Raw genomic sequence first — 60,948 nt, 5'->3', positions numbered from 1 at the left:
GGTTGCTGGATGGGCCGTGCTTCGGCCTCTTCAATTATTGCCTTCTTTTTTTTGCCCTCCAAGTTGAAATGGTGTGGATATTTCTTCTTTTCTCCTTCATTGACTGAAGCAAAATAACCTTGGAAAAGTGCCTATTTTGGTTCTATAAAAACATGAAAAAATTCTGCTTTCTCAACAAAATGAAAAGAAAAAAAGAATTTAAAGTTTTTTCTTTTGAATTGACTGAAAAATTTGATTTGTTTTGGGATTATGTATTAATTTTCAGTGTTTGTTTTTAATTTTGTTTTTGAAATCAGGACAACTTTGGCTTTGTTTTTTGTTTCTTGGGGGAAAAAAAAAAAAAAGGTATAAAAGCATTCCAGGTTAAAATGTCTCAAATGTTGGGGAAGGGGTTAATTTCTCCTCCCTCCTCTGTCAAGATGATGAATGTATTTGCCCCACATTCAGGGCACCCTTTTGATTTCATTCCTGTATTATTTTGTTTCTCCCTCTCCGAGGGTGCCCCCCACCCACCGGTAGGACCCCGCGGCTGACCGGAGGGCAGATATCGCCGAGGCGCCGGGGGGGCGGAGCGAGGCTCGGGGCACGGGGCGGGGCGAAACCGCGGGGGGCGGCTCCCGGGCGGGGGGAGGCCCGGGGGGGCGGTGCCGGGGCGCGGCGCGGTGGCCGCGGGGCGGCGCTGTGGACCGCGAGCGGGCGGCCCCGGGCCTGCGAGCAGGAACCGCCGCGGGAGGGGGCGGGCAGGTCGCGCCGGCACCGCCCGAGGTTCCGGCCCAGCGCGGCGGCGGCTCGCCCCGTTTCCCCGCGGGCCGGTGCGACCGGCCGCGGTTCGGCCCTGAGTAAGGCCCGGGCGCGCCGGAGCTCGCGGTTGCTTTCCTCGAATGTCAATATTTGCACTGCCGGCAGGCTTTATGGAGCTGTTCTCAGGAGATGAAACGATCGCCGGTATCTTTAATAAGGTCACAGCCGTCTGAGATTTTTTTTTTCCCCCCTTTTTCAGGGCTTTAGGGGCCCTCGGCTTTGTGGGATCGCCTGCCGTGCTGCACCAGAGAGCTCTGCAGGCACAGCCGAGCAGCGAGGCCGGCATCGCCTCCCGCCTTCCCCAGCGCTCCCCCGGGCGCCTGTTCCCTCTCCTGCTCCTACGGCATTTTATCTAAAACCTGCTGGTATGTTAGCTATTCCAGTTATTTATCAGCGCCATCCATCAGCAATTTGCTGTTGTGATTGGCACCGATTTTACAGCGCTCTGCTTTTTCTGTTGCCGTGATAACATATCTTGTGCCATGTTTGTAGATCCTGGCTGATTTCCCCATATGGTTTCCATATGGGAACATGCTGCTCTTGTTAGCCACCTTCGAAGCGGCCCGTCAGCCAGGTCCCCACTCAGAAACAAATAAATTGTCTAGTGTCTACTGTATTTCCTTTCAGGCCGCACTCTCCACTTTAAACTTGGCAGCGTTTCAGAACAATCAAAATCCAATCAGCGGCCGTGCTAACTCCATATGTTTTATTTCCAGACTACGTGAGGCGGAGGAAGCCGAAACTATTTTCGGCGTGTAGCAATGTTTAGGGTGACATGCCACGGATCGCGCTGCACGTTTTCCGCTATTATCCAAACCCCCATTCAGTGAAGAGAGGCGCTCGGGTTTCATGCAGAAAGCTGTGGCCGGCCAAGTGCTGCAGATCAAATTAGTTTTCCTGGAAAGTGGAGCACCTCTAATAGAGAGTGAAACGAATGTAAACTACAATTAGTTCGATGTGTTGGAAATACGCTGGAGTCCTCTGGGGCTGAGCCTTACAACATAAGCAAACTTGACAGGTTACCTTTCTTTAAATGGTGTTTTAAACATGACGATTACCCCTGTCACGAGTCTGTTGGCACGTTCTGTTGGGCCGTGTGCTGGAGTCCCATCAGTCAGTCTCCTCCTGCCTCTAAAAACGGTGCAGCCTGCGTCTGGATGTAAAATAGCATATCAGGAGGAATGTGTGTGCACAGGCAGCAGTAGTTTCTCCAGCAGAGTTGCCTGGCATCCCCTGGGGTCAGGCTTCTCCCTGCGAGTTTAAGCTGGGTCTGTTTATTTTGCCCTGATCTGTGCTAATAGCCGGCAGGTGACGACTGCGGTGCCTGACCTGCGTTGGCAGGATCGCCCGTGTTCACGGCAGCTCACCTGCCCGTGCTTCACAGAGGTGGAAGCTGGATGTAACAGGGTCAGGTTAGTGCCTGCAGTCTTGCAACACCTCGCACTGGAGACAGGTTTGGTCCTATGCAAGGTGCCCGAGGGATGCAGAGCTGAGGAAGCGACTTGCTTAAAAGCAGGCAGGAAGTACAAGGCAGTGTTGGGATTGTGCTTGCATCTGTGGAGCACAGACACCAGGAACCAGCTCTCAGCAAATTGCTCCTGCTTGGAGAAGTGCTCGTGTTATGGTGTGCAGGGGGAAAAATTCAAGCAAGCACAAGGCAGACTCTCATCTTGCACACAGGAAAACCAGTTCTGACACCAAAGGGATCACAGTTCTCAGGGGACTGCAAGGAGGAGGGTGAACCAAAACTAATGTGAGCGAGTAGGTTTGGGTTGGTAACAACTCGAGCACATGTTTTTCCCGGGGCCAGCTGTGTCAGTAGTTGCAGTCCAATTTCATGGAGGCTGAAAAGCAGCAGCAGTCTCATCTCCCGACCTGTGGTCCTGTTGCATTACTCTATTTCCCTCTGAGTGCGTGTTGCAAGTCTGGTGTAGCGCAAGCAAAGCCCTCCATTTTGAGATTTTTCCTGAAAGAGAGTTGTAGCCCATTCTGCCAGCGTACAACAGAGTGGGGAGAGCTCGCTTGCCAAAGTGCAGGAAGCACCAGCAGAGCTGTTGAATGTTAATCCAATATTTAATGTTCAGTGGGTTGCCAGTAGTTATAAAACCGTTCATATGGTTTGATGGCTGTATACAGCTTTCCGTGGTTACTTTACATCTGGCCTCAAGAGTGATGGATTTGAGAATACCACTAGGATGTCTGTTAGGAAACACTGTGAGGCCTTAGGAAAGGCAATAAACCAAGATTTGTCATTGTCAGGGAGCTGGCTTGAAGGACGCTTTGAAAAAGCACTCTGTGTGACCTTAGAGTGCAGAACAAAGTCAAGCTCCCAGGCATCAAAGTAATGCCACATGTCAGGAAAACCCGACACGTATGGAAAGCCTAGAAGGTGATAGCCAGCATGAGGCAAATGTGCAGATCAATGCTAATTAAGTGACTAGTAATGTTCAAGTGAAAATAGCTGTTGGACCGTTCAGCCGTGGTGTTTGACGATGCAAAATGCCAGCAAGCGTGGAGGAAGCAACACACAAGCAAAACTCCCAGACCCTGCTCCTCTTCCACAGGCTCTCTGGAAGGAAAACACGGTGCTACACACGCAGCTGTCCTGTCAGGAGAGGGGAGATGGAGACAGGGGTCAGAGGTGTCGGTGATGCCTGTACGGTGCTCCTGGAGGGCATGTGCTTGGTGGGGGCTGGGGGCTGCACCAGCGGAGAGCGTGGCTGTGTTGACTCCTGCCTGTGCTCATGACCAAAAAAATCTTTGGTCAGGTCAACGATGAAGGAGAGTAAAGGAGATATGGGAGAGAGTGCGGATAGTTTGGGGATCCACAATTTAGTAATGTTTTGGGTTCAAATCAGAAAACCAGAAGGGCTTTGGGGCGATGAAGTAGGCATGACTAGTGCCGACATCTGCTTTTTCTAATTATTCGTTTTTCCTTTGGAAGCAGAAACATCCCTCCTAAGGCATACAGCCACAGACAATTTTTACCAGGTAAACCTTTGCCTTTCAAGTGTGAAAATTTATGTGATAACTGAGAGGAGGACAAAGCCAGCTTTGCGCTCTTGAAGGAGGACAGAAGTCAGGAGGAGTTTGGGGCACATGAACACCAGGGGCTCAGGTGTTTGTCAGCAGAGGTACCCAGGGCCTAATCTACAGGAACTTGGAAACAGATTGATTTTTTTTCTTTGTAAATCTTTTTTTTCTCATTTTGTTACTCAGTCTTGTTCACGTCCTGAGTTCAATAAGCCTTTTCAAGCTTTTTTTCCCTGCACCTTTTGAGTCTTTCCAATCTCTTCTGAATCCTGACCCACGTCTTTTCTTTGTGAAGCATTTTCTGTTCCTTCCTCATTATTGCTGTTATTTGTTTTTCACAATTGCCTTGCAAGCTGTTCCTTCCTTCCCTCCAGTTTTCTTGGTTTATTTGCACATGCAGCTTTTTTTTTCTTCGTGTAAGGAAAAAATGCAGAGGCTGATGTAAAGTGTTAACACAAAATAAAAGGTATGGCTTCCATCATTGTTTTATTTTACGGTAGTTAACTCCTTCATCATATGCTTAAATTAACCCTCCAAATCGTCCTGTTGATGTGCCTGTTAGTGGCTGCACCTGGCTGCAGGGCCTGTCCTCGGACTGCGCAGTGAGTGGGACATGTCCTCTCTTCTTTTCCTTGCTTCCCTCAGTAGGGTGTTTACTTCGTTGGCCTATAGAAGACAGCTGTTTCAATAGAAGCAGATAGTAACAGGTCATAGGGATTAATATTTTTAATTGCATTTTAATTGAACTGATTTTTTATAATTTTAATCTGGCCAGGGTTAGAGTATTGTGTCTTTCCCTCCCTGCCATCCTCCAAACACTGAATGCAGAAAGAGCAGGATTAGTCTAATCCAATCCTCCATTTTTTTAACCTTTTCCATTGTGTTTAACCTAATGAACAGATATAAACCATTTTCAGTTCTAACATGAATTAATTATAATTTTATTATTTGTTGTTAATTCAGTTATTAAGCTGAGTTATAAAGCCTGAGGCTGAACCCTGAAATTAAACACTGGATTTTGAGATCATTTTTATAGCTGTGTGTGTTCCCTCTGAGAAAATCATGAAATTTAAGTTTTGGACTTTTATTATCCTCTTTTTCCCTAATGAGATGTGTCTTTGCTGCCTGCACAAGGAGATTTGAATAGACTGAAAGAAATGCAAAGTGCCTCAACACTTAGGTGGTGGGAGAAGCTGCCCAGGACATCTCTTGGCCCAAGGCGTGTTGAATATGAAAGAAGAGCAGGAATCACTAGGAAGCAGGAGGGCAGTGTTGCCACATCGTAGGAGTTTACTTTGAGTGCTCTGGTACTTGCTGCTTTACTTTAAACCCCTGCGTCTCTCCAAGTGGTGATATTTAATGCGATGGAGCCCCACGTCAGGGAAACCACACTGCTGAGTGAAGCCCCGGCGTTTGCTCCCTGTGCCTCTGCTGTATGTTCAGCTTTGGGTCCCTGCCGGGACACTTTCTTTGTGAAATGAAACCGTGGTTTACGACGCACATCCATGAGTCAAGGTTTTTCTTTCTGGCAGCATTTGAAAAACGGAGCCATATTTTTTTTTCATCTGAAGTGCAGAATGATGTTTTTACCAACAATTCTGTTCACGCTGGATTTTTGATTTTACAGATTATGCTTTTGAGCAACGCTACTGTTAGCATAACTGCACTATTTCACAAAATAAATTTGGTGAGTTCCTGTAGAAAATTAAAATAGAAAGAAAATTAAATAGGCCCTACTTAATTTGTATGCTTTTGCCAGAGGTTTCATTTTGGGGGGAAAAAGTAAATAACCTGCTGTTCAGTGACAGCACTTTTACTCACGCTAAAAATAATATAAGAATGCCAATAGTCGGCCTCCAGCCTGTGTGCAAGCATATACCTAAGCACGCTTGTGCATGCCTATTAGGATGAGGCATATTAGGCTGATTTATAGAATTATTTTGTAATTTTTTGCTTTCTGCAAAGTGTCAATTTTACAATGACTCACATCCTGGAGAAACAGAAAGCAAATACTTGAAGTTACTGTTACTGTCTTCCTGCTTGAATTCCTTTCAGTATCAGTGAAATCAGCAAGAACTTTGTGTTTGACCAAATGATCTAGGGTTGCAAGCATGATCTAAGGTTGCATTGACTCTAGCTATATTTTCCTTTTAAATGGGTTCGTGTTATATTTGATATTTAACCCAAATGTCCCACAAATTTAGATGCGGAGCAAAATACACATACAAATGGGATAACAGTAAAATCTGGGAAATGCTTACAGCTTATTTAGTGTCTTCCAAGTGCGTAAGGTGTGCAGTGAGTAGAAAAAGAAAACTAACAAGGAAACCACCTCGGGGCCCAGCCCTGCTGCGATAGGATGTATCTTGATGCCTGAGGATGTAACCGCTGCCCTCACACCACACAGGCAAAACAGTCCTGCACCTGCTGAGCACATTTTGTAGTGGGCACGAAGAATGAACTCTGAGTTGAAGTGGCAAAAGGTAATTTTCAGCACCAGCTTTTCTCCTGGTGGGTGCTGTGCTTCTAGGTTTGGCAGGGGTGTTGGCACCTGCAGAGGTTGCCTTGAGTTCAGGACTTCTGGTTGTTGCTTTTCCAGGTGTGATGAGAACTTTGGAGCAACTAGCCTAGTGGCCAGGGCTGTTAGCAGAGACCGCTGAAGGCTGTGGCAGAATGTAGCTGTCTAAGGAATCAGGAAACTCATACGCAGGATATATATATATAGACAGAGAGCAGAAGTCCATTAAAATGACAGAGTGCAGACAGAGCGGAGGAGAGTCAGGGAGAGCCAGCCATTGCAGTTGGATTTTCTGGCCAGGACACTTCAAACCAGAAGAAGGTCTAATGCGAAGGGCAGGATCAGCAGCTGATCTTCAGCTTTTGTTGACCAGACGCTTTGTGCTGTACACACCGCTTTTCCCTACAGACCCTCAGACAAGGTGGTTTATCTTAATTTTCCCCTGATTGTTTCCCTCTGTTTTTAAGAGGACAGCCTTCGTGGTAACTCCATGTTTCCTTGCTCCCCTAGGGTCCCTCCCTCTCCCCCTGTCTTCCCTAGCTGCTGTTTCATATAAGCACAGTCTGAATGCTTTGCTGAACTGGGACCTGTGGTGGAGATGAAGGCGGGTGGCTCCACAGAGCTGAAGGAGCGACTCTTGCAAGAAGGGGTCTGGTCTGAGATACGGCAGGTGGAACTCTGCATTTGTGTAGCCCTTCGGTATTTTGCACACTAGACTAAAGCACAAGTTGTGTGCCAACAACAAATAATATGAGCATGAACAAGGGCAAGGGAAGGAAAGTGACTCAGGGGTCATCTGACCTTGGATACAAGGATGTAACAGTTGCACTTAACTGTTAGTGAAACCAAACTGTAAGAAAGGGGCAAGCCTGTTGCACAGTTGTTGAATTGTTCCTTCCAACATTTGCAAGTGAGTGAAAAATTTGGGAAAACCAGGGAGGGCTTGCTCTGGTCTTTTGGGCAGAAAGCGTCTAAGGGGATCGGCACCCCTGGGAGAAGGTAAACCTGATCCTGGAAGTGTGCTACTCATCATGCCTCCTCAGTAGAACCATTTGAAGGGGATCCTTAAGAACACAATTGGCTTTCACAAACCAGGAGGAAGGTGACCGTGGATGTCTCGGCACAGACGATGTGTTTAGTAGCCTGTCCTGACAGGGAAGAAGAACTGAACTCACTCAGAGGGGCTCTGTGAGACAAGGACAGGAGAAATCATAAGGAGAAAACGGTTCTGAACCTATATTTTTAAAACTTTTGTTTTGCTCTTGGTTGTGTTTCTGTGGCTTCTGGTCACAGCACCTCCTTACACAAGTTAAAGTGATGTATGAGCCAGAGTTGCTTTAATAAAAGTGCTATTAAGGATCTTTTTTTTTTTCTTTTTTTTTTTTTCTGAAGGATTTTCAGCTGTTAGGAAAGAAGGACAAACAGCACCAAGGGAGCCTAGTAGACTTGTATCACACCACATATTGTTATGTACTGTCTCCTGTGGAGCTATTTACGCTGCTGCCAAGCGAGCAGCAGAGACTGGATGTCCACAGTGCCCCTGAAAACGAGTGAGGGCCAGCCGGCCACTTTCCCAATCCCCGCAGGGCTGTGATGGGGCCCCAGAGGAGGTAGCTCCGGGCTTGTGGATGCAGCTCTGGTGCCGAGCAGAGCCATCCGCCTTCAGCGAATCATGGCTGGGCTTGCTGGGGAGGCTGCCAGTGGTGCGCTGGTGGCTGCCGGCTGCCGGCAATGGGCCCCTGGGGAGGTGTGGGATACTTTTAAGAAGTAACTTATAAAAAGTGACTAAGAAAAGGAAGCCCCGTGTTCACTAACGAACAAGTGAATGAGCAAATGAGTGAATGGAAGAAGAGGGTGCACAGGGGCTGCAGCCACAGGGGTCTGAGCCTGATCTGTGAGAATTGATCCAGTCCTTGCTGCCTGGGTTGAATACTCTAGCAGTGACCTGGTGGAAAGCTATGGCCAAACTATCTCAGAAATATTATCACTGAAGTTTTTGGGTGTTAGAGAGGCTTGCTAAGGAATTGCTTGGGCTTTTGTATTCTGCACCCACACAGTTTAGAGAGGAGAGGGCAGAGCCAAGAGGATGCATGCAGCAGAGGGATGCTTTAGTCCCCGCAGCTTTGAGGCTGCTGCCAGGGGGAGGGGTAGGCATCCAAGCGAGGGTGTGGACTCCCAGCCCCAGAAAAGGTTACGCTGGTGTTGTCAACCCTCCACCCTTGCCCCGGGAAGGGGGAGGCCAGCAGTTCAGGCATCGCTTGTGCCCCTTGCACCTTTCTAGGATGAGAGACAGCTGGTAGTGGGAATGAGGTGGCTCTGGGGGTGTGAGGGTGCATGGCCCTGCCTGCCCTGAGGTACGGGCCTCCTCTCAGTGATGGTCCTGGCTACCTCTTCCTTTTTCAGCCCTGCTGCTAAGCCTGGGAAATGGGGGTGCTTGCCACATCTCACCTCCAGAGCCTGGGCTCCTCTGCAGGGCTGCTGGGGGCTTATGGCCTCTCTGATGGTTTTGCTGTATTTTTGTGTGTCCCCTATTTGGTGTGAGCAGAACTGGGCCCATGGGCTGTAAAAAAATTTTAATGGAAGGAATGTGTTCCACACTGTTGATTATTATTATTTTTTAGTGCCTAACATATGCTATTTTGACTAGCAGCAATATTTTCAGAAGCGTGTGTAAAGTGGGGTGGAGAGACATCTCATTTTAGTGCTGTAAATTTGCCTTTCTATATAGAGAGAGCAAACAGTTTAAATCAGTGCAACTTTTTGGCATCTGTGTCAGTTCTTCTTCCACCAGAATTTGTACTACAACCCTAGGAGTAAATACAGCAGCAGTGGACAGGCGCAGCATGAAGCATGTGTATTCGATACAGCCAATACTGAGGCTTAGCTGAATAGCACTCGATGTATTGTTTGGGTGACTTTCAACATCCCAGTTGAAAATAAACATCAGTCATGCTTCTCTCTTCACTGCGTTGAAACGCAGCCTGTAAAAAAAAAACCCCAAACCCTAACGTTTGCCATCCTGTATGGCTGTGGCACCTGACCTGCGAGTCAGAGACGCTACCTCATGGTACGGGGATCAGTGACAGTAAATCTGCCAGAGATGTGATGAGTGATGGCTCCGAAGAGAGAGCAGTCTGGCTGCCTGACCTTGGCGGCCGGCAGGCTTGGCTAGCAGGGCCAGGACTGTGCCAGCCCATGGCAGCCAAGCACAGCCAGCCTGAAGACAAGTCCTTTGGGCTGGCACAGGAGGATGGTGGGGGGGTTCCACCTTGCAGCTGTGGAGGACAGTGGAGGTGGCAGCCCTGGAGCAGGAGGAGGATAGGATGTGCTTTGCAGAGAGGTGTGGGCTGATGGCATGCGACTGGACTGGGGGACATGAAGAAGGAAGAGGGGCCCCTCAGCTGGGAGGGTTTGCGAGTGCTGCTGCGTGGCGCTTGGGTTTTTAGCCCCGGCTCAAGGACTGTGCACAGTGTTTTGCTGCCTTGGTGTTCCCAGCGAGTGTGATGGGACCAGTCATGTGCATCACTACTCATCCGTGATCAGCTCTTTTTGTGGTTTTGGGTGCTTTCCTAGGAAATGGACATGTCCAAAGGGCTTCGTCATTCAGATGAAATTCAGAAACAGAAAAAAAGAAACTGAAAGAAGAAACCAAGAGCGTTACATTGTTTTATGAATGTGAAGCATCAGCTATACAATCACTGAGGCTGATGGATGGTTTTTAACCACACAGAATCACTGTCCTAAAATCCAGTATGTGCTTTCAACAGCAAAGAAGCATTTTATATTTTACAGATAGATCTTGTCACTCAAGGATTTCAAAGGCCCAACACCGAACCCAGGTTGAGGGATTGAGCTGTTTCTTTTCGTAATTGCCGCTCAGTTACATAGTCATCTATTGGGTGGTGTTAAAACGCTGATCCTCATTCTCAGTTCTTCTAAGGCTTGACCTTATCTTATGCTTCTGCAGAGTCACAGAAGCAGCATTAAATTGTTCTCAACTCTGCCAAAATCAGGCTCCAAAGGGAACGCCACATCTATGTGACAAGAACAAGGTTGTGCCCCCAACTGTCCTGCCTTTTAATTGTTAATGGATTACGTTTTCCGAGATTATTTTAGGAGACTCAGTATTTGGGTATATGATGGAAGAACAAAAGTTGCAATAAAAACATAAATGCACAGGGAGAGGAAATACTGTGTTGTAGACTGGTTGATTATTTGTCACATAAGCAATCTGTCTTTAGAGAGTTACATAAAAAATATAGTTTCCATAGTGAAAAGTGAGAACACCCACCAGTGTTAGGCAGTTGGGAACAACCAGTTTATATGCAATCTAGAAGGAGGGGAAACATAAAGAATACCCTTCAGCTTTCCTAACCGCTGTTTTACTTGGACTGCAAGGTACACTAAATGTTGCTGAGAAAACTTAAAACTTTCTTCAACGTGCTCAAGAATTCAGATCCATGTCTTTCATTGTCATTGGCTGAGTGCGCATATTTACTTGTAGGGCTCTTTTATACAGTGTGATGGAGACATTAAGCTCGAGCCTGGTCTAGTATTCTGAAAATAACTCACCATTTGGGAGGAGAATAAAGGGTGTTAATCTCAGCTCCTTGGCTGAAATTCCTAGTAAAGTTTTTACTTCTCCATTCCCAAGAATAGGCACAGTGTTTCTCAAGAAATAATTCATATTCAGAGTGTTACTCTGTATATAAAATTTCAGTGCACTAGTGCACAACTAATCCTTAGAAGGAAAAGTTGCCCTCAAAAATCTAGCCAGCTCTACAATACTTAATGTGTATGGACTTGAATGATAGGCAAAATATTGAAAGAATTAAGTTAAATGTATTTCAGGGGGGAAAAAACATTAGGGAAACTCTTGGGCAAATCTTTTACAGATGGTAGACAGCTTAATTTCTGTGGTAAACTTGTCTGACATTTCTGGAAAAATTTGGGTGCTACAATAATCCATAGAACCCAATGGACCCAGTAAATGGCTTGAAACAAAGACATGCATGTCTTCATTTTAGCAGGGTTGCTAAAGTTTCACCAAGTGTTTTGGGGGTGAGTTTTTTCCTTCCTTTATTTTTTTCCATTTAACTCCTTTTAAGCAGTTTAAAAGTTGTACACATATTATTTGGACGGGAAAGGAACAGAGGCCTTAAATGATGTGAATGAGGTTACAGTATTCCTCTCTACCAAATGTCTTCCTGGAAAGTTTTATGCTGTGCACAGCTGGACAAACTTTAGAAAAAAATCATTTTATTTTTGGCATGGAGCATTGTGCAGGACACCACACTAACTGGAGGAGCACAGCCTCTGGCTGTTGGTGAAAGTGTAAGGGCTCAGGTGTGACTTCTGACTCCGTGCTTACCAGTTTGGTGACGGAATTGGCATCTGATGCCAGTGTGTAATGTGGCTGCTTCTCCTGTGTCTTGCTGAACGGCTCTTTCTCCTGCAGTTCACAAGCACACACGTCACTCGCCCTTTTTTTCACAGATTGCCACCGTATGTCTAAACTGAAGTGCCTGTGTTGAGCTAAATCGTAATATTTTCCTTATTTGCCAGTGAGCAAGTACGAGGAGAGAGACCCAAATCAGTGTGATACTCTTTCCACTACATCTACTTTCTTTATCATCAGGCTGTATCTAGAAAATAAACTCTTATCATCTGCAGTCAGTCCATGCTTCCCTTTCTTGGGAAACTATTCTACCACTCTCTTTTTATTTACACAAATAGCAACATTTCATGTAATTCCCAAAATCTGACTACAGAATTATTATTCAATTATATATCTCTTTTTTATTTAAAGCCTACTTTATCTTGTATGCAAGTTGTCTGTGATTGTTCTTTATCTCTTTTTTTTCCTTCTTCTTCCTCTTTCAACTTCTTGCTAGACAAATCCCCTGCTCTCTTTGGGTCTGGGCTTGCATATGGCCTGCGACTGAGATGCCCCAAGTGCTCCATACCACTCCGAAGGGAGTGTGAGTGTGTCCCATGCCAGCTGCAGACCTCCCTGTGTGCGGCTCATCTGCTGGCCCAGCGCTTTGAGGGCCTGTCCTGGGTGCTGTCAATTACTTACTGGTGTGATGGGAGCGGGGTTTGCATGGACCTCCTGAGGCCAGTGGTGCTTGTGGCATCCATTGCTCATTGTGTAGCTGAGGATTCTTCCATTCTTCTGTTTTTCTGCTTCTATGTTTGGTTTCCATGTCCTGTCTTTGCCTTGGGAATTTACTTTAATAAGCTTTCCCCTACAGAGAAGATATTTGTCATAATAACAGGCAGCAGAAAACAATTCCTGTGTCTCTCAGAGAATACAGCCATCAGGAAAGCTCATCTGTCAGTGGGTATCTTGTTGGGATGCTCTGTGATGTAGTGTTTCACATTACAGGTGTTATGATGTTTCAGTGAGTGATACCTAGTAGTATACTTGTTTTACACTGGATCATTTACACGCATAATCTTTTGCATTTGCTGGAAACTTCCCAAGTGAGACTTGTCACAAATCAGGTTACTGGTGTGCAAGTGTTTGCAGGTTTAGCGGTAAAGGGGGTCTGTCTGGTTTCTGGTTTTATATAATTTCTGATGCTTTCTGGAGAACAGTGTTAGCCAGGCTGACTTAATTGTTGCTCAATTCTTCTAGCTCTTAAAAAAAAAAAAAAGTCTCTTATTTTCTGTTTTTCTCAAACATGCGTTGCTTTTAAAAGCTGATAAAGTGGTGAGTATGCTGTTCCGTTACAGGTGGGTCTTGGTCTAGTCTCTCTCACTGCACAATTTTTTCCTTTAAGGACAATCTTCCTGGGAGTGAACAATCCCCCAAAGGATAATATAATTCAAGGCAAAAATAAACCTGGCAGGGAAGTGGGGACAGGTATATAGAGCAGTGCCATTCCTCAAAGTATTTTAAAAAAAAATCCTTGAATATTTCATTAGCTGCCTAGGTAGACCCCCTAAGAGGTGTCATTTCCAGCATTTTCCTCTGCAAGGGGAGTGACTGGCACTGCCTGTTTGCAGGTCAATGCCTCCATGGGCCATTGAACCACAGGAGTTTTCAGCATCCAAGCTGGGTGCTGCATCCCAGCAAGGGGGATTGATGCTGGGGCACCCCAGGAAAGGGTTTGTGCTACTTTGTGGTTTCCTTAATGAGGCTTTGGGGGAGCCCCAGGGGGTACAGGCATGGTGAGGGGGCTGAATGGGCTGTGTGGGGTCACTGAGGAAGAGGCCTGGGTGGTGGAGAGAGGGCAGCAGAGCCGGCCAGAGGTGTGCCAGGGGAAACCTGGTATCTTGGGGGCAAGGCAGTGGGAAATATCACCATGATGTGGGTTGAGGAGCTTTGGGAGTTCAGGCAGAGGAGGAATAAGGGCTGCCTGTGGGCACCCTGCACTGTGGGCTGGGGAGAGGTCAGCATGGTCACAATTTCTGGAGGAGACGAAGGTGGGTCACCTTCTCTACCAGCCTGACAGAAGCCCCTTGTGCACTGCACTGCATGAAGGACTAAACTGCCAGAGAGAGGCAAGCTGGGGAAGCGTATCCCCCAACACCGGCACTGGGGAGGGGCTCTTCCCCTCCAGGTTTGACCATTGCCCCGGGGAAATCCCTCCACGGTGCTGGTGCTTTGGTTGTGGTGCAATCCGAGCTCCGCTGACATACCTGCGACACATTTCATTAAAAAGCAAAGCAAGCAAAAAGAAAAAACAAAGGGAAGGTTCAGGACAAGTGCTACTACCAGTTGCTTCTTGGTCAAACTGGGAGCAGAATAGGAGATGTTTTTTCTGTCTCTACTGTTTACCTGCCTCTGCACACATACTCTGCTGCCAAAGTCGCTGGTTTGGGCTTCCCCACACGCTGCGGTGTGCTGCACGTTTTGCTTTCCCCACAGAGTGTGGCGTGGTGCACCTGGAGGAGGCAGAGGATTGTGTTCAGCAAGTTCAATGAAGCTCATGGACTTTGGGAGTGGAGTTATTTTTTATTTTATGAACAATCTCGAATAACCAGCACCTTTATGGATGTGTTTTTTAAACATTTTAACAGCCTGCTGTTACATCTGCTAATGTGTTTTCAAATGCTCTTTGCAAGGCTGGCTGTCCCTGCTAATGAGCTATGGCTTCTGTGAGGGAGAATGGCCCTGGGGATTTTGTGGTCCTGTGGGAAACAGGTGTTTCTGATTGAATATGCCTTTTTTTTTTTTTTTCTCATTTTTTCCCTGAATACAAAGCACAAGCTTCTGCAAAGCAGCTGACAGAGCCATCTGAGCTTGGGCACCTGGAGTATCCCACCTGTGGCCCCACTCTTTCTGGAATTTTCCCACTGTGTTACCAGAGGGAGGTGTCTGCTCTCCAGAAGAAATAGAGATTTCTGCACGGATTTTCTGATTAGCTACAACCCTATCCCTGTATGCCTGAAAAAGGCAGCAAGTGCAAGCTGTGTGAATGGGGTAAGCATTTCTTGTAGTCCTCTTGCTTTTCTTCCATCAGCATCTCTGCCCAACAGTGGAGCAACTCTTCTGGTTGGCATTTCTCTCTCTTCCCTGCATGCTGAAAGACCACGCTGCCGCTGAGCTCATGGCTGGTGCGAGCATCACACAGCCTGCCTAGAAAGGAAAGCCTGGGGGAAGTCAATGGGAAGTGCAGAATATACCCATAAAAGGATGAGGAAAGTGCCTCTTTGGCCATCAGGTTGCAGGGGAACCTCTTGATGAGCAGCTCTTTGAGCTGGAGCCCAGCAGCAGTTTCTCCAGCAGTGTGGCCATCCAACCCTCCTTCAGGACTGGCTGTGACATAAAACCACAGCTTCCCTAACAACATGGGGTGAAACCCTCTAGTCAGTAAATGGGTGTTTTGGTAGTGTCTTGAATGGGACTGTGCTGTTGCAACAAAAGGCTGTTGTTTACGATGATGCCTCACATGAAAACCCCTCTCTAGTCAATGGAGAGAGCCGGGGAACTTCCAGAGAGTGATTAGTCCCAGCTATTTTAGACACTGACTTCAGGATGGGGTGGTTCATCCACCACGATTTGTTGCTCTCCCTCCATTGAAGGCTCTGCTGTCAAAATCTCCAGGTAACATGAAATGAGATAGGTTGGTTGCTTTATCCCACAAACAGGGGACCAGAAGGATCTCATTCCCTCTATGAGATGGTTTTATGTCTTCCTGTTTTATGTCAAGGTTGTAATTTGCTCAGTGAGATGTACAATGGGAAGATTATTGTCTCCTTGAGGGAATCTGGTCTCATGTTTGTGAAATAAGGAATAAAATCTTAATAACTGGCTTTATTCATCATTCTCCCTGAAAATAGAGACAGCAGGTACCTCCAGATGGATGCATTTGGGTTTAAAATGGATAACAAGTCCATTATAGGAACCTGGGAAGGGTGTGTTGCTTTTTTGTGTGGATTAGCAGAATTCACATAGATTTGATGTTGAAAAATTAAGAGACATATGAAAGTAATTCTACTTGATTTTAAAAGGTTACTTTGAGATGTGGGAGAAAAAAAAGGCAAGGCAACATCTCCTCTTTTCCTCCCTCTTGTAATGTGGAAGAAAATTGATCCAAATGCTTGGTAAGTGTTTGAGAGTTTCAGTAACCGAGACATCACAGCTCTCAGGACCACAGTATTTATCTCAGAGAAAGAGGGAAGACCTGGACTGTGTAAACCAGATCTTCTTGCAATGCCCTCTGATCTTCTTCTTTTTTACTTATAGAGTGGCTGATTTAAACAGCCTGCTTCACTTCAGTGTTTCAGTCTGCAGGAAGCACACGTAAGTGCAACATGCAGTGCCCAGACAGTATTTGCTTGTAAAAAGTGGCAGAAGCCTGATGTCTTTGCAGCCCCTTTCAGAAATGCAGTGTGGATCCTAGCAGTGGGGTGTCTGCTTAATGGTGGGGTGATTGAAAGTTGAGACATGATGGGTATTTAAGGGGTGATAGAGCAGCAGGCTTGGCCTGGGAATTGGGGAGCCTTGGCCATCCTGTTTTAGTCCAGCCACAGTGGCAGCCCTGGGGACATCAGTCCTCCCCGTGCTCGCAAGGTGACAGTAACATCTGACAGCAGTTGCACAAGGTTGGCATGTTGTGGTGGCATGTCGCCGTGTCCTGCTCTGCTGTGTCTCTGCTGAGCCCGCTCCTGGTATGGGTGATCAGATGGAGGCAAACGCGGGACATCACCCGACTCGGTTCGTAGCCTTGAGCTGGCAGAGTTCACTGACTGCGTTCGAACCCTTGGCGAGCCTTGGGATTCCTCTTTGCTGTACTGACATTCAGTAAGAAAGTGTTTTCATTTCTGTTTTAATGCTAGATGGCAGTAATATGCTGACAAGAGAGTTGCATAAGTAGAGGTTGATCTTCTCCCTGCCCCCTCCTCCCCCAATCTTTCAAAAATTGTAAGGGATGTAAACTGCTGTTTAGTAAATGAATTAATTTTCTCATCTGGTATTGTAGATGAATAACAGAATTGAATAATACATACATTTATCTGTCCTGTTGGTTTAATCTGCTAAGGAGGGTCTTTGCAGCATGTATGTCATTCCTGCTGCCTGAGCATGTTATAAAACCAGATTTGCTTTCAGATTTAAATCTGGAAAATACAGTATTTCAAACCTGACTGCTAAGCAGCTGGTGCTCAGGGCAACTGAAGGCATTCTCTATCCAGAGACCTGCAAGCATGTTGCAGAGGAAACCCATGCTCTGCTCCCTCTTCCCAGTGAGAAAGCGGGGGCAGAGGGGGGTATGGGTGGGCATCCTCAGAGCCACTGCGCTGCTGAGCCCTGCTCTGTGAGTCACTCGGTGCCAGCACCCCCTGATTTAATAGTGACATGACAAATAATCCTGTCATCCTAAGAGTGCCGTAGGCATGGTGCAGGGACACTGGTAAGGAGAAGGAATACCTTTCATTAGGAAGAGAGATAATAGGAGAAAAGCCTAGAGGCTTTCCAGGCACGAGATCCTTTTCCCTTGCTTATATTCTACCGTGTGCCTAACCTGTCCCATGGCAGTTATGCCTGAAGCATTTTGTAGCCTGTTGCTACAGTATCTGTAGTTATGAAACAAACCCCAGAAATAGGATTGATGTTCTGCCACCCACCCAGGCCAGGGCAAAGCGGGAGGCAGTGTCTGCTGGAAAGAGGTGCTTTTATCATCACTTCAGAGGGAGTTGGAATGCCTAACAGTGAGGAAGCTATGAGATTAGTTGTGCTAAAACCAAAAACAACTTACCCATGTTTAACACCTTGTGGGAGAGATTGAATTATTTACGTTTGTATGCCTGACATGAATTTGATTTAATATTGAGCAGATTATGGACAGGTGGAAACCAGCACATGGTCTATTGTGATATCTAAGTGTAAATATGAATATAGCATGCTTAATTTACCAAGGGTGGTCAAAATAACATATCTCTGAATGTATTTCTGTTGCAGAGGCTCTTAAAAAAAACCCCAAAGCAATACACCAAAGCAGAAAATCATGGCCAAAGACTCAAGTTCGCTGTTGCTTTTTCCATTGATGCTATGTTCATTATGGTCTCCAGTCCACCTCATTCTGCTCTACTGGCAAGTTGCAAAACGATAGCATTTTATCCTGCTGTTTGCCCGTCTAGCAAAAGCTCCTTTCATTTTAAATAGGCACTTCCTGAGCATACTTGACTACTGAAGTGAATACGAGCTTGGTAAATGGAAGTACAGTATGATTCAGTGCTCAAAGGTGTGGAAATTTCATCTTTAGATACTTGGAGGAATATGTTCTGAGTTGTTTTTTCCTGTATGTACCCAAGTCGCATTTAGCTGACAGCTAACATTTCTAGCCTGATAATGATTGTATTTCTCAGAAATTGTACACAGAGGATTTCTTATGGGTTTTCTTCAGTCCTTTCCTATTTTTAGAGTTGCATGTAATTCACAATACTTCTCTCTCCATTATAATAAGGCAGCAGGTGTTTAGTTAAACTAAATTGTCAAATCTTGTATTCCTCTTTTTTACAGGTAGGACCAAGAGACAATTTTCTAGGGTCGATTTGAAAAAAAAAAGATTTCAGCATAATGGAAACTCACTTTGAATGGGGGTCAAATGTTAATGAATTCAATAGAAAAAATGCAATGTTTTCATTGAATCGTGGAAAGATTTGGCTTGGAAGGGATCTCTGGAGGCCCCTAGCCCTGTCCCCACATCTCGCTCTGGGTAGTTGCAAAGCCAGATGGCTCAAGCGCTTGTCTGGTTGAGTTTTGACACTGCAGTTTGGAGACTGCTGGAGTTTGCAGAGAAGTTTGTTACAGCTATCCAAAATTAATCCAAGATGAACTGTCAGATGAGTGAATGTGGTCCCTGAATGGGCGCTTGGTATGATGCAGAGCCTCCAGGCCCAAGGAGTGGCCTGCCACAGGCAGCTGAATCCTCTCATGACCTTGTTAATCTCTTTTAATGCAGGGTTTTCAGGAGCTCTTTCTTTGATGACCCCATGCTTTCACGTGGCTTCGAATGGGCAAAGTCATCGTACTTTGCTGTGTGTTCAGACCTAAGCTTCAGTACTCTATCAAGTCGTTAAAATGCTAAGAAACATAGGCTTTTTCTTTTCACACTCCATGGACAATAGAAAATGCTTTCAAGCAGGATTTCAGCAGCCTTCTTGCTTTGACATTGAAAACATTCTTGCGCAGAGCAACAATCACGCAGAAATTGCTGTAATAAACTGTTCCATTTATAGAAATGTAAACAATATTTATGTGCTATTGGTGGTACTTTGGACAAAATCAGTGTGTGGGCTTGTCTTTAAAAAAAATAAGAGTGGAGAAAGAACATGACACAGAGAAAGAACAAGCTGTTGACTAAAACTTTGCCTGTCGCAATGACCTCAATAAATCCGTGTACTAATACTAATTTGAAATGGTCTTGTGTTTGAGACTTTAGACGAGCTTCTGATTTTTGGCAACTTCTACTCACCTTTTTACTTTCTGAGAGTGATTTTGTTAAAGCATCTTATGGTGATCACCTCAAAACCAGTGACTTTAAAAAATAGTCCTTATCCAGCATTTTTCTCCATGAAGTGATTAAGTTAGAGTCTGTTTTTATCCTGGGTCAGTCTCCAACAGCTGCCTATGCATAATGATTGATCAGAGCAAAGCTATTAATTTTTTGCAGAGGTTACAGTGTCTTATGATAGATTTATCAGTTAAAGAGCTGTTTAATTTTCTCCCCTCTTTTTCTACCTGTCACATTTTTATTAGATTTGTCCGTCTCCTTCTTGGTTTCATTCCCCTGGTTTGTGGGGACAGTGAGCTCTAGAAAGCAATGCATCCTTCAGTGGAAAAATAGGTTTACTTTGGAACAGACATTGTTATTGTCTTCTTAATGAAGTGGTTGATCTTTTAACAAATCTGTGATAGAAAAAAGTCCAAATGACTCTGAGTATAGTTACTGGAGGGCGTAATTAAACTACTTGAGGTTTAATTTTCAGTTGTACCCCCCTTTCCCCATCTGTTCCTAGCTCTGCCCATCTAGGTTTTTGAGCAAAATGCTCAGTGGTGGTTTCTCTTGGTAAAACGGCAATTCTGCTCTGTGAAGTTTGAGCAGAGCAAACACAGCTTATCCTTTTTGTTGTGTTGAAGATGGCTTGATGAGAAATTTAATGTGCGGGTATCACTTACAAACCTTAGGCAGAAATATCACTCGGCTTATTTTGTGAAGATCATAAAATGTGTGATCCAGCTGGCAGATCTATTCAGAAACTTTTTAAAGTTTTGCGTGTGTAAATGTGGCAGTTTCTTTGGTCTTTCTCAGGGCTACATGTGTCCTGTTGACTCACACTATACACAAGAAATTACAGCACGAGGTAAGATGCTGAGTAGTCCTTGCATTCGGTGGGTTATAATAGAGGATGATGTAATGATCTACCCAAAGGAGCTGGGGTCAGAGCCAGGGAGGAGACAGCTCCTGTGGTGTGGTGGTTGCCAGAGCGTATATTTAAGAAAAGGCCTGTGGTTTGGTCAAAGTGGGGTGCAAAGAAACAACCTGTTCCTTGGTATTTTCCGAAGGGCCTAAAGAAGTCACTGGACTGGAAAAAGGGGTTGCTCATCCCATGGATGAAAGCAGAAAGTCACAGTGTGAAACTCAGACCCAAAGGTAGCAGGGGGAAGAAGGAGAGCTCTGACTGGAGGTGTGGCAAGTTATAAAGAAAGAAGAGAAACCTTAGTAGAAGGAAATTTGTGCATTAATTGCAATTTGAGCAAGTGCTTGAGGAGGCAAGTCACTGAAATAAAGTATCTTGTACATTAGAGGAGGAGTAATGGCCCTGCTACGCTCCCACCTAGCCCAAGGGTGGCAGCTGTTACCATCCATATTAAATGACATAAAGACCAAGCCTGCACTAGGGAGAGAAGAGTGGAAACCACGGGTGTCTGTGTTCCTTAGGAAATGTGCTGCTTTGGTCTGGCTAATTACCCTGTTAGCTTTTCAGTGGTCTCTTTCAAATTAAAATCTCATCTTCAGAAAATTTCTAACATTTCTGTATATCTAAAGTCATGAAGGGCTTGTAGTGAGTGCAGTAAAACAGGGGGTGAGTACTGCTTTCACAGCCTGTACAGGGAGCGGAGCCTGTTACAGCCTTTGCTCTGACCTGCCACATAACACACACCATTAAATTGCACCCCAGCTAAGGTCTGGAGACTGTAAATGTTTTCCCCAAATACAGTCCTTTTTCCCTACTTCTTCCTGCCTGACTGTTTGAGCAACCTGCTGCTGTTCATCAGCAGGCTCTAATGTACGCCACTGTGGAAAAGAAGGCGACATGACGCCAAGGTAAAGGAGATCTTTCTTTATTAAACATTTTAGCACGCAGCCCCTCTCTCCCTTGGGCGCTGACACAGGAGGGGAGGGCATGGGCAAAGAGCTGAAAGCAAGCCAGAGGCATGTTGGTGGGTATTGGGTGACCGCCCCATTGTTTCTTGCTGCGTTGGAGGCATCGGCTGCTGTCGAAGCACTGACTCTTTGTGAGTGAACTCCGTGAAAATGTAATAGTAGGTACTGTACGCTAACTTAAAACCTAATGTGTTATTCCTGGCTTTTAAATACCTGGTTACCCGTGGATAAAGCTATATGATATTTATTATAGCAGGGCAGGACTGCTTTGTAATCTGAATATGCTGCATTCACACCAGTGACTTGAACAAAGTGTTTCTTCATTTCTCTAGCCATTAATGGTTTTCTCATAAGAAACCATGAAGTCAGTTTTGTTGTGTTTGTCAGCTGGGTTTTGACTGTGTGTATTTTGTTCCACAAAGGGGTTATTCAAAACCTCCCCTTCAGTCTTAATTAATTGCAGACCGGGTGGAAGGCGAGCCCAGTGGGGCTGGAGAGGTTCCCGTCTGGTTTCCATTTCACCCGCGGGCCGCATGTGGAAGCACGGCTGGCTCCCAGCGCTGGGACCTCGGCTCCTCGGCACACTCTCGCCAGCCTGCCGCGGCGAGGGGCGAGCGCCGGTATTGACAGGCTTTACTTATTTATTGATGAGCCTCCAGCCTGCAGCCCAGGTGCTCATTGGGGACGCCTCTAGGCAGAAGGTAGCTTTGTGCTGACAAAAGAGGATGAAAAGTCCAAACAACCCCATCACCTCCAACCCTATCTCCTTTGGATAAAGGCCCGTGTGACTCTTTTGGAGACAAACTCCCTATTCACAGCAGTTAAATCTTGTGATGTTTAGCTGCGCTTTCTTTCAGCTCCCAGTCTGTTCCAGGATTTCCTCTCTGCTATCTCCCAGTACCAAGGAACCACTCAAAGTGAGGGGTTTCACAGGGGTCCCACCGCCTTCAAACACCACCGTGTATTTTACCACAACTGTGAAAGTCAGACGTGAAACAGTAATTCTCCCTGGGAAAAAAACACTGTCCTTAATAAATGTATGTAGCGTGTGAGTACCCTGGCTGGCTTAAACTCTTCAGAGCCTCTACCTACCCTTCTAATTTATGCATTTCATCTGCCTGCTATAAATAAACACAAAGCCTGGAGAATACTTCTGTTTCCCCAGGGGAATATTTTCTATTGAGTTTGGCTGTGCAGAGCTCTCTTTTGCAGATGAGTTATGAAGATCAGACTAATAAAAGCAGGAGGCTCCTCTAAACATTACACAAAGGCATGTTGGGATGAAAGGTGGACCCACAGTCACGTTGCCCTCCAGGAAACTGCATCTCATTGCAAAGCATCAAAATTTTAAAAGTACTACAGAAACAAGCCCCTTCCAAGGAGGAGTTTTATGGAAATACCATCTCCCTCGGGCAGAAAGGGGGTCTCTTTGAATTAAGTTTGAGGCTTGCATCTGCCTGCTGGGTAGTACCTGTGGGGAGATCGGGGTACAGAGAGCCACATGCTGCAAAACAAGGAGGTGAGAAATTGTGCTCCTACCACACACAGCCCCTCATGTTTACACAAGGGCTCGTGCTGTGTTGGGTGCCAAGGTGAGAGGCAAGGACAAATGTGCTTTCTGCTTCAAGCAGTTTTCAGTATAGTAAATTAAAAGTCAGACACAAAAATGCCTCAGGAAATGCCAAGGATGGTCCTAGCATAGCACATAACAACAATTTGTTATTTGGCATTTTAGTGTCTTCTGCGCAGACAGACAGGAGGATTTCTGAGCTTTACAGGAAAAGTGGTTGCTGTAAGAAGGATAAAACTACAAAAAGAACTAGAAATTATCACAGCAGGCAAGCGGACAGCAGAGGCAGAGCGCAGAACTGAGGCAGGTTGTACGACTGCTAAATTCAATAATGATGTTGCAATAGGATGTGTCAGGTCAGAACACTTATTCCAGCACCTTCCTCTGATAAGTGATTTCAGATGCTTTCAGGGACAGAGCGAGAAATCCCATAGTAAAATGGAGTCAAATGGGAGGAGAGGTGAAGGTGTTAAGGAAGAGCTGGAACAGGGTAAGCAGCTTCAGGTTCTACACAGGACATGGGAAAACTGCATGTTCTGGGTAGGATGCAGCTGTCTCCCATCTCTGCCTGTGGAGCTGGACGGGTAGGTGACACCAGGGGCAGAGGGCTCTTGCACCAAGGGTTGCACAGTTAACCCAAACCTGTGAAAGCTGGGCTGTGTCAGTAACATGCATTCTGCAAAGGACCTAAGGAGATCAGCTCTTCATGTCTCAAGAAGCAGGAGATTATTCCTGCCACGTGGCATGGTTATTGAGGGAAGCTGACACCCACGGCTGTTCAGAGAGCTGTGCCTACGCTCTCCTGCTATGCGTCAAGGCTACTGAGCAAGAAGAGCCGGGGAAAGGATGTTCAGCTTTACATCACTGTGGCAGGTGGAGTTCATCAAACTGAGCATAAAAGTGATGCTGCCAAGAAAACTGTGCTGTTGCCATGTGAAAGAAGGCATTTCTGTGACCAGGACCTGTGCGACAGGATGCTTGTGCCTGGTCTAAGAGTGTTTCGGGGGCCAAAGCTTTTTGGGTCTTTATGCACATCTCTCATTGGCATCCCAACTGCTCTGAATGCAGTCTGTGCTACTGAAGGAAATTGGGTCCCGTCACGCTGATGCTGCATGACAAACTGCTCACTGATCTGTTGGCTTTTGAGGTTAAAGGGATTTCTAAGATAAATGGACTTTCCATATGTTGTCAAATTACTATGCAGCTCTAATTATCAAGCAACCTATTACACAAACCACCTATTATCATAAACTGGTGAAAAATGAAAGAAAATCTTTCAACTAAAATTATTCTTTAAAGAAATAAGGAACAAAAGAATAGTACAAAAAGAGAGTGAACTCCTAGAAATCATGGCACAAACAAGATGTAGCAAAAAAGCACGCAGGAGCCTCTCCTTTAAAAGGGCTCTAGTGTCTGACACTTGGTACAACAACACACGAAGGCTAGACACTTCAGAAAAGACAAACCTGCTGCTTTTCACCTCCACCTTTGCAAAAAAAAGGGAAAAACCAAGCAGGAAAAATGACAGTCTTCAGCAGAGGAGTGTTGTTTGTCTTCTATACATGCTGCAGAAAAATATTGAGTATCCACTTGAAATTACTGAATTCAGAGGGGAAAAGAAGCCTCCAGTCTGCTCCTGTGTTCCAAAGCACCCACCCACAGAGTTCAGGCATGTGAGCTCTGTGACTCCAACAAGTGATTGTGGAAGCTGAGGGGTTTGGGCATCATTTAGATGTAAAAGTTCTGCCATAGTACCCTGGTCAGCCCTCTGGTTGCAGGCAGCGCACACAGGCAAAAATGTTTTGCTAATATATATTGCAGGCATGGCGACCAATACAAGATATACAAAAGCAAATCTTCTGTATGCTTGAAGGGTTGATTCTATATTAAGGTTTTTGCTGTCATAAAAATGTTGTAACAACAGCAGCAACAAAATCACAGCAGCTATAACTGACCACAATTATTAGGCAAAAGTTTCATGTGATCGTCTAGCTTAAAAAAACATGTCTCACAGTTTCAGCATCAGTTTTTGTGATGTGTGTATGAAAGAGTTGTGGCAGGTGAGTTGCAAGTCAGTAGAGCTCAAGGATTTGGCATGTAAAACATGAAAAAGAAGAAAGGCTGGAATGATGCTTTTTAGTCAAATGAAATATACTTTCATAATTGCAAGGTTGTGGGAGTGATTAATAGAAACCTTATGTCCTAGCTTTTCTAAGGAGCTCATTCCATTCATTATTTGGTATATCTTGCACTGAATCAGGAAGACACAGGCATGAGGGGTCTCTCTCCGCCTCTGACTCAGCTGGGCTGGAATTGTTGGGGCATAATAGTAACTTCTGAAACTGCTCTTCCCATCAGCTTTCCTCTTCATTAGTAACAGCCTTAAACAGTGTTGACATACTGCTACAAAAGAAGAAATGTTTTCTACCTGAGAGGCAGTTTAATCAGACGTGGGGCACCGCTCTAATCAGTGCTATTTGATCAGTGTCTGCAGAGAAAGGGAGAACTGTAGCTTGTAAATTCTTTTAAAAATCAGGTGAAGTGTCTTCCAAGCAGGGTGAAGAAGTGGCTCCAGCCTCAAAGAGATCACCTGAGAAGAAGAAAAATAATTCCAGGGCTACTACAGAATGCACCCAAAAATGTTTTAAAGTAGATGTCGAAGTGACAATATTTCAAAATGGATATAAAGTCTGTTGCAGTCCTGTTAACTTCCATTAGGTATGGGCCAAGCTTTTACTGCAGACCACAGAACCCAGCAGGCAGCTCCAAGGAACTCTTACAAGCAAGATGAAAGGTCGTGAACATTAGTTTCAGGGAAGGAAAAAGTCCTGCTAGAAAACTGATAAAGCAAAATAGTCTCATGTAAATAGGACACTCCAGGGTACCAAAAGCAATTAAAGCAAACCTCTTAATCATGACTGTAAGCCATTTGCCAAAGGTAGTAAAAGAGAGAACAGAATTATCATTTTGGGTCTGTGTTTTAGACCAGAGTGTCACTGATAATGCCCAGCTGGGGGAAGAACAAAATGATGGAGCTGAGATGCTGAAGAAAAACCACAGCCCCGTCCATCTGACCCAGTAATCAGTGCAGGATTTGGCCTTCTCTAATACCTGAGAAGTGTCAGCACAAGCTGAACCTGAAGCCTGAGTGATGTTTTTCTTGCCAACCTGTGTTAGCATCTCCTTCTTTAAGACAAGTTTAATCATGTTCCCAGGAACGGTTGTGCAGAGAGAGTGCTGAAAGCCTGCGGGGGATTTCTGTAGCAAGCTACCTTTGAACTGGAACTGTCCTTGTGTTATGGCACCAGAACTTTCTCAGAAGCTGATGGGACATGGAAGACCGTCAACTGCTCGCTCAGAGACCTTCAGAAAGTCAGAGCAGTTGAAGCATTCCCCTTATGACTTTCCTGGTCATTGCTGATTTGTTGCAAGAGTATTTGTGTGTAAATGCTCAGTTTGCTGTGCTATGGCCAGCCCTCTCCTCTTACCAGCAGCTTTTGTGGTGATGAATCTTGATGTCACCTGCGGAGCAGATTGTGCAGCATCTCTGATACAATTGGGCAGAGGGATAAATCTGGTTAAGAAAATAGAGAAATTTTGTTTCCACATAAATCCTTTGGGAAGCAGAGATGATGGATGGAAAAAAACATCAGTGGGACTTTAGGAAAATATATATTTCAAAGTTTGCCAGTGTGTGGCAGTGGTCCTTTAGTAATGGCAGTTACACAAAGTGGAACACAGTTGAGTTACACACTTCATTGTGGAGGCCAACTTGGAATAGGACCCAGACAGTCGCTCACAGGGCATGGACATGACTCAAAACAATCTTCGAGACACCAATTAAATAAAAACATGTTTTAAAAAAAAGTCACTGCAAGATCTACAGTAGCTTGACCTGAGGTGTGACAGAAATGAATTGCTAATAAAACCTGCCAAGGAGGAGCAGTTTAAAGGATGCCTTTAACACTTTTCACAATAAAATAGTTTTCATAAACAGCTCATATATCTCCCAGGCTCCCTTGGATGTGTTGCTGCTGAGTGATTCTGCAGTCATTAATGGATTGCCAAACTCCCCCTGCTCCCTGTAACCAGCATCTAATTAACAACTTAGTACCTTTCCACGACGATAGCCTTCTTTGAAATACGCTTTGAAATGTACCACGTTTGAGTAATGGACACAGCTGAAAGCACCGAGGGTTGGATATCTCACAGCTTTTTGGACCTCTGGGGAACTCCCTTGGAAAATCTGCCTTGTTTACAACTTGAGCTCTCAACCGCAGGGGCACTGCTTTGGCAGCAGACTATGAAGCTGAGAGGTAAGTACAAGGACAAGCCCAGATCCATTTAAGGACTAAGTTTGAAGATGTGATCTTGAAAATGTCCGTTCAGCTTCTGCCTCAGGTTGGAGGCACCTGGTGTTAACCATTCACGGGGCCTAGAGTGGGGCAGTGCTCTGCACAGGAGCTGCTGCGGCTTCTGCTTGCATGTGGTCTAGGGATCTCTTTGCTGTCCCAAATATTTCTGCTGGATTTTATCCAGAAGCTGTTGCACGTGAAACAGAGGCACTGCTGAGATCTGGGAGTAGGTGTTCCTTTGTCTACATGATTGTCCTAAACATTGGGAAATGGAGAAGGAAGGAGAAGCAGTGAGATCAAGCTGGTTGCAAAAGTGGCTGGGAATCAAGAGAAAGATTTGGCAGGAGAGTGAGACAGAGGAGCGGAGAGCTCCTCCTGGAGCAGGGGAGTGACGGGTGACTGGTTCAGTTGGCTCTTACCTTCTCTTCCAAGAGGTGCCTGTGTTGGATGCCAACTGGTGAATAGGCTGCATTGTATCAGGAAGCACACTGAAGCCAATTTGATTTATGTTTTGTTCTCCTTTTCGTCACTACTCTCAAAAACACACTGGTGTCACTGCAGGGTGATAGGGAGGGGGATGTGACTTCCATGGTCATAATCAAGAGCTCCGAGTGCACTGCCAAGGGATGCTATCAGTGTGCAGGGGTGTACAAGGCAAAGGGGAGAGTGCTGAAGGCACAGCATCAGAGGCAAAGCAAAAGAATCGCTGAATTGAGAGCCAGGTTCACACTCAGCCTGCTAATTTGAAGGCAAAATGGTAGCTAGATGCATGAATGGTATTTACAAGCACTTCTGGGTGTACGCAGAGTCCTTTGCTTGCCTCAGACAAGGAGCTACTCTGCTGAGTGCAAATGGAGCAACTGTATTTGCAAATGGTTACCTTGGCATTTGGGTGGTATATGTCTGTAAGAGACTCTGTGCACATTTAAAACGAGGCATTGACAGGTAGCATGAGCTGAATCACCTCTTTTTTAGGGTGAAACCCCCCAGTGGAAAGCTTTCCTGAGAAGGAAATACCCAAACTGCTTCTGCTGAAACCCTTTCTCCCTCCGCAGTCATCTGTTTGGGAGGACTGCGTGTACCTCTGCCGATAACAGTGCTGCAGCAGTGGTTCCTTTATCTTTGACTCAGCTTTACTGCAGTGATACTAGTTCATCTGTGAGGAGGACAGTGTGGAGGGGGCAGTAAGGAAAAGAACTGGACTTCCAAAATTCGGGATGCCTGACACTTTAGAAAAGGGAACATGAAACCATGGCACTTTAAAAAGCAAGTGGTGAGAAGGGTAGTGGTTTGAGAAAAAAAATGCATTTGGGTGTCTCTTGGTTTTGAGGAATGACGAGCTGAGTCTCCTGCCAGCTACAGCCAGAGCTCCCTCAGTCTTTTACTATGAACTTTACCTTTGTTGACTAAGCCGTATTGTACCTCTCTTGCAGATGGCCAGACATGGAGCCTCGTGGACCTTCCCTGATGTTGGTCCAGGCATCTGCATGGCAATCACAGTGTCAGCAGACTGGCAAGTTTACCAGCCCAAATGTGAACACAACCAAAGTGCAAGGAAGGTGCCCCATGGGCGTCACCCCCCATGCTGCACGGATGTGGTTGGTGCAGGGATGCCTGTGGCCCCGAACTTGAACTTTGGTGAAAGATACCGCGCTGTTCCATTTCAGGGATGATTAAGCACAGTATTAACACAAGACATGTCTAAACATAGATGGCGCAACAGTTTAACTAATCATTAAACTGTTAATTTTAAAGCCTGGCTCTGAAGCTCTACAGGCTGCTCTCCTTAAACTCGGTGTCTGCATAGGCGCGACCACCCAGGTTTGAAAACAGTGTCAAGCAACTGGGGAGTAAGGTCACCCCTAAATCCACAGCAGCTCCACCCAAAACGGCACATCCAACCGTTTCCTGAAACGAGAGTCTTTGCCTGACCACAAGCACGTTGCTCTATCCTGCGCCTGCAGATGCAGTAGTGAAATGAATCGCCAGAGCCCTCAAAACTTCTTATTCCTTATAGCAGTTAAAGGATTTTACCTTCATAATCACTCTCTGATAGGGAAAGCATGCATTCTCCTTCTGCCAGCTGTAAACAGATCTACAGGATTACTTAAGTGGCTGGAGTAAGGTCATGCAGGAAGCTGTGGTTGAACTGGAAATTTCGGTGTGGGCCTGTGAGCCCTGGCCTGGCTCCCTAGTCATCGGCCGACCGCCTGCCTGAAGAAATAAAAGGCAAATTTGCATCTTCTAAGTGCCTATTGTATTATTGAGATCGGAGTTCTGCATTGCTATCTCAAGTTTCTATTATGAGGCCTATCATATATTTCTCTGTGTTGAATTTGCTATAACGAGAGATAATAAAAGATATAGAGAGATAATGTTGTATCCCCAGACACTAGTTCAATGTGACTGTGACAGTGAGGGTATGAAAACTGTGCTTAAACCAGACTATTATTTTAATACATCTACCTTGCCAAGCTCTAAAATCCAAAATGGAGCTATAACTAGAGCTGGTTACAGTATATATATGCATTGTGTTTCACTGTAAATGGATTGGTAGAAAACTGGGGAGGAGCATGACTGAATGGACAGGGAGATAAATACTGCTGGGTAATTTAATTTTTATTTCCTTCCATTTGGTGGATGTGTGTTCCTTTAGCTGCATGTCAACAGCAAGTATGTCACAATGCAATTTTTTACTGGTGTGTGTGCAGATCTTTCTCCTTTGGTAGCATGACACCAGAGGTTTGCTTGCCTCATAAAGTTTATTTTGAGAGTGTCTCATTTGAATGAAGAAGAGTATGCCACAAGCTCTCACTTGTTGTATGGGCAGAAAACTGGATTCTGCTGGGGTGGGGCATGCCAGGAAGAAAGGCAGTGCATGTTGATAGCTCATCACACTGGCGTTTATCTGAAGGGCATTCATTCTGCAAGTCACACCTCTTCTCCTAAGAGAGACATTTCCTCTATAGTAATCTTTAACTCTTAAGACTCCCCTTTGCAATTTTTCTAGAAAATACCCAGGAAAAATTGCCTGTCTCAGATTTAGGATAGACCCCTGTGAAAAGGACAAAATGAACAGATGTGGACACATCAGATGAGTGGCTAGGAGTCATCCAAAAAGTGGCATGGCTGCTGCTGCTGCTACACTGAGGGCAGATGTCAAGTCCACTGTAAAGACCCAGCCAGACTGTGCAGCGGTTAACCAGGTGGCAGTGTGGATCATTTGGTTACACACCAGACAGCCCTTCTGCCTGGCTTCCAAACCATGCAAAAGCAGAATGGACAGTGTAACAGGTTTGCTGCGTTGCTTTTAATAACTGTTTCTTTTCTTTGCAATCTTTGATTTCATTAATGTAGCTGCTGTCCTATTTTGGAGATAATTTTTGGCTGAGGTCTTTCACAGCTAGGTAAAATGTTTTGCTAAAAAGTGTGCAAAACAAATCCCGAGGGAAAAGCAAGACATGTCCCAAACAAACTTTGCCGAATAGGAGATTAGATTTCAAGTAATAACAGAGTTCATAATAGAGAATATTTGCTTCAAGTGTTGCCAAGGATAAGCCATTTCAGGAAGGAGAAAGGCTCACTAGGTAGCGGAATGAATAGAGAAGGAGAGCTTAGGAATACGGGAAGAAAAGGAAACGACCGTGAAATGAAGCTGAACAAAGGAAGAGAACACAAATATAGGAAAACAGGCTAACACTTGTGATGGAGAACTGGGTAAACAGTATTAAACAAAAATCCACTCATATTTGTGCATATAATTAAGGAAATACGCTTAACCATTTTTGCCTTCCATTTACATGCGCCTGTCATGATTGTTAGGTCAGCTGAACCGTTCTGCCACACTGGTTCAAAGAATGATTATTTCAAAGCTGCCAGGTACAAGTATTTGCAAAAGCAAACGGAAAATCACACCGTGTTAATATTAGCACTGAAATGACTTGCCTTGTCCTCCAGTCAGGAAATGAAAACAATGGCACACAACTTTTATGTGACCAACAAAACGTAATTGCCAATAACGAATAGTCCCAGGGATCTGTTTAAGAACAATTGATGGATGCTAACTGGGAGATTGCATCACTTGGAATCACAAAAGTGTGTATGGAAATAGACATGTTGTTGGTTATTCCAAAGATAGAAAATCATGGTGTCACTGGATAAGCTGTTTGACATAAACATGCAAGCATCTTCAGTTAGGGGGAAGTGGGCTTAATGGTGATGTGGTGGGAAGAAGAACCAGAATCTGAAGCACAGTGTGAAGGCAAAATGATTGATATGGGGGAGGAAACAAGGGAATTCAGAAATCTGATAAGATAACTGGCAGCAGAGTTTTGGCTGTGCTCTTTATAACCTTAGGAGTGCTCAGAAATTGAATAGTTTGTTATTTCAGCAATATTAGTGTTAGGCTAGCTGGTCTGCCCCTTCCACCCTGAATGATGAACTTTTTATGATGTTTACTCTTTTCCAGCTCTGCTGCATCACTGCATCATTTTCTCTGCCTCCTCAGATGATGGGTAACTAAAGATAGCATCGCTTTCTTACGCAGTTCCTTGACAGCTGGCAGTAAATGACCCATGTCCCTGCAGATACATTTTTGGTTCAGTTATTCCATCGTTTGTGTTACACTAATCCTAACTCTTATCTCCCAGGCTCCTGCTCCCTTCATCTGTGCAGGGACTGTAACTGCCCAGAGTTTCCCTCATTCCCATGATTTACCATGTCCTGAACTCTTACAGGGCTCTTGTTCTTTTTCCCCTGTCCTCACTCCATTTCTTTCACTTCTGTGTATTTGCACTGGATTTCTAAGGCCTCTGAAAAACTCCTCTTTGTGATCTGCCCTGCAGCACTCTTGCCAGCCCTGCTTTGGAGGCGGTGGAGAGAAATGCCACTCCTGACGTGTTTTTTGGATTGGTTCTGCATGAAACCTTCAAGAACACCTGGTAAGTGTAGCCAAAATGGTGCTGTTTATTGGTGGTGAGTGCATACCAGCAAAACATGTGCGATACCTCCTGCTGGTGGCAGAAAAAAGGAAAACTACTTTGATGAAGTATTAAAAGATTGTTTTACTTTTGCAGATTCCACAGAAAATTCAGTACAGCCAGAAACTAAAATACCACTCTGTATACAATGGCAGTATTGACGCTGTTTTACTTCAGGCATGTAATGTAGGCACTTTGGATCACACCCCCGTCTTTCTTGGTCTCTTTTTTGACTATATAGGGAATTTGGTCAGCTAACTTTGGTCTTGAATCACACCCACAGCAGATGACTAACGCTGCCCTAAACAGAGATTTGTAGTATAAACCCTCATAATTTCCACTGAATGGATCTAGTGCTTTTTTCTTGGCAGACGTGGTGCCGGTGGTACCTGGAGGCATAATGCAGGTGACCTTGGCCAGGCAGGTGACTCCTGCCCATCCCTACCACTGCAAGAGAGATGAGGAAATCTCTCCTGACCTGGGACAGCACGGCTGGCCAGGCAGCCGTAAGGCCAACCGCTCCTCTCCGTGGATTATTTACGGGTACCCTCCCTGCCCAGGGGCTCCCCAGGTGGCTGGTGCTTGTGGAGCTCACTACAGCCTGGCTCCCTCCCTCCTCCCTCAGGCATTTTTTGGGTACCAAATGGCACAGAATGAGAGTGGCTCACTGCTGGAGAGGCTGGCGACAGGGAGGGAAAGGGATGGCGGGGCTCCCTGGGGCTCCCCCCGATGTGCTGCCCACAGCCTGCGGGCAGCAGCCACTGCACCACTTGTGCTGCCAGGGGAGGCTGATACCCTCCCCTGTGCCAGTTCAGCTGGTATTTATCCCAGTTTTTTCCAACATCCACCTCGTAGTTCTCTAATTTTCTTGCATCCAGCTCTTCATCTTTAGCTTGTCTGTCCTCGCAGTTTTCTGTAGCAAGCTTAATTCTTGTGGAGTTACATCCTTAGTGGGGGAAGACCTTCTTTTCAGCCCCCAGGATGGGCAGAGCCCTGCCTGAGCACTCACCACCCCTTTTGAAGCCCTGAGCACACCTCCTAGAAAGGAACCAAGTGCAAAAAGTGTTTCTGCATGGACAGTACAATCAATGTGCCCGTTCAGTGCTGAGGCTGCCTGGCTGCTGGTGATACCAGTGGGGAGGTATTCGGGGGTCTGGTGGGAGTGCAGCCGAAGCGAGGTGCCTGTTCAGCAAAGATCACTGAGCAGCTCTTCACCAAGGGTGTCTCCCAGCTATTTCTGGCCCACTTCCCTGGCTGATCACTTTTCCAGCAGCGTTGTCACACCTTCCCATTCGCCTTTCGCCCAGCCAGCTAGGTTTTCAAGCTCTTTGTGGCAAGGATGTAATTATTTAAATTGCTCTCTGTAGTTACAAGTAGGCTATAAAACTAATAACTTGAAACAGTGCCCTAGCCTAGATAATATGCCCTGGAATCTGAAACACTAAACTCCTGTGCAGGTAAATTTGTAGCTGGCATAGATATGCTACCAAATTTCTGCTGAACCACCAAAATGCCTGAAAAGCTACTGAAAAACTTTCTAATGCACTTGGGTCCATCCCCCTCTTTCTCCCATTTTGTTTGAATGGACAGAGCTGTGGCAATGCTGCAGCAACGTGTCCAAAACTTGTGTCTGACCCAGGGGTGGGTGCTGCAGCAGGGTGATGTGAGGAGGGGCATGACTGTTGCCCATTAAGCACTTAAAAAGAAAGTCCATTGAACATACATCCAACCCAAGCTTTTGAATTGAAAACAAATTCAGTGTAAGTTAGTTTATTGAGTCAAAACTCACATGAAGCGAAAAAACCCTAGAAAGTCGTTGAAGTGCAGCCTATTCAGACTTTCCAGCTGTAAACCGCTTGGAGTTCGGAGCCTGTCAGGACCCAAAAACTTTGGCGGTGCTGCTGGAGTAGCTGCGGTGCCACCGGATGGCACACCGTGTGCCAGCCGGCCTCTGCTCACCTGCCCCAGCCCAATGGCAAGGGGGTTTGCCCGAAATAGAAGCTTTAAGTCTTTTGCCAGCTTGTATAAATGATGACCCTGACAGAAAAAAAATGAAGCTGTCCTTTTTCCCCCACCTGTGAGCTGTTAGGGAAAGTCACAGGCACTCCTTTTACAGCTGCTCAAGCTGTGCTTCCCTTTGATGACCATCTTCCTTATCAGCACAGCTCTGCGAAGCGGCTGGTGATACTCGGTGTTCAGCACTTCAGGCTCTGGTGTTGAGATCACAGAGCTCAGAAATAAATGCGAGTGCATAAGAATAAGCAGGACAGTAACTGTGGCTTTTGTCTCATTTCATTGAGTTACCTGGTACCTGATCCTTATGGCAATGAAAATTAAAGATTCATGGGCAGGCAACTCAACGTGGAAAACCCCAACTATTCTGTGTAAAAGCAATCAAAGACCTGACTTTTTGGACTAGATCTACCTAATTCTTTGAAACGGAGCTGAAGGAGCACATGACTGGAGATGGGGAGGTTGTAAATCCCCCCTCCCACCCCCATTGCTCAGCCTCACTGTCCACGCCTGCATGGCAGCTAAACCACCCACGAGTTCTGGAAAGTGCTCTTGCATTTTTCACACTTGCCTTTTTAAAAAGCTGAGCTCCAGCACTTGCAGCCTGGCCAGCATAGAAGGTTGAGGCTGCTCTGAAGAGCTGGGTGTTTCCACATCATGCGTCGTGGATGTGAAAAAGCAGCCCTAAACCAAGTCCCTAGCAGGAAACATTTCTTACTCATGCTCTGCTCACATGATACTCTGCCCTGGCAGCCAAGCTCACGGAGAGCAAATGCTTCTGCCAGCCATAGGGATGGGCTCCAGGTGTGAGAAAGTCCGTGGGCTGCGTGCAAACAGCGCTTTCGCAAAGGGAAAGGAGGCTTGCGAGCTACTTGGTATGTCTGGGGAGGCTTAGCCATGTGGTCTGAGACAAGCCGCTTTAAACTTTGTTTCAGTCTTCCCACCCGAGAAAAGAGAATAATATTTGCTTGCCGACCTTACCGGGGTGTTGGGAGATGGCAATGAATGTCTGCACAGTGCTGCAAACATAGAAGGTGTTATAAAAATGTGAAGCCTTTAGGTGCCAAACAGTATATTTGAACATTGCAGGAAAGGGAAATACGGTGCTCAGACAGTTGTGGGGCGAGCAAGACAGGTTTATTGCAGACAGGAATGTTTAAACTCACAAATACAGGGGGTGCCAAAATGCATTTATTAGGAGGTGATGGACTGCAGGCACTCCATAAAGTACGTCCCTGCTGACCAGTAGCACCAGGCGGCAGAGCCAGAGAGGTGGATGGTTAACCTGTGCAGGGTGCCAGGTCCATAACCTGGCCAGCATGGTGATCTGAGGCACCGAATGTTTGGGAGCATGTAGGGCAGAGGTGAAGGAGCACAGAAAGGAGGCTGGTGTTTTCTACAAGAAAGTCTATGAATAGACCCAGAGTGGTAAAACCGGGTGCTGCAAGCCCTTGCCTGCAGATACTTGTCAACACTGTTATCAGGAATACACGCGAAGCATTTGCATTTCTGCAAAGGGTGGTGAGCGCTGGAAGCGCCACCACTTCACCAGCAAATGCCATGCCCTCCGGCCCACCCCAGGGGTGCGAAGGGGACAGGGGCTGTTCCCCTGTCCTGCTTTGCCCTGACAGAGCTGGCTCTGTGGGGTTGGGGTACCAGCGCGCTCACTGCCCGAAGCAGCAGAATTTGTCCCAGGGTATTTCCCAGGATACCCCGGGTGGACATGGCCATGGGCTTCATGGGGCGGATGGTGCTCATTGCAGGCAGTACCCCAACAGCAGTTCGTTGATACATACATGCCTTCTCCCCAGCCACCACAGCTCTTTTAAAAGGGCATAAAATACTTCGTGAGGAGGGGAGATGCAGTGATGCTTTATTGCATTGAGATATGCTAAGCCAGATGTTCAAAGGGAGAGGGAAAAAATCTGAGTTAACGTTGTTCGAGAGCCGTTAGCCCTGGGTTGGTTCGTCAGCGGGATGGCTTTTCCCCATCAGGGCTTGGCAGCGCAGCCTCCCCATAGCAACTGACACAAACAAACCCCAGGGCTGCAGAGAAGCGATGACTGAAAGGAAAGGGTAAGGGAACAGCCAAACTATTTTTATATTTCCGATCTACGCAGCAGCTATTTTTTACTAAATTCTCATTGTGGCACATTTGCTTGCCGGGTGAAGGCATTTTTTTCTTTTAGTTGAAGTCCCACTTATTTGACTGAAGAGCTTCACGCTTTTTGAGTGAATGCATGTCTCCATGCACACGTGTAATGTTTGTTTCCCTACTGTGTATATTAATTAATAGTCTTAAGTGTGTACTATTTGTCCCACACTCCTGCATCCGCCAGGTGCCTCCTGGCACAGCTAGAATGTGTGTTGGGTGAGTGTGGGCATCCTCCCTGGGTTACTACATCCCTCCAAGGGCTGGGGACAGCCTGCCAGCCCCCCCAGCTGCAGGGGATCCCACGTGGCTCCGTGCCACCAGGTGCCATCTTGGACATCTCTGGTCATTATGCCCCGTGGAGGCCTCTTCCCCATGACCAAGGTTGGGCATAGGCAGTGGGGGTGGTGGAGGGGAGGAAGTAAGGCCATCACCATGTCCTCCTCTGAGACACGTGGGCCAGAGGACGCTCAGCATCTGTGCTGGCTTATCTGGGGTACAAAGGTTGCTGTTAGCCCTAATAGCAGTTGCAATAGCAATTAGGAATAATAGCCCTGATCAACCTGAGAGCTGAGAAGACCAAACCTGTGGACTCAAGTGAGGGCACCAAATGGCTCATGGCCAGTTTGGGGAGGTGAAGGCATGAGCTGGCAGGCACGAGCATGTGCACCTGAAATCCCAGTGTCAAGACCAGTCAGTGCTCCAGGGCCCCAGCACGTCATGCCAGCAGGCAGGCACTGGAGAGCACCTCAGCAAACCCTGTGGTGAAACAGGTCTTCTTCAGGGACAAAGGGCAATGATGGCCTGGGTTATGAGTAACAAGAGCTGGGCAGGAAATGTCTCTCCTCTCCACAGGACTCCTGGAGGTGAGGGAAATGCTCTCTTTGAGAAACAAAGACCCTGTGGCTGATTTTTATGAAATGTGAGAAAGGAGGGGATCAGTGTCCTTTTCACAGCCAGCTTGGGGGCTGGAGTTGGACCAGGCACCTGAGGCTGAGGACTCCTATGCAGGGGGTGGGATTTGACTCACCTACCTTTACATGTCTACGCTATGGCTGTCTCCATCGGCACATAACCCAAGGCTCCCTTTACTGTCAACAGGAGAAATGGGTGTGTTTTGGGCATGAGTCAACTGGCCTATTTTTGCTCTCTGTCTTAAGGTAAGGTGAATTGCTCTGGGTTTTCCTCCTCCTTTCTGTTGGCTGTAAAGGGGGAATTAGCTCAGATGAACTTGATGCCTCCAGTGGGTCAGATGAATCGCCATCCCAAGTTAGTTACTGAGCATTAGATGCGGATGTGCCCTCCCCTAGCCTGGGCAAATGTAAGGTAATTTCAGTTAGCTTTACTCACGCTGCAAGAAAGCATGTAGGGATCCCTGAAGTTATGGTAAGTTCTTTTTTATCACAGTGTGAAGAGAGGAGAAATTCAGTGGCTCAGAAACCAAAGGCCATCTGTGAGGAAAACAATGCTGCCATGCTTTTTCCTATTAATCTGATTTTTCTGAAAAAAAACATTCAAGTATTTTGGTGGAAAGATTTTCACAGCAAATCACAAAACCACAAAGGAAAGTCAAGGAATTTACTTAAGAGGTAGCTATCTTTTTTTCTGTTTTCAGTTGCTTTTACTTTTCCACTAGCTTTAAACATCAGGCTGAATGTCATAGCTGTAGTACAAAGAAATGAGGGTTGTATCCATGCTTACTTGTGCTTCAGCTATAGTTTCCCATCCAGTAAACTTGGGTTAGCATACTACTGTGTCAGGCAGCATGCAGACGGTTCCTATCCTAATTCATTACAAAAGTAGTAGCAGTTGCTGGTGGTCATCATATGTTTGATATTTTTCTCCTGGAAACTCCTAGAGGATCAACAGCTTTCTTCAGTAAGCATCCATCGGGGCCAGACATGAAACCCTGACCTGGAAAGGAGCCTTTGCTGGGTGGTAATTTATAGCCAAGTTTGTACAGCCATCACTGCTGTGACAGACGTAACAGCTCCTGCTACAATCATCTTGCAGAAATCTTTCTTCTTACGGGAAATTCTTCATTTATGGAGATGCTAATCAAACCAATACTTCTCTGGGCTTATAACACACTTGGAGGTCAAGTTTCAGCATGCAGTATGTTACATGCTAACTAGGTAACTGAATGAATGAATCAACAGAAAAATTAATGAGATTTCAAACGTTGAGACAAGTTAGAGCCACTTCTTCACACCTATATGCAAATTTGGCTTAAAAAAAGAGCCCTATGTATTTGCCAGGGGTTATAGCTGCTTGCTCAGTGCTTCTTAAGCAATCTGGTAAAGTACTTTGTGTTCCTGCCTGCCTGGCAGAGACATATCAGCTGAGACATCCACAGAGTGTCTGCAGCCTAGTATCGTTTGGAGGAAGGGCTCATTTCTATTTGAGTGGGTATGTGTAGGAAATAAAAGAACAGTAACACCAAATTAAGATTTATGGTTGGACTAGATGATCTTAAAGGTCTTTTCCAACCTAAATGTTTGCATGATCTTCACACGTCTGATAAATCAGACCTTTGTTCTCTCCTCGTTGATGTGCTGGAGGAAAGTCACTGCAAGTGCCATTGTTTTCCCTTTTTGAAGGGCTTTAGTGTGTTTCTTTCCTCTGCTTAATTCAATGGATTTACTTGTTTTCAGAATATTTCAGATGGAAATATTCAAGGCGAAAGCTAAGATATGAATTCTGTGTTGCTGCTTGCATTAGGAACCACCTCTGGAAGCTTTCTAGTCTCCTTTGTTTACATAGTAAAACATGTCTGAAAATGATTTGTTGATGATTTCAATCTAGCAAGTCTATAAAGAGGTTGAGGCGGTCGGATGGGGAAAATCATCCCTTTATGCCTATTAGCCTTTGCTCCATAGGCCAGGCTGGGGCAGACGGCCTGCCTCCTCTCCCCTTGGCACAGTTCAAATGACACCATTCAAGCAGGCTATAATTAAGCAGTTCCTAATTTCAACAGAAGAGTGCCACAGAAGTGAAAAGGATGGTCCTGCTGGAAAACCTGCATTCATGCTAATATTGTTGAGGTGATTTTTTTTTTTTTTTTTTGCCTTATGTGTGCTGTACATCCGTTACACATCCTAAAGCAATTATATGAGAAAGAAGCCATAAAAAGAGATGTATGCCCAAAACCTCACCTGTGTTTTCCAGCTATGTTAGGAAACCTAAGAAAAGCCATTTCCTCTTTCCACAAACCATCTTTCTTTGAAGGAAGCTATGTGTGGAATAAAAGGTGTTTTTTCAGTGCCACTGCATAGTATTTAAGGAAAGTATTAATAAGACGGGTCTCCTTCACAGGCCAGCTAAAGAACTGTTCAAGAAAAATCTGCTCTCCACCCTTCCTACACCATGGTATTTCAACAAAAGGCAAGGTGTTGTGTCCCTGGCACAAAAGCCGTCTGTGCAGACGATCACAAAGGATGAGACAACTTTACACCTCTGGCAATGTTCTTATTGGCACTGTCACTGCAGTTCACTCTTGCTTTCCTAGCTAGTCTCACCTGGGGCAAATTTCTCTTCATTTCAGTGGCAGGAACACAGAGGTGTGTTTCAGAAGGAGAAAAGCAGCAAGGACATAGTTACTGCTCTGTGGAGCACTGGAGCAAGCAGGGAAAACTGGTTTAAAATCTGGAAAGGGATGGAACCCTCTGTCTGTCTGTCCACATAAGCTCTGTCTCTCATCATAACATAGAAAAGTTTTTTGTGTAAAATCAACAGGATCGGCAAAGTGGTGGTTGCATGCAATGTTGATGGAGCACAGAAAAAAAAAGAAAAAAAAGGATCTGAACTAAATCTTTTGGGGAAGTGTGGGTTTGAGCTTGGAACTCGGAGACATGAACATGTGTGGGCATGCCGGGATGTGATGTAAGGCACGATGCGAAAATACACCTAAGGTATTCCCCGGAGTTTGTTAATTGTTTATTGTTCTCAGCTATGATCTGGAGCAACAAGATCTGTGGAGATAAGGAAGGGCTTGCTTCCAAGAGAGCTGAATGAAGAGCATGAGTAAGAATGTGTTTCAAGAAGTCATTGACGTATCCATTCAAAAGCTGCAGCTCTGGAGTGCCGAAAGGTTGGCAAGCTGCTAGCCTAAGGAGAGTGGGCCTGGAGGCTACGGTATGGATGTAGGGAAGTATTCCGAGATGATGTGTCAGAACTGGACTCAGCCTGGGGTGAAAGAGAGGATGTCTTGGGGGAGGGGAAGAAAAATGAGACCTATGACTAGAGATGACTGGAAGGCGAAACAACTTGCATGGGAGTAGTATGTAGGTAACAGGAGGCATATTTCCAGGGTAGGTATGTGAATGGGACTTAAGTGGATACAAGAGTCCTGTGACTGAGCTGATCATGCAGAAACAGCTCTTGGCTAGAAGCAGTGCAAAACCTACCAGCTGGCTTCTTGCTGTTTAACTTCTGCAAGGCTTCAGAGAGGCAGGTTGTGCCATGATGCGGGGAAGCAGAACCGTATGCAGAAAATACTGTAGAAAAGAGGAGCCCATGAGGTGGACAGCGCTCAGATGGAGATGCTCTGGTAACTTCTCATTCCTGATTTCCTAGGAAAGTGGAAAAATATGAGCAGGGAGGCATTAGTCATGCCCTTCCAGGTAGTCCTCAAATACATTGGGTTACTGGAAAATTCACTAATAGATGGGCGATGACTTATAAACAAAGAGCTTTTAGGGCAGGAAGTCACAGTTGATAAATGATAATAATTCATGGGTTTTGTGATTATGTGTTTTAAATAGAACACTGTGAAAGAAAGACATGTGGCCTGAAAAACTGTGCAATTCCCTCATGTTGGATGGTGCTGTAGGCATCAAAAAAAGAATGCTGCATAAGGAAAAATGTCTTCCCTGCCAAGCCTGCCAGCCCAAGAACCTCAGCTTTTGACAGTCCAGGTGGGTTGGAACTGGTTTATATAAATCAAATGGTTTATATATTTATTATCACCACTGTACACCTGTAGGGCTCTGTGGAATCGCAGTGACCGGACAGATGGGAAACGTCTGTCTTTTCTGAGCCTCTTGCAGATGTCTTATTGGGGAATGGGAAACAGGAAAAATCAGTTGTGCTCAAAATTTACTGTGGAAAAACACAAAGCATGCAAAATAGAACTATTCAAAACCTTTACTACTTCCAGTTCTTTCAATTGGGTTTTTAAAAGACCTTGATGTAGTCAGATTATTTTTTTTTCTTCAGAATAAGTGGTTTGGGTGCATCTTTGAAATCTCACTTTCATATTCTGTGTCTATTTTATACTTAGAAACCTGAGTCCACACTCTCTGACTGGAATCCATTGCAGGCAGAGCACAGAGTGCAGGCTTCAATTATCTTTTGAAACCTGAGAAAAAGTTGGAGCTTCAAAGCTACCCATACATTTCTATGTTTTACCACTTATGTTATTGATGGATAGCACTGAGGAAGTGTGCTAGGATAGGACAAGTGATTAGAAAGGACTTGCTGAGCCACTCGGTTCAAGTATATGCTCCCTTTTCTAACTCATCAAACTCTACATTAAGAGTAGGTAGATTATTTGACCCCATGATCCGACAGGAAGCCTTTTCCAGAATCTGGTTATCCCAATGATTTAAACTTTTAATCTAATTTACAGTCTAACTGTGATGGCTAGTGTGTATCCATACGTACTTATGATGAAATTGTCCTGATGTGTAAACAGGTCTTCCCAAGTGTTTGTGCCCAGCACACTTACAGGCAGCAGCTGACTTTCTTCTGAGCTTTGTTCTGTTAGTTTCCCAAGTCAAAGCTTTTTTTTCTTCTGACTATTCTGATAATGCTTCTCCAACCCTATTTTGTGTCCCTTGGGAATTCATGTTCCAGAACTGGAAGCAAAAATTGTACCCGCTATTGCAAATGAGAGACAACCAAAGACTTGTACAGTGGCATTAGTATGAGCCTTCCTGAGGTACTGCTAACAGAGATACCTCTTTGGAAGCATTTTAAGGCTGAAGTTCCCTCTTCACAGCTGAATCATGTTATTGTTCATAACTTCCCTTTGCTCAGGGGAAAAAGCTCTGTTGCTGCAAGCTGATGAGTTCCTTGCTTACAGCAAAAAATAAGTAGTTCCCAAATGCATGACCTTGTTTTTTGTGCTACTGAATTTCCTCCCTTTTCTGTTACTTTGGTTCACAGGGTCCTCCTGTAGCATGTTCTAATGCTCTGAATTGATGTTCCTTCCCAGTTTTGTGTCATCAGCAAATTTTATTAGCACATGCTGACATTCTGAGCCAAGGATATGAGAGAAAATATAGAGTAAGGTCAGTCTTGGAAACAGTCCTGGGGAAGGAGCCTCTGTTGCTCTGACTCCTCTCCCCACTGCCTGAGGCCCTATCCTCTTAGCCAGGGTTTTGCCCACCTCAACCTCCTCCTTCTCCAGGTAAACTCATACCTTGTCTTGCAGCCTTTTTGGAACCCAGAGAGGAAAGGTTTATCTCAGATCTAGATATCAGATTTGACAAGAAAAATCTACCCTGTGGTGAACCTGTCTTGCATCTTATTGCATTAACACCCACGCCGTCAGCTGCATCTTTGTTTTCCTCCTTTAAAACACATGCAGAGGACTTTCTTGCAGGAAGATGAGTCCAGCAGGCTCACAGCTGGACACGTGTATTTTTACCTGGAAGGGAGGATGGGGAACAGTCCAGGCATCAGCTTCCCACTGCCTGTGTAGCTCTGCTCTGGGTTGTGGCTGTGGCCATGCAGCTGCACGGCCTCTGCCTTCCCCACGGAGGTCCACCCTGCAGCTGCACACCTTGCCTTTTCCCTTGCTTCACAAAGGACTTCAGTTGCTCCTGTTTAATCATACATTTAACCATCCCTGACTAGATGGGCATACTCAAACATGTACTGAAGCACTCAGGACCACAGTTTAAGCAATGCTTGTATGAAACTGTGCGTTGCTGGTGCCTGTAATGCCACAAGCTGCAGCGTTTTCCCTTCATTGCTGAGAGGCTTCTAGGAAAACTTCAGGTAAGAGTTAACTTTTTAGTTTTAAAACCAAGCAGAAACAAGGCAATTAAGATGAGTAGCTGCCAGTTATTTCCTAGAAGACACAGAAAACAGAGAATCACAGCTTTTTCAGGTAGCATCCAGCACAGTGATTTATTTCTGTATCAATTTTCATCACAAGCAATCCATCAGATGAAGAATCTGAGGAAATTTACTTGCAGAATTCTTTTGATTTTAAAAAAAAATAAAAGCCAGACCCAACCCCAAGCTCCAGTCTTCACTGTAATATGAAATAGAGACAAATGAGGACATTGCAAGTCTCCTTGCAACACATGATTTTACATTGCAGCATCTTTTACCACAACAAGGGCACCAATCTCTGTCCAACAGCAGCACACCCATCTTGATGTTCGCTCCCATTTGTTTTGTGCTGCTGCAAAGACAGATTTAACCTTTCCCGGATTTATTTTTCAGTGTGCAGACACACACAAATGGTTTGCTATTTCCTAAATTACCAGCATCACCCTGTTGCTCAGTGACAGTCTGAGGTCGCTTGTCTGTTGGAGCAGATGTGGAACAGGGTCAGCACAGACCCCAGAGCACACACGTACATGAGTGCCCCCATGGCCAGTCTGGCTGCCCCAGCAAACTCCCTGGCACACAACAGGATGGCAGAGATCAAAGTGGGGTTTGAAGCTGGTGGGTCCTGCACTTTCCCTCCCATCCCTGCAGCACTACCCCAGACTGCAGGATGTCCTGGTCAGACAGTGCAGTTGCAGCCCTTCTTCTGAGTGGGGGCTCTGCAGGCTTTGTGTTGAACTATGCTCAGGGAAAACAGCCCATGGGCATCCCCAGGGGGCTGGCATGGGGATGCCAGTGCTGCAGGTCATTCTGCTGCATGAATAGCATCCCTGTTATCTGCATGCATGCCCATCCCATCCTGCTCAGTTGGTGAAGCTGTGAATGGCTTTACCCTTTAAAAAGAATGAATAGTTAGCGAGTAAAAGTTTCACTGCCATAGCTATCAGGAGCATGGAGAAAAGTCACTCTCTTGCTTAATGAAGTGGTAGCCATGAAAAGCCAGTTGAGATGCAATTTTAGCCATAATAGCTATATATGGTATAACTCACTAAGGCACAACCTACCTAGTTTGAGGACCCATACTTGGCTATGCTGACAAACACTTTCTGGTGCAGACAAGTGCTAGCTGTGTCAAGAAGTCCTGTGGTGGCCCAGGGCAAACACCAACAACTGCTGGGTCCCCAGGCACACAAACCTCCTCTTCTTTCACCATCGTCACCCTGAAGTGACACCGGCCAAGCCCTGGTGACTGGGGGCTCTCACCCCCTGCACAGCTGCAGAGGCTGTTGCCTTCCCAACCCCAAACCAACTAGCAGTAAAACAGCAACGAAATGCAGTTTGCTGTTTTCCAAGCAGTCTACATCTTCTTGATGCTTGGTAGCAACAGCGCGTTGCTGGTCTGTCAATCCAGGCACGGCATGGCGTGCACATTGCTCTTCCTACACTTACATGCTCTGCCCCACTGCCACCCTTCACCTCCCTGCTCACAAACCTAGCAGCACGCCAAGCTGCCACGGCTCAAGCTAATCCCCATGGAGCACTCCCAGAACTGCAGCTGGCTTGGTTGGTGCTGAGTTGTCCTCTGTGTGTGTGTGCATGTGTGTGCCCGTACATGTGTGCTGCCTGCTGCTCTGTGCAAGGGGAGAGGGAGCTCCGGGATGGCAGCCCGGGCAGCCTCACGACACCAGGCTGGGGCAGCTGGGGCTCTGAGTGGGCACCGCTCAGCACCGCTGGCTGGCTGAGAAACAGCCGGGTAACCCGCAGAGCGAGAGGTCCCTTGCCCATCCTTCACTTGTAGACCTATACCTGAATGGTGTCGGGAACCCAAATTAATGGTCACCGAACCACACTCACCATGTCCTTTTCCTATAATCAGTGTTCACTGAGAGATTAACACATCCCCAATCAAAGGAACTGAAGCAAAACCATTTGTTGCAGCACTGTTTACTCCTGATTGCCCAGTATTGATGTCAGGTAAGAGGGACATAATTTGTTTAAACCTTTACATCAGGGTAAACAGGGGGACTTCACCCAGAGGGAGTGCTGTTTGATGGCTGGTTAGGAAAAAGGGCAGAGAAGTATATATGGTAAAATCATCAGGCCAAGCTGGCCATAGGTACGAGTCCAAAATAATTTCCAAAGACTCAAATCAGTCAGGAATGAAAAGAAGTAGAAGCAGCTGCTTATGTCAATGAAAGAGGAGTATCAAAAATTGTGGTTTTGGAGAGGCAGAAAATAAACACTGTTCCTGTTACTTCTAATTTGCTGATTTTTTATAAACCTGTCATAAACAAAAATATTTAGTACATATACAGTCCTTTTATTACCACTTTTGGGCTATATAGAGTAGCATTTATCTCATGTGTAAGGATGTATTACCCCTTCCAAAGGAATACATCTCTGTCTACACTTGGCATCTCCCTCTCCTTGTGTCTCCAATACCAGGTTATTTATGAGTATGTGGTGTATTATCTAATTAGGTACATGTTCTGGTAGCTGAAAGGAGTGAGAATAGCTTTGTTTAGTAGTTGGTAATTAAAAATGAGTCTTTCTTTGAGGAGAAAGAGGGTCCCCTTGAGTACCATTGCTTATTTTTAAAGATGCAACTAGAAAAGATTCAGCGAGACGAGGCAGCAGTTCTTGCTAACACCAGTTATAATGTTTTTAGGGCACACTGAAAGTTAGATGTGCAAGTCAGCTAATGGAAACCACGGTGACTCCAAAAGCCAGGGTAAGCTACCTGTTGTGGTGAAGCCCACCAGCCGCAGCAGCATTGGGCAGAGGTCCACAGGAGGAGCACCAGGCACTTTTGTTCACAGGCACAGGGGATGTAACCCCCCGGGACCCCAGCCTGCACCACGCACAGGCTCAGCTCTATGATGATAGTATCTGACAAAGTAAGATGACAATCTGAGAGACGCAGTTTGAGAGACATAGCCTCCAAAATACAAAGTCCTGAAAGAAAGCATTCTTTATCATTGCTCTCTATAGCAAGAATAGCTCCCAGCTGGCCACTGTAGCTGTCAGGCATTAACCTACTGTTCCCAAATCTCTGAAATGAAATCCAGTGAGAGGGATCAGGAATACAGACTTTCTGTGCTCCTCTTCCCGCCAGAGACCCTGGCCCCTGAGACCCCAAGTCCTTGGATGGTGAGTGAGGATGGAGCAAGATGCGCCAGGAATTTTTCATCCCATCTTGTCTTAGAATTGTTAACCAAGTCAGTGTCAAAGGAAGCTTATAGCTATTAATTTGCAACACGAGCAAGTTACAAGGCTTTGATTGTACACTGGTGAACTTGTAATAATAAGAGAGACACAGTATTCACAGCAACTTCTTTTAAAAGTGGCTCACTTCTTATCCCCGATACCATCCTAAATCCAAGGAAAAGGGAATCTTCCTGCAAAATAAATCGTGGGATGTATAGCAGTGTTTAGAGTCATCTTTTTTTCTAATGATGTTCCTGAGTGCAGGTTTAAATCAAAGAGTCTGCTCCTAAAAAATTATCTTCCATAATATGGGAGAACATGATGATACAGAGAAATGATCACTTGTTTTAAGACTTATTTACTTACAGAAAACTGCTTAGCAACTTATTTACTTACTTCTAGCAAGTTACAGTATTACTTACAGTATTTTTTAATATTGCTAAGAATCCTGCTTGCCCAGATTGTTCTGTGGAATTTTACCAAGGACTACTGTGTCCATCAAAACAAAGCAGTTTACTGTGAAAATCTACCAAGAACTGCAGGGTTCAGCAAAATACCATGTTTTTGTCCTTGAGGAACAGGTGTGCTCTAACTAGTTGGGCCTTGGTAATGAGTAAAGATAGCCATATACGGATTGTAGAAGTTTCATTGGTTCTCTTAAATAAGATAGGATGAGTAAACCGGCTGAAAAACATTTTTGTTGTTCAAGAAATTGTCTAAGAGAATCTGCGCATGCTCTGGGGGGAAAAACAAGGTGAGAAAGACTACGAGCCTTCCTCCCAAAGATCCTCGAGGACCACCAGGAGGGAATGCGCAGGTGCAAAGATAACATAAGCTGTTGACATCAGCCTTTCAAACTAACCCAGCCTTACCCATGCATATGTATGTTTGTGTTATGTAATCCAATGAATATGTATATCCACACTCTGTAAGTTTTTGGTAAAATGTGCTGAGGGTGTGCAAGCTTTGTGGAGAAATCCCCTTGCACCCCAGCGCCGGAGTAAACCTACCTGCTTTATAACTCTATTCGAGTTGTAGAGTCTGTTTTCAGCAAATCAATGGAGACTTAATTTGGTTAGCATGCCCATAGGTAGCCTGTACTTTGGTCAATGCTTAAGTTAAGCATTGAGAAAATATCATGAAAGATGTCATATAGCAGTAACACTAACTTGATTACCAGTCAGACATTATATGACATAATTTGAAGACATTTCATAAGCTATATAACAGGAGATAGCACCTAGGCAGTCATGAGAGACAGCCAGAAGTCTAGCAAGATATGATAATGCATTCAGTCTTCCAAGCTTGCTAACTCTCTGTCTATCAATTTTACCCTCACCTAGTACAAATTTAGTGTCTGTTCCTCACTCACCTGCTCCCTTGTTGAGGGGAAAAAAAAAAAATCTTCTACTGCACTTTCTATCTATTTGCCAGGAGCTCAGCACAGCAGTAATGAGTTGAATTGATGCCTAAATTAATCTCTTATTGATGTTCTGCAGGTGTTACCATTCCAGTCTCAAATGAAAGGAGTTCTTGGAGGTTTGCCTTTTGAAGAAGTTAAATTAGAGCTGGTGTTTCTAAAATTTGTGTGTCCAGTTGTGGAGTGCTCTGGGCAATATTACATCAAATAAGTTATTTAAACACTTATTCACTGAAGGGGAGTAGGGGATGGATATCTCTGTTTTTCTTCTGACCCATTGCCAGTTTTTTGATTTTATAGTTTCTTTTTTTCAAGTCTGAGCATAGGCCTTTTCACTGGGCCTGCTGAACATGAACTTGTTGAATAGTGCTGCTCCACTTGTGTCACTGAGAAATAAATTATTTGCTTTGTTGTTTCATTCTGTAGCTGAATTCCAGTATTTACCTTGCATTGCTGCTGAAGCAGAATATTCATGGGGCAACTTCTTTGGAAAAGCTTGATGTATTTATATGATTGATAGCTGGAAATAATAAATTGAGTATATTTATGAGTTTTCAGACCTTGGATAGTTATCCTACTGCAAAGTAATGACATTAGTAGGTTTCATTATCTGGCTGAGAAGTCATTAAAAAACAATACTGCAGAAAACAAGTCTGACTTGAACATCTGGAGGATGAGGAGTAGCAAAACAAATGAAAGGGCCTGCTGTATTCTGTGCCAGTAGGATTTGCAATCCAGAAAGAGATGCAAATGACTAAGGCTGAGTGATCTACTTTCTGTAAGCAATCAGCATGACAGACTTAACCCATTTTTTTGTTTGCAAATTATCCTGAAGTAAGTGCTGCTGCTTACAGATGTGTTTGCTATTTACATACACTTTGTGAATAAACTTCTGCTTGGGGGTTAGTCATGCGCTATTCAGCATGACTATTGCTTGAGTGGTGTTGTTTGTAGGGTGTGATTCATCAGACCTGCAAGAGAGCTCTAAGGAGGGCTGCATGAGCATTACTAGAAATATGTGAATGAATGCATATTCACAAATTGTGAGCATGTTTGTGATGCTTTTCATCTCCCTGCAAACAATCTTATTTCCAAAGAAAATTTTGTTTGTACCAAAAAGTATTCTGTAATTAGTAACTTTTTGAAATGGAAAACTTCTTGAAACCAATTACATCTGTCTGTATATCTCTAGTATTCTGTCTTATATCGAGCAAAGTGGCAAGTGGCCAGCCAAGGGCAGAAAGGTGTATATGACAGTGGGTGCAACCTAGTAATATGCTTCCATGGTCCTCTGTGTTGGCCCCCTGAGACAAGTTCTTGAGCCTCAGTCACAAGGTGCTTCCCTGTGGGATCCATTATTTTTTCTTACTGCTGCAGACATGCCTTCAGCCTGATCAATGCACTGTCCTGACATGGTCTTGGTCTCCTGAGGGATCTCTGCCCTCAGGGTTGCTGAAGCAGGGTTTGCTGCCCTGCCGTGCTCCCGGTGTAGGGGGCAGAGGCTGTAGCATTGCTGGGTTTGCAGACCTGCGGGCCTGGGTGGCCTTGGTGCAGGCTGCAAAGAGCAGCGGAAAGTTTTGGGTCATATGGTCTCAGGTCTGGTTGCAGGACACATAGGTCCTTCAATATGAGTGCACTGGATATGTTAACTGCCTCAGGTCAAGTTATCATTTGGTTTGCACTGGGAAAAGTCCCAGTGTTCTCATATTGTGTCCTCGGAAAACACCCCTGCCCGCTAAAAAACCCCAACCACAAGGTGAAATGAGAGCCACTTGACTGTACCAGACTGGCAGAATAGCCCAGACCAAGTTACTGGTGAGCAGAGAGCTGAAGTTTTTGCTATTTGATTGGAAAATAGTGACAAAAATGGCATTTTGTTTCCCCTCTCTTGGAGTACCTGAGGGGTGACCCCTTTCTCCTGGCAGACCTCTGGCCTGGTGAGGCAGCGGGTAGTGAAACTGTGAGGTGCAGGTGCCCCTTGTATCAGCTGTCCCTGTGGGGAGGGAGGAAATGTGTGCAGGGCTGATTTCCCCAGTCTGGGGGCCAGTTTGCACAGATGGTGCCATGCAAAATGGTTCTGCTGTTTTGGATGAGAGGTACCGGTGCCAAAGGTGATCCCTGGGCTGGAGCAGCACTGAGCAACCATCCTGGCCAGGACCAGCTCCCCACTGCACCTTGCAAGGGTGAAGGTAGATGCAGTTCCCAACCCTTGGGAGTTTTCAGCCTGGTTGGAGATGTGATGTAACCAGGGCTCCCAAGCCACTTACGAGTTTAATGTCACTTAAAAATATATACTTTATATCAGATGCAAACTGCCTGTGCTCCCCTGGTGCCTCCCTTCCATTAGCTTAATTTTCATCAAGAAAACATAATCAATTCTACTTGAGGGTATCTTTATGGGGCAAAGGGAGAAGGGAAAAAGCTGAGGAAGATCCTTTCTTCTTCAGTTTTAAAGCATGAGAAGGCAAGAAAACAAAACACATGTCCCTAGCCCCAGCAGTCCCCTTATCTTCCTTTTCTGTTGACTTCCTGCTCTGTTTTGGCAGCTCATAGGACAGTGTCTAAACTTTGCAAACATGAAGGAATTCAAATGGAACCCTGGATGTCATCACATTTTCCAAGTTGGCCATAAATCATGGTTTGTTATGGCTATTCTCTTGTGAGGCAGAACATGTGCAAGGAGATAAGAGTCTGAAGGAAGGAGAAGCAGAGGGTATCTCAAAAGAAAAGAAACACTAGTAGGAAAGATCTAATAAGAAATGTTTTGACAGTCTTGATTGAGCTGAAAAGCCATTGAGGAACTGGTGTGAGTTCTCATTGTTGCGGGGACATTGCCCCACCTAATTTTAAGTAAGTTTGCTTTGGAGCTGGAAGAGAGCTCTTTCCCTTGCCATTCAGATTTTGTGTCACTGAAAGTGGGATTTTCCCGGTGAGGCAGTATTTTCCAACCACAGCGATATGGTGATTCATCAGACAGATCCTCAGGTGATATAAATAAACTTAGCCTCCACCAGCTTCAGTGGTCTTGCACTGACTTACATCAGCACAAGAAACTTGGGATGGAAAGTTCCCATCGCTTTGCCCAATCTCTATCCCAGCTGGTCTCTTACCACCCCTCAGTTCTGGCTAGAGTTAGGAAGAGTTAGAGAGCTATCCCAAGTGAACTGGAAAACTTGCTTTCTCTTAGTGAATGGAAGGCATAGGTTAGTTTCCTCTCAGGAAGCTTTCTCTTGTATCCATCATGTATTTTCCCTTGCTTTGCTCTTGGTTTGACCCCATTTTTCTCAGTTGACAGTGCTGTATGGATGTTTGGGGTGGGGGATGTTCTGTTGGTCCTCCACAACAAAATTGGGCATGCAGGGGGTCCTCTGGGGAGTTGCTCCAGAGATCAGAACCCTGGATTTAGTTGTCAATTTAATGCTTTTGAATATTTTTTTTTTTAATGGGGGAGGTGGTTGCTTGGCTGGTGGGAGGTTAACCTGAGGAACAGCGCTAGACAAGGAGGTAATTATATTTATTCCTTGGCTGCATTGTGTGGAATGCAGATGAGGGTTAAGTGGCTGTAATTACCTACATAGTGTGCAACGTGTCACTCCTATTTTACAACAACAGGAGTAGGGGTGGCTGAGCCTGGACCTGTTGCTTTGGCTGTCCTTGGGTTTCCAAGCAGCTTCCACCCTGCCACTTTTCTCTACTTGGCCAGCATATTTCATAAGAATAACACCCAATCGCTGTGTTAGATGGTGTTCAGAGGTGTTTTTACTTCCCTTGGTACACTATTATTTGCTCCGTTATGACGCCACATAATGGACAAGGGTGAACAACTGGTTAGGAGATGTTTGTTATTTTCAGACATATTCAAGTGAGGCATTTTTTGCATCTCTCTTATACTCAGGCCTCTCAGGAGAGGAGGGATACCTATAATTTGCCTGAACTTGTTTCTTCCCAGTGAATGATTGCTTCAATAATCTCCCTGACTTCCAGAAATAAAGTACAGTGAGATCTGCTCTCTTTATGCCAGGTTTGGAAAAAAACAGAAAAAAGAAAAACAGTGAGATCCTTGGATCACCAGCAGGAATTTGGATTTGGGGAGAGTGGGCAATCACCATCTATTCCAACTATAGCCAGCCTGTGATTAGTATCAAGAATCCATACCAAGAATGCAGTGGTTATATTAGATGAGGTCTCATCAAGCAGCTCACATCCCTTCATGTGTTCGGAGGTAGGAGCCTGCAGCCTGCCTGCTCACGGCCTGGCCTGAGTGCACCGATGTGCTGCCTCCTTACTTTGGGCTTTCTGGGCTTGACAGAGAAGCCAAGGCCAAGGACGAGGCAGTTCCAAGGCCTGGCCACACTAGAGGAGCAATCTCAGCAGGGACCCTCACGAGTGGTGCACCAGAGTCTTCAGCCCTGCAAGGTCTCTTCTCTGTGCTGGGGTTGTTTCTCCTGTTGAATTCCCTCCATTAAACATCTTCAGGTTGCCCCACACCAGTGGCACTCCTCTATACCTTTTCTCATTCGCTTCAGTAATCTTATTTCTTCCTGACAAAAGCCTGCTATGAAGATTGAATCAACGGGGATGCCACTTTAAAGGGGTTCAATTGCTCTGCTGTGTGTGCTTCCTTGGCCTTCATCCTGGGTCTGCCTTGCTCGGTGAGGTTGCCTGCTCTGTGGAATGGAGACAGAGCAATGCTCTGGGCAAGCCAAGCCAAAATGTTCATCACAGAGCCATGAGCAGCTCCCAGGCAAGCAGCAGTGACTCCCTGCAGCAATGCAAGCCTGGAAGTTGGCTCATGAGCAGGAAACTTTGGGAGCTGCTGCCAGAGCAGTAACAGTCATGGGGAGACAGTACAGCTGCCATGGGTCCGCCATCAGTGGGACAGGGCCGGAAAGTGTGGGGTGCTGCGGGGAGGAGGAGGAGGAAGAGTGGTTCACTAGGTGGCAGTCTGCCCTCTGACTGCTGGTGGGAACACAAGTGAACGGGGTTGCAATGGGTCCTGGGAGCGGCTTTGCACAGGGGTCCTACGGCTGGGGGAGCCATGCTTGTGGTCATCCTGGGCGCCACAGTGTAGCTGGTCTTGTTTGCCAGGAGCTCAGGCAGATGATTGACTACACAGGAGTCCCTGCTCTCTTCAACACGTCACAGCTTGTTTCTAGACCTTGTATTTGTGGGAGAAAGCTCAAACTGATGACCAGAATATGCCTGCAGAGTTAATAAACCAAATTAACTGAACAGTATTCAGTTTTAGAAAACTCAAGATTTGAGCTGTGTGTCATGATTTTTTTGTTATTACTGTATATTTTTTTAATGTGTTTTGGAGCTGGCAGATCTGCTAGCATTAGTTCTTGCCTCAGTCCAACTGGTTGTATGGTTGCTTCCAAACTTTCTTTTTGCCTAAATCCCTGTTATTTTAGTTGGACAGCCTTCTCCTCTGGTTCTGCACTGCTGCGCAGGGCGGCTATGCTGTTTAAAGGCTGTCAGGTCTGATTCTCATTTACACTCTGGCAGCATGAACCTTCACACCCACTTGAGGGTCCTTTTCTTCTGCCAGAGCGTTGGAAGGAGTCTTCATCTCTGCAAAGCATACATCCAGGAGGTGGCCATCCCCATCGTATGAGGCTGCGTGTTATGGGATTTCTCTGGTCTTGAGTCAGCTTGCAGAGTGCTCTGTGATCCTGATGGATGAAAAGCTAGGTACAAAATATCAGCTGGGATTTATTTTCTCATTTGCCAAAGCCTTAGGCCCACTGACTGCTCCTGTCTGCTGTGGGATTCCCACTGATGGGAGAGATGCCCACACGCTCTGGCTGAGGGTACCGCCTGCTTGCAGGTTTGCAGCAGATTCTGTATCAGTTAAAGAGCTGCTAGAAAACGTTCATGTGAGCTCTCTCTCCAACTTTGAGTAACAGTCTAATGGCATGCTAAGGGTCTGTCCCTGAGAGTGCCAAGGAAGTGTATGATTGATTAATCAAGTTGTGTTATGGGCAACACTACTGTTTCTAATGTTTGTCACGTGCCTGTTGTTCATGATGTATGCCTGCATCCAATGTAAAATTAGTGGGTGTGTCTTATAAACAAAAAATAATAAGCCTGTGAGTCAGAGTTAAAAATTTTCCCTTCTGTGTGAAGCGCTCATTAATCTGGAATTTTAAAAGAGGGGAAGGGCAGCCTGGAGATGGGTTGTGCTCACTTGTTGCTTCTTCCAACAGCCGGCGATGTGGCCAGCGATGGCACTTCTGATGCACCATTTTCTGCATGTGTGTGTTTTGGAGCCACTGGCTGGGCTCCACAGCTCCTTCAGTGCCAGCTGCCCAGGGGGGCTCTGGTACAGTCACTTGTAATCTTATCAACAACAACAACAATAATGAAAAATAGATAATTTTTAGGGCTGTTGTTGTTGTCTTAAGGTGGCAATTTCACTTCCTGAATGTGAGGCTGAGGGTAAATGGTTTTGTTGGGTTTTTTTTGGTTGGTTTTGCCCATCTTGGTTTTTAAGTGGATCTGAAAAAACACCACAATTTCATAGTAGACATATTTGCCCAAAGATGTTGTCATCACATTTAGGCATAAGCCCTGTGACAGGCTTCAAATACCTCTCTGCTTCTGGGTATGCTCTGTTGTGGAGCCCAGATTGGCATATGTATATTTGATCTGTGATTCCCCTCAGGGAAGGTGCTATGTCTTTATTATGCACAGGTAAATAGGTACAGCAGGTCAATATCTAAGCCAGAGGAGAATCCCTTTTTATAACCCTGAAAAAGGGGTGTCATGCTATTAGTCCTCCAGAAAAAGATCTGGCAGATAAGATGGCAATAGCTTCCCTGCCAGTTTGACCAGAAGACCCGTGGAGCTGCTGGTAAGTTCCTGATGTGTTAGACCTGAAATGCTGGAAATAGCACTATGTGCTTTTAGGCTTTTTGTCAGATGGAAGCCTCTGACAGTTCTTCAGCGTGGCAAGGAGGCTGCTTCTCATCTCCTCACTTCTGGACCCCATGGAATTAATGGCAAAAGCAACTTTCTCTTGTGACTCCATCCAAAAACTGCCAGCAGCAGCCCTCTGCACCTCCTAATGAGGACTGAACTGGGGGAGCATCTTTCTCTTAGAGTGCCCTGTGACAAGTCAGCTGCATGCCTCTTGATCCATTTCATGATACTCCTCATGGAGACCTCACATAGGCAAAAGTAGAGAGATTTGAAAATAGTATTACTCTTGCTTATTTATCTTGCAGTAAATTCAATGTATTAAATCACTGCCCTGCTAAAAGCCTGTCTTTCTCCAAGATCACTTCCTATGAGGTCAACTTCAGCAATTAAAATGGCTACTAAATCTTTGGTTGTCGTTACAACACTTTTTTTTTAAAAAGCCTAAATAACAAAACATACCAGTGTTCATTTTAGTGCCATAAACATGTTAAGTAATTGAGTATCTGAACAGAATGAGAAATGTGGATTTTATTTTTAGAACTTGAGCTTTAAATAAACAGGACACTTTTAAACATAACTCCATTTTGAATAATGAGATGTTTTCATGGACATAATGGCTATTTTCAGTATGTTCTCCCAAGGCTCTTCTTTTAAAATGTGACATTTTACATCTAAATTGGAGTAACACAGAACATTTGTGCATTAAGAGAGGTCAGCTCTTCTTGAGAGTAAATATTTGTATATATGTGGGTTTGTGTGATATATCTCATGCAAGAACTGTGTGTAACAGTAGGAGTTAATTTGGTTTAATAATCAAGCTGTAAAAAGCTAACAGATTGATCAAACTCATAGATTGGTTTCCTAGTATAAAAGGCATTACTTAAGTATATTTCCCTATTAGTATTAAAAGTTCTTTATGTAAATATGTATATACACCTAAGGAAACTGCCATGTATATGTCACCAAGCTGCTGTTGTCCTTTTTCTTAGGTGTGGAAAAACATGATGCTGTTCAATGAAAGACATACGACATGCATAGACATCAGTATTTTCCTGCTGTTGTGTGGTACTTTCTGCTTAACACAGACTGCATGATTGACCCTCTGCACCAGTGGAAGGAGCAGCTCATTAAAGCAATAAGCAGAACCACCTTACATCTTAGTGTAAGCATGAAAAGGGAGATTTCTGTAATTTGGCTAGAAAGGGGTATACAACATTTCTGTTTTCCATAGGCATGGTACATTTTCAGCCATGCATGTTTCTCTGCTGAATCATCCTTGACACACCTACACAGAGCTGTGATTTGCCTTGAATAAGTACTGATGCCTGAAATAGATCTGAGCAGACATGTGCAGCAGTGTTTGTCAAAAGAGAGAAAGACATTTTATGTTTCATTTTATATATAGCACGAGCTGCCAAGCTAGTCCATGTCGGAAAAGAAAAGTTTCAGGTCTTGTTTTCCAAGAACTGATGTTTTTTTCTCCTTGTGTTTGTCCTTTGTGAGTGACCTGCTGAGAGGTCATGGCAGTGCTTCCCCATCCTATATGCTCTGATGAAAGCAACCTGATGCAGTTGAATGAGAAGGAATAAAAAGGCGGGGGGGGGGCAGATGCCTTGGGTTAGGGGGAAGCACATTAAGGTATGGAATGGAGATAGATGGGGTGGCTTATATTAAAATAAAACAAACAAAATTGAGCCCCGGTGTTTGCTACTGCATGTTCCTGTTTGGCGGACTCTTCTGCTCCTGGTCCTTGGGATAAAAACCTGTCCTGTTTTGGACTTCCCCTACTGCAGGATGCCCAACAGCACCATGCCTGGGCAGTAGATCCTCACTGGAGATGAGTGGCCTGGTCCACTTCCCCATGTTAAGTAAATATCTGTTACGCTGGGCTTTATGTCTTGCATACTGTAAGTGACCTTGCCCAGTTACAACTGCTGGGTAAGTGAATTTTTATTTTTATAAGGGCCTGTCTCCTCCCCACCCTCTTGCTAACCCACTTACATACAAAGCTTCCCACTTGGAAATCAGCCCGTCCTATTAACCTTTGCAAGCAAGGTGATGATTTCAAATGGTGGAGTGTTTGGGAGCCACTCCCAGGTGATAGCAATGCCTGCTACTTAAGAGGACACCTCTCTTGGGCTGTTTACAGCTCAAAGCAGGCAGGGAGGGGAAAAACCAGCTTGAACATAAAGAGGGTCTAATGCCACCTGCTCTAGCCTCCTGCAGCAGTAGAAACCTGGTTTTACTCCCAGCCAAGTATCCTGGTCTCCAGCATGGAAAACATGGTGGCGAAAGCAGAGGACACTGCATTTATTCCATGTGTGGCACTGGTGGCCAGCTCCCAGATTATCTCAACTTTGCTCACTATGTGTGCTCTCTGTTTTGAAATCATATCGCTACACATGTTCAGGTCCAAGATATTCATACCTCTTACCTTCTGGTTTAGTGATGCAGTTGTAGAAATAACTCCCTTGCAAACCTTCTCAGTATCAAACTCACCCCTTGAAGCATGTAAATGCCATTCAGTCACTAGGGTCACTCTGTAGGCTCAGTGAATCTGTGCTGAAAAACATACCAGATCCACATCTCTCAGGAAATTCCCCACTCAAATGGGAGCAGGGCAGGCAGGTGGTGATGGGATTGCGTGAGCACAGTGGAAGTGGAACAGGGCTTTTTCCCCCTCCTCTTTCCTTGAAGATGAAAGAGAAGCATCAGAAGTGGATTGAATCCATTACATTACTTGTAGGTATGTGTATCTGATATTTGTTTATGCTGGTGTCTATGTACAACTGGGCAGACAAAATGAAAGAGTTTAGGACATATTTGACATGACCACACACTTTTAGAACACAAGATATACAACAGATGATTGCATGTTTAAAGCACTTTCCTTGATAACAGATTGAATAATTTACCAGTAATGACAGAGAATGATAGAGTGGTCAGTGAACTGCGTTGCACTACAACTGAACTACATGAACTACATCCATGCTGTTTGGGCTATTTTGTTTGTTTGTTTTGGATATTTTTTTTTTTTGGCAACTATCTGTTGCCTTTACAACAAAACAGATCCAGTGGAAAATGCCCCTGGGGAAACATGGAATGGAGTGTGCATGTAAAAGCGAAGTGGGGGAAATGTGAGAATTTATTTTGTGCTTGATTGAAGGAAGTGCACTGAACTTGAGAATGTGAACAGGCACATCTGGCAGAAATGGACCCAGGAGCAGGATTATCCTACCTGATCCCAGCAACATGTTTGTTGACTAGGAAGCAGAGGAAGATTTCTAAACTTAATGATTTCTTCCCTTTCAGAATCATCTAGCCTATTTTCTGCCCATCTGCTAGTTTTTCTCTTGTTGCATTCTCCTGCTCCATCTCCTCTGCTGTATTTCAGCAGCTCAGTCTTCCCTGTGACATCATATCTGCCTTGATCCTAGTGCATGACAGTCCAAAACGTGACCATCACTGCAGTGAGATGGTAGGGAGTGATACCTTGCTTCCAGGCGCTCTTTGAGGGAAAGGCGCTTTCTCCTCCACAACCAAAAGAAGTGGAAGACAGGAATGCTTCTTCAACTGCCTACAAGTGCTCCCCTTGAAGTCTGGCCATGCTCAGGATCTCTGCCTCCCCCCCCCCCCCCCCCAAAGACAATGCTGCTGTGCTATTTCTTCAGCTTTGTTTTGCCCTAGCTGAAACACAGAGCACCATGAATTCACTGATTTGGTGCTGTCAGCTTAGTTAGATGATGCCAAGCTGTGTGAGCTCATGGGTTCAACACCTTCAGCTTGCTGGAGCTGATAGAAAATCACCAGCTTCGTCTAAATTACAGCTTGGCCCTTAGTTAGGTGTCAGGGAGTCAGGTCACCATGTGGGCGCCACTCCATGACCCAGGTCAGTGGCTGCCTGCATGCTGCAAAGCTCAGTGACGTGTTTTTGGGTTCCTTCCTTGTGGCTGGGCTCCAGGCTCGAACCTCGGTGACCCAGTTTTCGAGGGGTTTCCTCTTGATGTACACCGTGTAAACAAGCCTGGTCTGCAGATCTGACTGGGGAAAGTTCTTCACAGACAGGCCAGACTTGCAAAATGCCCACCTCTCACTGAAGAACAGGGTTTATAGTGTATCAGATGTGTGTAGGACTACTTTTGTTCATGTTTGGTTTGTTTTGGTTTTGCTTGATTCTTAATTTGCTGCTTTCTGGTTTCCCTGTTTTTTGGAGCATCCCGTTCCAGCTCTAAGTTGTCTCAGCAGGGAAATTGGGATTTCTCAGCTCTCCTTGGCTGTCCCAACTGCGCTTTTCAAATGTTGCCCAGAGGCACCTTCCCCCCATCCCTGCCTGAAAAATCGAGGCAGCAGCCCCTGTGCAGGGTGGACAGGCAAGCGGGCAGAGCCAGGTTTTGTCCAGGCCCCCTCTTGATGTTGTGGGGTGCAGCACCATGCACAGGGCAGGCGCAATGCCCTTTTCACACCCCATGGCCATGCAGGGGTCCTCCCATTGCCCACCCTCTTTCCCTTTGGTCCAGCTTGTCACCATTACCACACATGCTCACCCCAAGTCCCAGTGCCACGTGAGAGAGCATGGCCGAGACACCGGCTAACACTCCTGCCACGTAAACACAGGCTGGATCACAGCACTGTGTTTCAGCTTGTAAGTGATTTTTCTTGGGGACCCTCTGGTGGGCTTTGGCTGTGCAACAAACAGGTAATTTTACTGTACACAGCCTCATACAAACTTATTTTACCATTGGTTTACAGAGACCATGTGTGGGAGGGATAATTTATATGATGGAGAATTTTAAGAGAGGAAAAGTTTCTGTGGCTTTTAAAGCTAAGATCACAGATAAAGAAAGGCAATCCAAGGCTGCAGAAGATGAGCAAGTGCATTGATAAATATGTGCATGTGAGAGCAGAAAGGTGTATGCACAGGTCTGAGATCTTTTATTTTCTTCTTCCTTCTCTTTGAAGAGAGGAAGATGGTTTTGAGTTACGCCATGCCCTCGATCCATCTGACACAAGATTTCAGCGTGAGTGTGCATTTTCTTACTGGTATGCTTAAAACCTGAAGGGCTCCATTCAGTCTATCTGCAGTAGTCTGAGAAGTTGTTTGCTTCTTCACCAGAAGTTACTATTCCCATAGCAGAAAAGCATGTGGGCTTATGACTCATCCATTCAAGCTTATGTATATTAAAGCTGGACTTTGACCTGTGGCAACTGAGAGGCAGCATGTGTTTGCCTCTGCCAGCTCTGTTGCAGGGGTGCTAACCTGGGGTGGGTGGTGGAGAGACCAGTGTGTGCCAGTCAGAGCCCTGGGCAGCAAAGCTGGCCATATACACAGTGACTGGTGGGCTAAGAAAAAAGCCTCACCAGCAGGATCTGGGAAAAGTAGCTTAGCTTATTATGCAAAATCATTGTGTTAGCATTAAAAAAGAGCAGTCAAAAATCGGGAGATTTGAAGGCATCTTACAGTGTTTGTGCTGACCTGTGATTCATTTTGCATGCAAGAGAAAAAGAGAAATCCACGCTGAAACTAGATGGACAAAATGTCAGTTGCAGAGCAAGTGTGGTGAGGACCACTGCTCCACTGTCTTGGTCTAGGTTTAATTAATCGATATTTCTGAAGAGGAGAGCTGCATCTTGATGTTGGCTAGGTCACGGCCATGGAGGCATATTTGTTTCTGGCAGATCTGTCTTTACCAACAGCAGATTCAGATGTTTCGCTTTAGCTTACAAAACATGTTGTTTTCAAGCTTGCATTTCTAATTGTTTTTGTGGACCTTTTGTTGTGGCTTAGGTGTTTCCATAGCTCTACTGCATGCAGGCGGAACCTTCATTGCTGTGGACCAGTTGATGGTTTAGAGTTAATTTGTACTGGAAATCAGTTACAAAATCAAGCAAGGCATGAATTTACAATAGTGCTTTTGCTTCAGTGTTCCACTTGGGCATGTCAGACTAACATTACGCCTATGCTGCAGACAGATTAAATTTGAAGTAAAGCTAAAATAGCATTGAAGGCAAAGGAGCCTGAAATTTAACAGTTTAAGATAAAGGGGTTGAATTTGAGTTTATTAACCAGTGTT

The 60,948-nt window shown here is 45.3% G+C and overlaps 1 long non-coding RNA gene across 1 annotated transcript; it reads left to right on the top strand.

Moving 5' to 3' along the window:
- The first annotated feature begins 820 nt into the window (after positions 1-820).
- On the top strand, positions 821-56,230 carry LOC141919230 (uncharacterized). The gene is made up of 3 exons (XR_012621903.1): positions 821-959; positions 31,962-32,057; positions 55,867-56,230. It is a non-coding gene; the product is annotated as an uncharacterized LOC141919230 (long non-coding RNA).
- The last annotated feature ends 4,718 nt before the right edge of the window (positions 56,231-60,948 follow it).

Source organism: Strix aluco, chromosome 2, assembly GCF_031877795.1.
Source record: "Strix aluco isolate bStrAlu1 chromosome 2, bStrAlu1.hap1, whole genome shotgun sequence".
Taxonomy (NCBI): domain Eukaryota; kingdom Metazoa; phylum Chordata; class Aves; order Strigiformes; family Strigidae; genus Strix; species Strix aluco.
This window is presented reverse-complemented; position numbering and strand designations above follow the sequence as displayed.